This window comes from Mustela lutreola, chromosome 9 (assembly GCF_030435805.1).
Source record: "Mustela lutreola isolate mMusLut2 chromosome 9, mMusLut2.pri, whole genome shotgun sequence".
Classification (NCBI taxonomy): Eukaryota; Metazoa; Chordata; class Mammalia; order Carnivora; family Mustelidae; genus Mustela; species Mustela lutreola.
The window spans coordinates 52,186,806-52,258,894 of record NC_081298.1 but is presented as its reverse complement, the minus strand read 5'-3'; the positions used below and the strand labels follow the sequence as shown (position 1 = coordinate 52,258,894).

The following is a 72,089-nucleotide window of genomic DNA, read 5'->3' as shown; positions in this document are numbered from 1 at the left end:
GATCATTTGTATGTTTCTCTGTCTCTGAGAAATGTAGTTATTTACATGACTGAAACCTACAAATTGTTTGATATGACTACTAATATCACCTACATTATTTGAAAGCCTGTTTAAGGCTTCTGAAATACATAGGTTTTGTAAACACTTATGAAGCATCTTGTATATATCAAACACTTTAAAAATCTCTGCTTTAAAAACAAAACAAAAAAACTCTACCTCAATGGAACTTTGAGTCTGAAAAAGATACAGTCAATATACATGGCAACAGATAGAATAATTACATATTGGATTATATACTCCGAGGATGTCACATTAAATTGATATGAAAATGATGAGAAGGATCTGGATTTCTTGTCAAAATTTTTTGCCTTAAAAAGAAATTGATATTTAGGGAAAGTTGTTACTGAAAGAGGTTCTGTGTCAACCAAAAATGTTAAACCATGATCTGAATAAATGTTCCGGTTGTGATCATTGCTTTGTTTAGCTGTCTTATATTAAGACTGAATTTAGTCATTCAGTCTCAGATTTCAGTAAGTCTTTTTTTAAATGATTTTATTTATTTATTAGAGAGAGAGAGGGAGGGGCAGAGGGAGAGGAAGAACCAGACTCCTTGCTGAGCAGGCAGCTGATGCAGGACTGGATCCTAGTACCCTGGCATCATGGCCTAAGCTGAAGGAAGACACTTAACAAACTGAGCCACCCGGGCACTCTAGACTGTATACTTCTTAAAGGTAAAAACGTTTATTCTTCTAGTAGTTCCACAGACATTTCTAACATCCATAAGAAAGCATGTACTGATGTAAAATGCCAGCAAATCAAATTATTTAAAAAAGAAAGAAAGAAAAGATATATCTGGATAAAGAGAAAAACAGAAAATCTAATAATACATTGAATTTTTAGAGCAAAGAGTGGAGGAAGAGAAAATAAATATGAAATAGAGATATCCACTAAAAGAAAATTGAATAAGGCAGGAGATTTAGAAAATTATTATGACAGACTTGAGAAAAAAATAAAATAGGAATTTTTAGAAAATAGCAATGAATGAAAAGGTAAATTGTTCCTACCTCTATAATATTAGCTGTTGTTGTTGTTGTTGTTGCTAATTTACCTATTTAAGCTAATAAACAAAGAAAGGTTTCATTTAGGGATAAGGTTTCTATATATATATATATATTTTCCATTTAGGGATAAATAAATAAATAAATAAATATATATATTAATTTTCATTGTTAGAAAATGTGTCACAGAAAGTATTTAAACTTTAAGATACAGATGCAACATGTAACGAACTACATTGTTTGAATGTCTAATTTGTAAATGCTGTAGGAGGAAACTTGGTGGAAATGTCCTTATGTGGTTGTGTTTCTGGAACTAAGTATATTTATTAATAAGGAATAGTTTAAAATTATGAAATGACCAGGAGTGGACAATTTTCCTAATCCTATGAGCTCTTTGCAGCTCTTTTATTAGCCCCGTTCAGGAATATCAGCTTTATTTATCTAATTAAATTTTATATTAATGTGCTTTTGACTTTTGGCCTTTCTCTTCCTTCTGTTCTTTTTTTCCCCCTAAATTACATGTTTCTGTTTAACAGCTACTATCAATTCTTTGATATGAATTCTCAGCATCAATTTACTAACTCCAGAGATGAAGCAGCATCAATATTTAGAAGCGAAGAATACAAAGCCTTGGGCATCTGGATGGCTCAGTCAGTTAAGCATCTGCCTTCGACTCAGGTGGTGATCCCAGGGTCGTGGGATGGAACCCCAGGTTGAACTTTCTGCTCAGCTGGGAGCCTACTTCTCCCTCTGCCTCTGCCTGCAGCTGCCTTTGCTTGCGTTCTCCCTCTCTTTGTCAACTAAATAAAATAAAGTAAAATAAAATAATGTAAATAATACATTTATTTATTTATTAAAATGCAATTATTACACAATACATAATGTATTGCATAATTATAATAATGATTAAATAATTTATTAAATATTTATATTAAATATATCGATTTAATTAAATAAATATTTTTTAGAATTTCAAATATTCATATTTATATTGTTAAATATTAAATCATTAATTTAATAAATATCTAAACATAATAAAATAAAATAATTTATTTATTAAAATGAATAAAATTATGTTGTCATGATCTGAGCATATATTTTTAAATAGTCTAAAAAAACCATCTAATAAAGTCTAAATACATTGAGTTCAGATATTTACACAAGTTAACCCAGACACTCAACCCACAGACAGTTTCAAAACATTTGTTTTTATCTACTACTCAAAATACGATTGTAATGTATTTATTTATAACTTTGACATAGCAAGGAAACTTGGAGGAAAAGCAGACATTTGCTTTTAATATTTGAAAATTATTTTGTTGATTTAAAAGAAATAAAAACCTTAACACATGAGCATTTCTTCTTAAATAACACTGTGAAGTTTCTGAGTCGCATTCTATTAAAAGTGCTGATAAAATGGCCTCAGTTACTCATTTAAATTATCAGCTGAATGGGTAAGAAATGAAATAGAGAGCTTTTTAATTATTTATGAATGTATTGCTTGTGGATGGAGTGCCACATAGAGTTACCTCTCTTTTTGGCTTTGTTTTGTGAGCAGCAGTGGAATCTATGAATGAGATTAAACATAAGGACATTCACAGAAATTCTTAATGAACTTCTGGGGAAGGGCAATAAGTGCAAGGAAAAACTGCAGCAAGACTAATTACACATTTCAAGTGGTCATCGCTTAATTATAGAAGCTTTTAAGTTCAAGTAATATATCTTTTTTATGAGCCTATCATATTGTATTAATTACCACAAACTGCACTCTTGAACACTTATCTTTTCACATATTTCTTATTCTTAGTACTTAAAATTACCCTTATGATTGATCAGTAAATGGATTTTACTGACAATGCATTTATTTACATAAATAAATAATGCTGTTTATATATATATAAACAATTGAATATGTGTATGTGTTCAATGAAATTTTTTTTTTCAAATTAACATCTTAATTCCACCACATTGGTTACAAATAGATATAGACTTTATAGATTCATCAAATATTTTATTCTCAAATTTATATCTCCTTTGTGAAGTAAATGAAACTGTATATATTAAATATAATCCTATCACATGTAACAGTTACTAGTGCATCCCAGGACATACATAGGTCAGGTCCTACTCAAGGCATCACGGATAACTGGATTTAACTTTCTATCCTAGGAGTCTTCTGTATATTTCTGTGGCTTTTATACTACAATCAGGAGGAAGAATTCTTTTGCTAAAAGCTTCCAAATCACTATGTGAGTAGATTATTTGTAGACTAGTGATATAATATTATAGTTTAATATGTAAAGCATGATAAAATAAAATGGTATTGCCATATTTAATTTGTTCAGTAAAGCATTCATTTAGTTATCAAGCATTCATTTGCTTTTTTTTAAGATTTTATTTTTTCTTTGACAGACAGAGATCACAGGTAGACAGAGAGGCAGGCAGAGAGAAAGGAGGAGAAGCAGGGTCCCTGCTGAGCAGAGAGCCTGATGTGGGGCTCTATCCCAGGACTCTGGGATCATGACCTGAGCAGAAGGCAGAGGCTTTAACGCACTGAGCCACCCAAGAGCCCCAAGCATTCATTTTCTTTATACAGAAGAGATAGAACAATACTATATAGTAGAAAATACAGTAAATAATCTAGAAACCTTGATCATTTTGTTTTGGCAATTTTAGAACATAAAATTAGCTAAAGCTCAAGTACAAGTTATATTTGTATCATAGGAGGAAAAGTTAATTAAAAGTTTGTTTATTACCATAGTTTAACACTTCAACAAAATGATAACGATTCAAAAATTAATGAATATATGAAGTATACAATAAAAACAATAATCTTGAGTGTATGTGACTCACTGTAGGTATTGATAGGCTAGAAATCAAAGGGAAAGTATCTATAGGGTTTGTTCAGTTCCATGCTCATCAGATTAATAGGCTTTCTAATATTGCTTCCTTCACCACATTAATTTGTCTAATGAAGTTTTCAAGAGTTAAAGACAGTGATAGGTTCATGGCTGGAGAGAAGGTACAGAATCTAAGATAGTTCAGCAGTGCTTATTATTTAAGAGAAAGACAGCATGGGAGGTGAGGGGTGGAAGGAAAGGGATAAGAAGAGAGAATCTTAAGCAACCTCCTTGCCCAGCACAGAGCCTATAGGGGCTTCATCTCATCGCCCTGAGATAACAACCTGAGCTGAAATCAAGAGTCAGATGCTTATCTAATTGAGTCACCCAAGTGCACCATTTTTTCCCCTGTATCTTTATTTTCATCTCTTTCTGTAACTGAATTTCCCTTCAAAATCAGGACTTGCATACACAACCTAAATAATTATTTTGGGACTTGATCACGTGGAAGAGGAGAGAATGAGAAGAGCTAAGTGGTCCAGGAGAAACATATATGAGTTCAGACTGAGTGGATTATGATTGTGGACAACTGAGCATCAATCCTAATGCACAGAATACATCTCAGAATTATTTTCCTGAAACAAGAAAGAATCTGTTTAACTCACGGGCTTCTGCATCCTATCCACAGTGGTTAAAATTCATCTCAGAAGTAATTAATGTCCCTGACTTTTCTATTACTGGGCATGTGAGAGGAGCTGAGTGGGCTTGGTCAGTGTCCCACCTAATGAAAGCCAGAGCAGATTCAGGCAAAAAAAAAAAAATTTAGTTCTTTCCAAATTGGATTTAATGCGATTCTATTTTTCATTCATGAATTCATTTTACATTTTATATTTTATCGATTTTTCTAAGCTTTGGCCAATATTCACTGCATTTTTGAGTAGCTTTTATCTATTATTGTAAATCAGTTTTCTGCTACATTTGTTTAGTCATGGTTATCCATTTCTTCTTCCAAGTTTTTCAGATATTTGATATCAATTTCCAAATAAATTATTTAAAATGTTTATTTTTTATACTAAACTTCTATGAAAAACATTGGTATATGTATTATGGCATATTGTTCCCCTTTCATCTTATTTTTTTAAATGTGAATGTGCCTTGGCAAATATATATTGTTTCTTTTTATGTTTATGTAGATTCTTCATAATTTTCCCAAGTTCATTGGCTTATGGTTTCTATTTTTTTAATAATTTTCCTACTGCCAATTAATAGATTTTTTTTTCCATTACCTTGTCTAAGTTGCTATTGCCATTATAAGTAAAAAGCATCTGGAAATCTATATCCCTGTCCAGTTTCCTCAAATCACTCATTATTTTCAGGATCTAGTTGGATTTTCTTACAGGTTCCAGGTGGACAAGCTTTTGAACTGGCGCTAAGTATTATTTCTGTTTCTGGCTTCCTGCATTTACCAGCTTAGGGATCATTTTTAACAATTATGATGAAATGAGGCATCATATTCTTATTCTCAACTTCATTAATAATGATAGCAGTGTAACCTGTCCTACAAGATAATAATAGATACATGTAAAATAATTTCATTGACCAAAAAAGTGGTGGAAAATGTAAATAAAACACAGTGGCAACCAACGAGTCATTTCAAGTTGAGCTATTTTTTCCCCCCTTTACCTCCCTGTCTCTTTAATTTCCTGTAGCACATTCCTACAAAATATTTTAAGGTGTTTTATATGCACATACATAGAGATCATCATGGAGTCTAAATCTAATAATTCCTTGTCAGTTTTAAATATTTTAAGTATGGTTCATTCCTATGTCAGTTGTGTATTAACTTTTTCTCCACACTGCACTTAATTGCAAGAAAATATTTAATTTTAATATGAATTAATTAATCACTTTAATAAATATTTTTACCTTATCGATTAATCTCTGATGCTTATTTCTTAATTTTTTTTAACTTTTAAAATTTTATTTATTGAGAGAGAGAGAGAGAGAGAACAAGTGCAAGCAGGGGAAGCTGCAGAGGGAGAGGGAAAAGAAGAAGCAGGTTCCCCACCAAGCAGGGAGTCAAGCTCAGTCTCAGGGCCTTGGGATCATGATCTGAGGTGAAGGCAGAGGCTTAGCTGACGGAGCCACTGAGTCTGTTATCTTTGATATTTAAGGAAATACTTTATCATATCTAATTGATCCCCTATGTCGCAAATACAGTTTTCTCTATGGTGCTATTAATTTTATTGTCTTCAAATTAGACTCTTTTTCTAGAAGCATTTTTAATCAGTCTCTTAGGTCTATAATTTAGTTTTTATACATTTCATTTAGCATTTTATTTTATCTTCATCATCTCTGAGTATTCCTGACCTGTACTCATTGGTCAAATCTTTCTTATTAATCTATTCCAAAAATTTGTTTGTTTCTATAAGATTTTGTTATTACTGCTGTCGTTCTTAGGTTTTGCCTTTATATTCTTTTTGTTTTGTTTTGTTGTTTTATGCTTTGGTGTTTTTGTTGTATTGTTTTGTTTTTCTTTTGAATTAATACAATTAAACCTTTAGATTTCCTTCATACCTTTAATTATTGTCACTTATTTTCACAAATGATATTACCATAGTAGAGTAATTCTAAATATTTCTGAATTCGCTGTATTATTTCTTTTTAGGTATAAAGTTCACTTCCAGTTACATGGACTTAATATTTTGGTCATTCTATTCTAGTTTTATTGCCTTATCATTGGAAAATATAGCCTGATACTTAACTCTAGGGAATGATGTGGGACAGCTAGGTTCTTGTGTCTTGAAGTCAAAGAAGGAATCTCGTGGGCAATGGAGAGTGAGTAAGTGACAGAAGTTTATCAAGTGAATATATAGAAAAAGCTCTCACAACTAAGAGGGGTCCCCACACAGTTAACAATGAGTGCCTTCAGGGTTTATTTTTTATAAAAAGGTAACCAGGCATCTTTAATCCTTTTAACATCTCTATCAATAACTGCTGCAATGGCTTACCTCCTTTTTAGGGTCTGATTATTCTTTTTTGGTTACAGGTGTTTATCATGGAGACACCCACCCCACATGACCCACCCCATACACCTATGGCAGGGTTGTTCTCCATCCCACATGCCTAGATCAGGGTGCTCTTCCCTGGGGTAGGGTGGTCCAATTTATCTCTTTACTCTGGTTTTCCCACACCACATTTTGGGGATTTCTGAGAGCCTGTTCACAAAGTTCCCTATGGATCTCTTCCTCCCTAGCCCCACCTGTCCGTTACTCATTTTGAGAGTTGATATTACCAAGTACTGTAATTCTAAAAATTTCTGAATTAGCTGTATTATTTCTTTTTAGGTATGAAGTTAACTTCCAATTATATGAATTTAATATTTTGGTCATTGTTTTCTAATTTTATTGCCTTATTCTTGGAAACTATAGCCTGATATTTAACTCTAGGAATTTATTGGCATATACTTCTGGCCTAAATAATGGCCTGTTTGTGTAAATGTTCAACTTATGCTTATATACTTACTGAAGACTATTGTTTTGGGGTCAGGATGGCTACATTTATTAATAGATCAGAACTATTAGATTCTCTAAATTTTAATGTCTCTTAATTTAATCTAATTAAATTATCAGTTAATGAAAGAATTTAAATTTTTTATGTACTACTGCATCTAAACTTATCAAAGTCTTTTGCTATAATTAGACAAGTATGTCATCCTGTTTTTATACCAAGTCTTACATTTAAAAAAATTATACTATCTGAAATATTATTTATTATTACTATTATTATTATTATTATTATTATTATTATTATTTTTAAAGATTGTATTCATTGGGGTACCTGAGTGGCTCAGTCAGTTAAGTGTCTACCAATAGCTCAGGTCATAATACCCGGGTCCTGGGATAGATCCCCACAGGGGGTTCCCTCCTCAGTGGGGTGCTTCTCCCTCTCCCTCTGTTATTCCCCCTGCTGTGTGCATGTTTTTCTTTTCTCACTCTCTCTCAAATAAATAAGTAAAATTTTAAGATTATCTCTCTCAAATAAATAAGTCAAATTTTTTTTCTCAATGGGAGGGAGAAGCAGACTCTCCACTGAGCAGGGAGCCTGATGCAGGGCTCAATACCAGGACCCTGGGATCATCACCTGAGCTGAAGGGAGACACTTGAACCGACTAAGTCACCCAGGCACTCCAGTTGTTTATTTATTTATTTACTTTTATTATGCATATGTTTTATCTCTCTTTTCTTCAAGACTTTTTTTCGATCTTTTTACTTTTTTCATAAAACTGAATTATTTCAAGATGACTTGGTCATCCTCTTTTCCCCCACCCCATAGGTCATAGAGTATATTTTAACTGTTAAAATAATATTAGTATTTAAGTGCTGCCTACACAAATTAAGGCAAATTATCTGTGGTCTGTATTCCTGAAAATATTTTTTTTTATTATGCCTTCCTATTCCAATGACATTTTATAAGGATCAAAATGTTTACATTTGTGATTATTTTTTTCAAGATAATAATTCTATTACTTCATTCTTTTTTATATCTGATGTTATTTAAAAAATTTCTGTCTGATTCTTGTTTCTTTATTAATGAATTTTTTTTCTCTCTCTAACACTTATGATTTTTTTTTTTTTTTGTCTTTGGTATGTATGCCCTAGTTTGGGATTCATAGAGTCAACTATAGTTATGAATATTTTCTTTCTTTTCTTGTATGTAAATTTTAATCCAGTGTCTTGACTATTTTATGCTTGAGAAATAGATGTACATTAATATTCAAATATTTCTTTCCTTTTTCTTCTTTCATTTAAAAAAAGTCATTTATTTTATTTTGTTTAAAAAATATTTATTTATTTATTTATTTGGAGTAGAGAGAGAGGGTCACGAAGAGTGGCTGATTATATACTTTCAATTTGGGAGGAGGTTAGGGATAGCACAAGCTTCCAAGGTATTTTATAAACAAGGTTTCCAGGACCTTGAGGGGGCTAGCTATTGTTAGGGAAAGGTCATTTATTACTATTTAGTAAAAACTCAGGGAAGAGACTCTTCTGATGTGTATCAGTGGGTATATGCTTGGGAGATGATTGCCAATGTATATCTTGAGGGCAGGGGTGTGGAGTAGAGATAAAGAAGTTTTGAAAGTAATTTTTACATGTGAAAGTAGATTTTCAGTATCCTGGGGGGGTGGACTAAGGAACGGTTTTTGCCCTGAGTGTATGTGTCCACATGGAAGCAGCTGAGTCCCCAGAGGAACTTCAAGGACTTGTCAACAGGCTATGAGTAGTAAGGAAATCTAATTTTTTCTCTAGCTTTTGTTCCACACACATCACCTACATCTTACACCTCTTTTATATTGATAATTTTAATGCTTTGCTGGTATCCAGATGACTATACCCTTAAGTGACTTCTTATCTCTATTGAATCCATTACGTATTCTATCCATTGTATTCTTAATTCAACTAGATTACATATATTTAATCTATTAGTACCACTAGGTTCTTAGTCTTGTTTTTATTTCAGAATCTTTCCTTATTTCCTTACACTATTTATTGGGTATATTTTAAATCACTGATATACTCACTAATTATAAAAAAGCTGTCAACCTTATTCTTATTTTGAGGTAGCTATATCTTTTTGGGTTTTAGGACATCATACCAACAATGCCAAATAATTTTCAGACAACAGCAGGATCTCCAAGAATTCAACTAAATTCTGACACTATCTACCTGAACATAGCGTAAGATTTCATCAGTTAAGGGATCAGTCCTCCAAGACTATCTCCAACCCCATCTCAGATGCCAGTCTCACTGTAGTCACTGTGCTTGTGACTGAGCAACTAAAGGTTGGAGGTCCCAGTGGCCTACTTCTTACGTTCTTTTAATTTGCTACAGGGACTCACAAAACTCAGAAAAATACTTACTTTATGTTTGCCAGCTTATTAAAAGATATAATAGAAGATTTAAATCAATAAATAGATAAAGAAGTGCACAGGGCAAGGTATGGAGAATGGGCACAGAGCTTCTATTACCTTCTGTAAGACTGCCACTCTTCCTGCCTTTTCATACATTTAACAAACTAAAAGCTTTCTGAACCCAGTCCTTTCAGGTTTTCTGTGGAGGCTTCATGACATAGTCATGACTGACTAAATCATTGTCATTTGCTGATCTAATCTCTAGCTCCTCTTCCCTCCCCAGATAATCCTGAATTGGGAGGAAGGGGAGGCATGTTGGGCAAAAAGTTTTGAAGGCTTTCACCAAGTGGTTGGTCCTTCAGGCAAACAGCCCTTGCCTTGATTGAGGTCTGAAGGTCACTTCATGAACATAACAAAACACACCTCTCTCACCCTTATCACAGGAAATTCCAAGAGTTTTAGGAGCTGTGAGTCAGTAGCCATGGTTGAAAACCAAATATTCAGATCACCAAAATATATTTCTTGTAAACCACTATATTACACTACATGCTTAAGTATTTAATTATGTGATCTTTTAAACTAATATTTTTCTAAGAGTCTAAACTGTTCTGTCAGTAATCTGGATTGGGGAGTGATGTATTGCCAAATTTCTGTCGTTTCAGTCCAGGAAGTCAAAGAGAAACAACAGGAGAGCCCCTTAGGGGAGGAAGTTCAAAGGAACAATGTTGACTACTACTCCCTTCTCTTGATTTTTTTTTTAAAACAAGCAAAGCATCTCTTCAGAGTTGCAGTTTAAAGCCAAGAACATGCGGAATTGGGAGAAAAAAATAGTTAAATTTGGAGACTTGCAGAGGTAGAATCAGAGTAGTGAAAGCCATTACAGTAACGGAACTAACTGAGGTCAGTCTTTGGTGAATCACAGAAACAGGTGGAGTTGTCAAGCAAAGGAATCTTTGTTTACAACATACAAGGAGATCACAGGGAATAAGTTCCAAAGCCTTGACTGTTTGAACAGGAGAGAGATTTTTATTTAGTATTTAAGATGAATACTCAGAAGTTTTATTATCCCGTGTATGGTTGGTCATAAGGTTGTGGATGCATGCACATCCACATATGTATTTGTGAAATATGTATTGCATGTTCACCTGAATGAAGCTTGTAATCCACCGAGGGCAGAAACTTCAACGTTAGAATAAAGCAGAGGTAACTGTTGGACAAGGGAAAGGGACTGTTCAGGCTTCAAGAGCAGATATAAACTGGATGGGGTCTTGGGCTCATTTTCTGGGACAAGGAATGCAAGGCCTTGATTAATTTTAAAATAGCACTAGGAGTTTTACCACTGATTTATTGTCTCAATAGCTTAGGCTATTTCCTGGTCTGGTGGTGACTGTTAGTTTTCCCATTGCCTTGTTCCCTCAAAATCCTTAACTAGTGAGGTTTTTGCATTTCTTTGTTAGAACCTCCCAGGGAGTTTTGGAAGAAGTGTGCTTGGGAAAGTACACAGGTGGGGTATAGATCATTGAAAATAGCTGGGGACAAAAAATGACTTTTCTTATGTCAGGAAAACTATATCTCATCTTTAATTTTCTGGGAACCTCTAACTCTTTCTGCTGATGTTACCAGCAGGCCTCTGAGATGTTACTGATTGTTCTCTTGAACCTAAGGAAAAGTAAATGTAGAAAGCAAAAGACAAAACTTTAAAATCTTTCCTGCAACTCATCAATTAACTGCAGCCACCTCTCTGTCTTTCCCTTTCTCTTTTTCTCTCTTTCCCTTTCTCTCTCACTTTCTCTCTCACATACGCACAACACACACAAATCAACTTAAAACAATTTTTAATTTTCCCTATTCCATTTTACTATACTTGAGGTATGATCATTTTCTTAGTAAATACAAGAAAAAAATCTCGGATTCCATCATTCTGTGTGATTAAAGTATTGAGGAATTTACTTCCAATAGCACTTATAAAAACATATTTTATTTAAGTAATATTATATAATCAGGTGCGTGCATTTTTCTTATTCTCCAACTAGTGTTATTTGGCTATTAATATTTTGTCAATCAATATTCCCCTATATCTGAATGTGTGGGCAGTGAGAGATGAGTTAGAGGCAAGGATGGTGAACACTCCCCAAAACTGCAGACTACATATATCTTAAGCCATAATTTTCCTTGCAAAGGTCAACACTGATAATGTTCTAGTCATACCTCCGTGTACCAGGAAAGAAGTAGCATATTTCTTGAAAGAAACAGCTATCAAAGCTCCATTGAGAAACCGTAAAGATGGAGAAGGGATTTGAAAATTATATATCTGATAATGGACATCTACTCTGATTATTTAAAAATGAATAAAAATAAAAAACCTTACTAATAACCAAACAGAGTATCCAATTTTACATGTGAAGGAAATAATGGAAGAGACATGTCACCAAAAGGATAAGGATGGCTTATAAGCACATGACAAATTTCTCAACATTTAGACATTAAAGAAATACAAATTAAAATCATAATGAGACATGCTTACATATCTATTAGAATGGCTAAAATTATAAAGGCTAATTGTACTTCGTCTGAGCTAGATTGGGAAGCAACAAAAAATCTAAACTGTTGTTGGCATATATCATGATACCACCACTTTGGAAAATAGTTTGAAAAATTTTTTTAAATGCAAAATATGTTGCAGTTACACAAATAGCCATTTTACTTCTAGGCATTTAACCAAGAGAAACAAACCCTATGTTCATACAAGGACTTGTATATGAATTTCATAGCAGCTTTATTTTTAAGAATTGAAAACAGTGGAAATGTTCATCAATGTCCATCCATAGAGCAAAGACAAATTATGATCTATTCATTCAAGAGATTACTATTCAACATCAAAATGAACTATTTACAATTAGAGATTCTCAAAATAATGATGCTGAGAAAAGAAAAGCCAGGCAATGAATAGTATATACTGTGTGATACCATGACTATAAAAAATCAGGAAAATACAAACTTATATATAGTCACAGTCATCAAATATATTGGTGTGATTTTAGTGCCTTCTTCTGTGCTCCCATAGCTTCCTACACTTGGATCTCCGAGCATTTGTTACACCATGTGAAAATATGAACTCTTTTTCTTTATTGTGTCTTACTAGAATAAGAATCCTTGAAATTTTATGGACATTTGAACTCTCCGTTATTAGCAGAAATTCTATCACACAGTAAGTTTCCAAATATAAAAGCCAGAGTTTTACAATTACTTCTAAGCTTTTACATGATCTAGCCACTCATTTAACCTCTGTGACCTCTTTCCCTGCTACTCTTCAGTCACTCACAGTGGCCTCCTTGCTATTCCTCAGATATGCCAGGCATGATCCAACCTTATGGCCTTCAAGATAGCCAATTCCTTTGTCTGGAGTGACCTTATTGCTGATAGTTCTGGGCAAACCCATCACCTTTCCATACATTTGTTCAATTCTCAGCTTCATTGTAACTAACCTGATCTTCCTATTAAAACTTTTAACTCCCCATCCCCTGCCTAGCAACCTTGATTTTTCTCACCCTGATCGAATTTTTCTTTTTCCCCATTGTACACATCATTTTTGAATACACTATGCAATTTTTATTAAGGTTTATAGCTTTTAATTGTCTCACCCATGAAAATAAAAGTTCTACAAAGACAAGTATTTCATTTACCAGTGTAGTCTGAAGGAATATCTCCCATATAATAGGTTCAGTAGACAACTGGTAAATTTCAGAATAAATTAATGTTGAGAGTATACTGAATTTCATAAGTCATTTCAATAATTTTTTCCAAAAAATAAATTACATAAAACATACCCAAATTTACTTTCAAAATATTTTATAGCATATAATGGACAATATACATAAGCCTTAAAGAAACAATCATATAAATAACCATTTCATACCTACTTAAAAACTGCATAATACCACACTCCTAGATCCTCTCTGAATGCTCTAAAATAACCCTTCAAAGGAAATACATTTTTAAAAATAACAGATTTTTGGCAAATAATTAAATAAAACAAAAGTTTCATTCATCTATGTATATCATAATAAATGTTTTTAAGAAGCATGAAATTATAACTCTGAAGTGTGCTAAAATGAAACCACCTGCGAAGGGTGAGAGAAGAAAAATAAACATCATTTTTCCAAATAAGAGGAATTTGTTACCTTTGAATCAAAGCATGTGGATTTGTTCAAACTGGCAATAAAGGAATATGTAGACAGAAACCATAGAAAGTCATATTTTAGATTTCTAAAAGACTTCGAAATGAAGAGTATACATTCACTTCTCACTTATTGCTCCTACATATTCATGAATTTCAGAGAAAAAATAGGCCCTGTGTGTCTTAGCAAGTAATGGGATTTATTTTGATATTTACATGCTTACACATATTATGTGTTATAGTCTTCTCTTTTACATGCTGTAAAAAGGTTAACCCCTTTTCTGCAGAGATCTGAAAATGTGAAACAGTGCCTGAGTAGCTGAATTCATCTAATTCGAATTTCTTGCAGGTCTAAGACCTATTGTTTTTCACTTGACTGCCTCCTTTTTCATCTGTCAATTGGTTACAAATTCTGGTACTGAAGAGAATACATTGGGGCTGGTGGCTCAGTGGGTTAAAGCCTCTGCCTTCAGTTCAGGTCATGATCTCAGGATCCTGGGATCGAGCTCCACATCGGGACATAATGTAACGACAGATAGTTTATATGGGAGCCCTTTGGGTACTCTGGTGGATGAATGTTTTTAAATTAGTTTTTCATGGACATGGGGAGTTAGAGATGAGAAGGGAGGTGGGGGAAATTGGAAGGGGAGCTGAACCATGAGAGACTATGGACTCGGAAAAACAATCTGAGGGTTTTGAAGGGGCGGTGGTTTAGGAGGTTGGGATACCAGGTGGTGGGTATTATAGAAAGCAATGCTTTCATGGAGCACTGGGTGTGGTGCAAAAAGAATGAATACTGTTATGCTGAAAATAAATAAAATATAAATTAAAAATATTAGTTTTTCGTAAACTGCAAAAAAAGAAAAGCGCTCCTATTTATAGCGTACACTTTATGTTTCAGAAAGCGCGTGCCAACAATAAAAATAATGATGGGTTACCGTTACAATTCATAGAAAAGGAGGTACAGGGAAATTGAATGAAAGGGAATAACAAAGTAGGTTTATAAGTCAATCTTCCTTGTAAAAAAATTAACCTAAAAGTGCGTTTCTGCCACCTCTCTCTTGTGTGATATGATAAAGAACGACCACGATACATGAATTATAGTTCGGAGTTTTGAAAAGCATAATAGCTTTGTACCAACAGTTGAGCTTTTATTTATTTATTTATTTATTGCTAACAAGATAGCTCGATTTGATATGCGGTTCCTGACAACCAACCTCAGAAATAATTCCATCTTCATGAGAAGTCAGAAAGAACCACAAACCAAACCTCAAAATAGATTCAAAGAGAAAATACTCTTTAAAAAATTTCCCTTCCTGGGGCACTGGAGTGGCTCAGTGAGTTAAAGCCTCTGCGTTTGGCTCAGGTCATGATCCTAGGGTCCTGGGATTGAGCCCCATGTCTGGCTCTCTGCTCAGTGGGGAGCCTGCTTCCACCTCTCTCTGTCTCTCTCTCTTCCTGCTCTGGCCTACTTGTGATCTCTGTCTGTCAAATAAATAAAAAAATAAAATCTTTTAAAAATATTTCCCTTCCTATCAGAAGCAGACCAAACCAATAACAAATTCCCCAGAGCTTCATCTAAAAGGTTGTACTTTCTTCAGACACCCAGCAGGACCTTGATCTCTTGGCCTGGTATTTCTTCAATGGCCCATCCCAGAGAATAAGACACTAAACTACTGAGCACCATGGGCCTCAGAACCACGAAAGAGATGATGAGGGGCACAAAGCATGCCTCTGGTCACCAAGAGGGTATGGAAACGTTTGCTGCTTTTCTGCATTTTTCAAAGCTGAGTTGTTAGCTGGAGGCCGCTCCTTTATGATAAATTGCTGATACCGTATTAGTAAAAGCTATTATATGATCTTTTACAAACCATTTCCTATCTTTGCATTGTCATGTGCCAAGACAGACACGGATTATTTAAAACCCTGAAGAGAGTGCTCTTGCATTTAAATTACCTGTAACCTTCGTGTAATAGATTTATGATTGATGATAGATTTAGTTAAAATAGAACTATTTAAAATATTTACTCTCAGTAAACGATTTCAACCTATGCTCATTTAAGTAACTTGGTGCATAATCCCTTTTCTATTAAACCATAGTGCAAGGACCAATGCCGCGATTCCTAGAGAACCCCAAGCTATTTTTCTAGAATGTCCGTATGCCTATATATCAGGCGTCCTGTTTTCACTCCCTTTGTGGAGCACCTACCCTGGAGGTCATGTAATAAACAATGACTAAAAATACAAACAAAAAACCCAAACATCCAGGTTGAAGTGCCATCCCTGCCTGGAGACTGCTCAGACAGATCCCGGGCAGGCATTTCAGCCCAGGCCTGTGCTGGGGAAGCTGGTTCATGGCTTTCGGAGCAATCTGGAAGCCAGTAAACTGACCCAAGGGTGAAGCTGGGGTATAGGACTGATGATCTTTTCCCAGCCAGGCCGCGCACGGACACCCGCTCAGGGAGCCAGGCTAGGAGGCTGCCCAGCGCAGGCGCTGGGAACTCTTGCAGCCCGCCCGAGCTTCGCCCCGCACCCCAGCCCGGGCCGGGCCTCAGGAGGGAGGGGGCGGGGGCGGCGCAGAGAAGGGGCTTTGCTAATTTCCAAAGCAGGAAGTGAGCTTGTGGAGGACTCAGGAGGGAGGGGGTCGGAGGCCGCCCTAAGCAGGGGCTTTGCTAATTGACGAGGCAGGAAGTGAGCTCATGGAGGATGTGGTGGAGAGTCTGGGAGGAGGTGGAGTGGCTGGCGGAGGAGCGGCGGGCAACGCCAGGGTGCTGTGCTGCGGCCCAGTCCGGACTGCAGGACCCAAGGGACTCGCCGCCTCTGTGCTCCTGCGTGGGGCAGGGCTGTTTCGCTCCTTCTGCCTGCTGCCCCTCCCCGCCCCAAGAATTCTCCAGACCACCCTCTTTGCACAGGTAAAGTGACACCACGCCGCGCCCTCACCTGGAGCAGAAAGCAGGGGACGCGACCTGGGGGCGGGGAGGGGCGTTGTCCAGGCCCAGCCTCCCAGGAACCCCAGGGCACCGGGCCGCCCCCGGACACTGCGCCCAACCCAGGTCAGCATGGGGTTGGACTGGGGACAGAGCCTTGGGAGGTGCACCTCGCCAGCGGGTGCGCTAGCCCCCATCGTTCGGCACCCCCACGCGTGCGTGCTGAGGACCCCCTTCCGTCCCCCGCCTTGGCCCCGCTGCTTTTGTTCTGGACTTGGGATCCCAGGTGGAAACTAGTCCCTCAGACTTCCCTGGCAGCAAGGAGGGGAGGGAGGGATTCTTGGTTTTCTGCCCTGGCTCTTCCTCTCTCCCCATTCACAAGCCTTCTGGCTTCCCTTTCCTCTCCTCATTGTCAGTTTCATTAAATGGTTTTCTTCAGCATGTTGACCCGAAGAGCTATTTCATGAATGAATATACAGGAAACTGAGTCGGAGCCCACCTGTGAGAGCCCACCTGTAGAGGTCTTTCATTAGAATGGTCTCTGGTTCTAGCCTCAGTTCAGAATACTGCATGTACCCGAGGACCTAGTCCAGATGTTTCTTTCATGTCTGACTTGAATTTGAAATCCTCCTCAGACTTCAGCTTCCAGGATTTCTCCAGTCCTTACTCTCCCACGGTCTTGGTGGGGATCCACCATGAGTGTTGAACCTAGGAATGAATGAATGATATATACCCCAGATCGCTGGGGCTTTGTCTTGTTCTGCTGAGGTTGGAAAGGATTGGGAGAGACCCCCTGTATGCAGATACAGAGCTGCATGCAATTGCTTAGATAAACGTGTTCCCCACTTAATTGCTTGGGCATTGAACATTTTGCCCTTAACCTGTGGCTTGAGCAGTTAGGAGGAGACAATCTGGAGGTGAATCAGAAGATGGCTGAATCCACATGGTGGTGGTCTGGGTTTGGGAGATTTTCCTGGAGATTTAAACGAAAGATCTAAATTCTTCCAGTGGGGAGTGGTAAACATTTTATGGATGGGAGATGCAAAATAAATGGTCTGGTTAACCTTTCCCTCCCCCTCAAAACCCATTATTTGAAAAACCAAAAAGGGAAGTGAAGGGAGAAATCCTCCCACTCCCATCCCCACTCACCTCCATAGCCACCTCCTCTTCCAAGAACCTAACAGACAAGGTGCCAAGAAGTGTTAGGTACCAGCAGTGGTCTCAGATCTCATTCAAGGATCATGGTGAAAGGCATTCAAAGAGATTGTGGGGGCACAGGGATCCAATTAAGGGGGACAAGTTTAAGTTTTGCCTGGTCCCCTAAAAATTAATGGCACTAGAGAAGATGAGCTTTGGGAACTATAGCTTAATGGATACAATGTGTAAAAAGCTTCAGTAAGTCATGGTGGGAAGAGGCCATGAGGGCAGCAAATACAGTCTTAGATGATGTTATTAATAGCACTACAGGCTTTAGATTTCCTGTGGTGGTGTTCTTGGCAAGACCAGCCCGGCCCAAGTGGATACTCACAACCTGGAACAGAGGGTCTTGGAGATCCCAGCACGTGAGGTATGATGAGAGGGTAAAATGATAGGAGGTGTCCTTTGGAAGGACTGTCTCCTTGACTTTCAAAGGGAGAACCCAAATCTGTAGGTGAAATCTTTTTGGCTACAAAGAGGGCTGAGGCCTCCTAAGGTCAAGGTCTCCTCGTCACTTGCAAAGATGTCGAAGAACATATTCAGACATTTCAAAGATGTCCTCATGTCCATCGGTTCCCACTCTGGAATTCTATCAATAAGATGAGAGTTCCTCTCGTTGAATAAAAGATCTAAAAAGACATCCCTTTCTCATGTAATTTCTGTAACCTCCAGGACCCACCCACCTCCCCCTTCCAGCTCTGTAATGAAGCCACAGCTGGTGGAACTCCTTAAAGGCTATTAGTGGCTGTGATTTGTGGAACTCCTTAAAGGCTATTCTCCCTTATATACCCCCGGACCAAGTTTCCATGCTCCCTCACCTGATTTCCTACACTCACCTCCCACCTGGTGTGTTCACACCTGCAACTGCCTTTTACCAACCCCTTTGCCTAAAGGCAGCCAGAGTGACCTTTCAAAGACCTATCAGTTCCTGGCATTTGCCTCCATAGAAATCTGCACTGATCTTCTAACAAATTCTCAGTCCTCCAAAGGCACCCATAATCCTCCCATCAGTCTCTTCATACCCCTCCAACTGACTGAGGCCTGTTCTGCCCCATCTCTCTGCCCTTCAACCACACTGCCTCCCTCGTCCTGTGGAGACCCCTCATGGCGCCTACCTCCAAGCACAGGTGATTCCCATTGTTGGGAAGACCCTCTTCCTCTTCCCCATCTCCCCAACCCAGTTACTCCCACTTATTCGTGAGCTCAAAAGCCCCATGGTACACACTCTCCATGCAGCCTGCTCTCTCTTTTCTAGCACTGGCCTCCGTTTCTATCTGTGGTTGTGTCATGGATGTCCCTCCCCAGCCAGCCTCCAAGCTCTCCTTCCCTTTAGCTCCAACACCTGACACAGTGCCTGGCACGTAGTAAGCCCTGGCTAGCTCCTAAGAGCCTCACTGAGGGACTGGAAGCATTTTAAAAACGTCACCACGTAGGCTCCAAAGTGTAGGCAGAAAAAGCTTTGCCTGGATTGACATTTTAGAGAGGTATTCGTCAAGTTGGATGTGTTCACTGATTTACCTTGTAAAATTAAAAAAAAAAAAAAAAGGACCTCTGTATCGCTTCGCATCTAACGAAGGCACATGTATACTATTAGGCCACGTTATGAGCTTAATGGAAGGAGACAAGATGTTTTCGCTAAGAAAATGTATAAGACTTTTGAGGTCAAGTGGGAGGAAACAGTCCGTTTGTTGGAGCATTGCTATCTTACTCTATCACAGCCACTCATAAAAATCTGACACGGGGTGAGTCAGAATTGTCTGTCGGAGATGAGTTAGATCTGGCTCATGTTCCTACAGACATGAAAGCCAGGAACTAAGAAGGAGGCTTTGAAAGCCTGGGTTGAGGATGCGGTGTGGTTCACTGCGATGAACTAAGTGCCCAGGGCCACCTGCAGACATGCAGGCCTGTGTCCTTCCTTTGTTCTGGGGTCCCTCTTGCACCATGTGGTGAGGCTGGTGGCTGGGAGCAGCTCAGGACAGGTCCCGGTGGCATCTTACCTCTCCCACCCTCCTGTGGGCTCCAGTGGGCTCCAGTAGGTCCCAGAGGACAGCCTGCCTTCCTTGCAAAGCCCAGTAGCACTGGGAGCAGAAACTGGGACCAAAGAGTGAGCACCCTGTTTGACAAGCTGGACCAGCCACCTCTTCTTCAGATGCAGGGGGAGCCCTGGCATGCTGACTCCTCCCTTCCCCCTTTCCCCTTTCCTCTCTTCCTCCCTCTACCCTTCCCCTCTCACCTTCCCTGGTGGTGCCCTTTCCCAATGCCCACTTCATCCCTTTTCCTTTCTACATGCCTGCCTTCTAGAGTTTCTTCTCCTTCCTCCCCATTACTTCCCTTCATCTGAATCTCCTCCTTGGTCCCTTTGTCCCCGCGCTCTGCACCACCTCCCCTTCCCTGGCCCCTGTTCAGCTACATCCCCACTGCAGGCAGAGCTGGACTAACATGCTCACTTGCTAGCTCACCCACCCTCCAGAGAAGTCACTCTTCGGTGGCCACCTTCCTGACCCCCTGGTCCCTTCTCCACTTGTTCAGATATTGCTCTGAAGTCTGAGGAGGACAGAGCGGGGCTGCCACAGAATCAGGCCAGAGGAGAAACCAAACCATGTGTCCACACTGTCCTCCAGCACTGCTGCTCTGAGAGGTTTCGGAAGTCCTCAACAGGATTAGGATTTAGGGGCTTCTTCAGAACAGGGAGTGAAAACAACCATAGGTCAAAAGAAAAGCTATGGCCCCCACACAAAAATAATAATCACAAATGAAAACTATGTTAACTCTGAAGTCCCAAAGTCGAAGAATTGCCTTGATCTGTCACTAGAAAACACCCAAGGCCTCACTCTCTGGTTTCTGGGTGCCCTGGGAATAGAAGGATGCTCTGACACGCACGTGCCAAATGATGGGGGCTACCCCGCCCGCTGGCGGGGGGGTGTTACCTCGTGGGGCGCTGTCTTCGGCCCGACCGCTGGTGGACAGGGTGCAGCGCGGCGTCCCGGGTGTACCTGGTGCCCTGGGGTTCGTGGGAGGCTGGGCCCCGACACCCCCCCCCCCCCCGCGCGCGCCCCGCTCGTGGCCCGGGCTTTCTGCTCAAGGTGATGGCGCGGCGCGGTGTCACTTTACCTGTGAGCAGAGGGTCCTCCGGAGAAGCCTTGGGGCGGGGAGGGGCAGCAGGCGGCAGAAATGGGACAGCGCGGCCTTGTGGGCTAGGCTGGAGCAGGGGAGCGCAGGGGCGGCGAGTCCGGTGGGTCCTGCTGTCCCGACCAGGCCGCAGCACAGCACCCTGGCGCTGCCCGCCCCTCCTCCGCCAGGCCCTCCACCTCCTCCCAGACTCTCCACTGCGTCCTCCACGAGCTCACTTACCGCCTCGGAAATTAACAAAGCCCCTTCTCCTGGCTGCTCCTGCCCTGCACCCGCCCCCGCCCCCGCCCCCGCCCCCCTGCATCCTGAGTCCTCCGCCAGCTCACATCCGGCTTTGGAAATTAGCAAAGCCCCTTCTCTGCGCCGCCCCCACCCCCGCCCCACTCCCTCCTGAGGCCCAGGCCCGGGCTGGGGTGTGGGGCGAAGCCCAGGCGGGATGCGAGCATTGCCAGCACGGGCTCTGGGCAGCCTCCTAGCCTGGCTCCCTGAGCAGGTGTCCGAGCGCGGCCTGGCTGCAAAAAGATCATCAGTCCTAAACGCGGGCTGCACTCTTGGGTCAGTTTGCTGGATTCCAGATTGCGCCCAAAGCCAGGAACCAGCTTCCCCAGCACAGGCCTGGGCTGAGATGCCTGCCAGGCATCTGTCTGAGCAGTCTCCTCTTCTCCAGGCAGGGATGGCACTTCGACCTGGATGTTTGGGTTTTTTGTTTGTTTTTTTGGTCATTGGTTATTACATGACCTCAAGGGTAGGTGCTCCACAAAGGGAGTGAAAACAGGACGCCTGATATATAGGCATAGGGACATTCTAGAAAAATAGCTTGAGGTTCTCTAGGAAACATGGCATAGGTCCTTGCACTATGGTTTAATAGAAAAGGGATTATGCACCAAGTTACTTAAATGAGCATAGGTTGAAAATTACTGAGAGTAAATATTTTAAATAGTTCTATTTTAACTAAATCTATCATCAATCATAAATCTATTACACGAAGGTTACAGGCAATTTAAATGCAAGAGCACTCTCTTCAGGGTTTTAAATAATCCGTGTCTGTCTTGGCACATGAGAATGCAAAGATAGGAAATGGTTTGTAAAAGATCATATAATAGCTTTTACTAATTCTATTTATTTGACAGACAGAGATCACAAGTAGGCAGAGAGGCAGGCAGAGAGAAAGATGGGGAAGCAGGCTCCCCGCCAAGCAGAGAGCCTGATGAAGGGCTGGATCCCAGGACCCTGAGATCATGACCTGAGCCCAAGGCAGAGGCTTAACGCGCAGAGCCACCCAGGCGCCCCCAGATGAAATACATTTCTGACTTAGAAACTTCAGATAGAATTTTTTTGTCCATGATGACAACCGAAGAAAATGTGTCATCCCTAAACCTAACCTTAACCCCTAACAACGCTGAAACCTAAGCTGACCTTAAAGCCCAAACTAGAACCCTGAATCCCAACCCTGAAATGGAACCCAAAGCCTGTACCTGAGCCCTGGATCCAAGCCCTGAACCAAGAACCCAAACGCTAAACCAGACCTCCAAGTCATGAACCCTTAACCAAAATCTCAGCATGAAGCCAAACCCCAAATTTGAACTTGAACTTTATCCCATAAGCCCTGAGTCTTAAAGCCTAAATCATAAACTTAAAGCCCTAAACTATAACTCTGTTCCCTTGTCCTTCACTCTAAATCCTCACCCTAACACTAAACCCAAATCCTGATCTAGAATTCTGACTAAAACCTGAACCTGAACCCAAATTCAAACGCTTCACCACACTTTGCTTATGCACTTGCCATTGATGGATATTTGCAGTTTCTATCTTTTGATTCTTGTGAACATTGTTTGGGTTGGGGGCTAGGGTTAGGGTCTTGGATTAGATTAGGGTCCAGGCTTGAGACCAAGTTGAGGTCAGAGTGTGGGTCTGCATCGGGGCCATGTTCAGTGCCACTGTTTGGGTCAAGGATTGTTGTAATTCCTCATTGTTTCCAATTCATTGTTCCTTAGCTGTTTGGGGGGAAGTTGGGGGGTATTGGGCTCCATGCAGCTTGAATTTCTGGAATGAAATGGCGTCAGCTGGACCCAGGGAGGGAGCAGGACCTTCCACTGAAGGGTGAGCTCCCACAGTCCTGCACTGCCTTCCACCGCCTGCAGAGGGCGCCAGACCGCAGCTCCCGCCCTGAGCCCAGGCTGCACAGCCACAGCTGGGACCGGAGCCCCGCCTCTTCAGGAACCACTTTGGAGACTTCTGGAGAATGTGGGGCGCCTCCCTCCCTGACAGGACAAGCTGAGGAGGGTGTGGCTCTGCAGCCACACTGACCTGACCCGTTGTGGAGGACGTGCCCACACTGGCAGTAGTCCAACCTCCTAAGGACCAGACGCTGGAGGAGGTGAGGAGAAGCCACCTGAGTGGACTGTCAAGGGGTTCGTGGTCTCAGGACCCCACAGGGGAAGGGCGCCCTGTGTAGACACTGGGGCTTCCGTCATTTTGTGTGAGGAGACGTGGCCTCCTGCTGTGCTGTGCGCGGAGCTGTGGGGTCCCCCCTTTCTGGGCTCAGGTGCTCTTCGGACCTTGTCTGAGTTTGTGTGCTCGCGGATTCGGTTCCTGGGGCTCCTCAGATGGTCTGCAGTCAGGGAGCGGCCGCCTGCTTTGGTGCTTGTGCTCCCCCCACCTCAGCCCTGCGGGGTCCTTCCCGTGTCCACACCCACTCCAGGCTTGTGCCGAGTCCCGAAATTCAGGAGCCAGAGTGAGGACTCTGTAGACAGTTTTGGGGAGAGTAGGTATTTTCCCAGTGTGGGTTCTTCCCTGAGCACAGTGCCTCCCCATCTCCGTGTGTCCCCCTCCCTGTCTGTCGTCATTGTTGCAGGGCTGTCAGAGGACAGGTCTGTCACATTCTTGGTTCAGGGGCCTCCCGGGTATCTTGCTGTCTTGGATGCAGGTGTAAATGAGATCGTTCTCCATAGTCTCTTTCTGATGGTTCCTTCTGAGCACGTAGGAGTGCCACTAATTTGTGCATATTGATTTTGTTCCTTGCAAGTTCTTGAATTTATTAGTTTGACTTGCCTTAAACTCCATCTGCCAGTTATTTGACCAGCAGCATGGGTTTATTTGGGAAGAGCAGAGAATGGCAGTCTGGGCTGAGCAAGCTACGGTCCCATCACAGGCAAGTGCGAGAAACAGGAGAGGAACATTATTTCATGGAGGAGGAAGAAGTTGGGAAGGGTGCTTGAAGGAAAGTCCCCTGGAGAAAGGCAGGGTAATGGAGAATTCTCACAAGCTGAGCTGCAAAGCTCCTACAAAAAGTCAGGAAATGAACCTCTGGCTTCCCCTGTGGGGCCTGGAATTGGTGAGTCTCTCCTGTGGGGGATTGCAATGATGTGGGGTCTGTAATGGGCCTGAGCACCAGGCGCCCCCTTCCAGCCTCCCCTTCTGGCATCCCCAGTCCACTTTACTGGGGCCTCCCTTACTGCTTTTGCACAGTTCTAACCAGCTTGTGGTGGAACGTTGGGGAAAACTGAAATTCCAAATCCACTGCTTCTAATGCACCTTAGATACAGGCGCCCATGATTTAATCCTCCCACGAGTCTCTTGCTAACATGTGTCCTCTCCATGTTGGGTGACCTGGATCTGGGAGGGCTTGGCCTCCATCCCAAAGTCTGATGTTCTCCCTGCTTCCGTGTCGTCGTGCTAACATGGATGTTTGGAAGAGTCATTTCCTCTGCGGTGATTTCAAATTGCAGTCAGCTTGTTATAGCAGCACAAATACATGCTGTCTCCACACTCAGATTCCCCAGCCGTCATTTCTTTACCACATTTGCCACTTCACACAGGATTCTTCAGTGTGTTTGATCCCACACCAGGACAATGTCCTGCAGAACCAACACATAACCTGAAATGAGGAGATCATTACAGAACCCATCCAAGGGTTAGTGTTAGGGACCAGGGACATGGCAGGACTGACCTGAAGACCCCATGGAGAGCTGTCTGGGTGGCTGAGTTGACAGTGTAGGTGAGGGTGAGTGTCTGGCTCTGGCTTTGTGTCCAGGAGTCAGCTCTGTGTGGGTGTGTCCTCAGCTGGGCATGCAGATTTCTGCTCCTCTGAATCCTTTCCGGAGATCCAAAAGGAACAGTTTCCTTCTGGGTGGCAGGCTGAGTCCTCTGGGATTGCCCAGGTTTCCCCAAATTGTAGGGCACCTACTGCAAGGCCTTTGGGGTCAGAATCCTGAGAACCAAACCAAAGGTTATGGTTAGGGCCCACCACATGGTGGGCCTGATCTGCCAGCACTCTGTCCATCTTTCTGGGGGAGGGGGCAGTCGAGGGATTTGTTCAGGGTGAGTGTCCAGCTCCAGGTTTGCATCCAGGGGCCTGCTGAATATGGGGGTGTCCAGAGGTAGGAATGCAGATTTCAGTTCCTCTGAATCCTTTCTGGAGTTCCAAATGGCATGGTTCCTTTCAGGGTGGCAGGGTGAGTCCTATGGTGTTCCTCACTGTCCCCAATCTCTGAGGCTTTGGAGCCAGGCTGTCGGGGACAGACCTCTCAGGACAGAATCTAGGCTTAAGAGTTTGTACCTATGGGCATGGCTGCACTGATCTGAAAGCACTGTGGCGAGGATCACAGGGGTCTGAGTTGAGAGCATGGTTCAGGATCAGTACCAAGGTCTGGGTTTGTGTCCAGGGGACCGCTGAATATGGGGGTGGTCTCAGATGTCCAAGACGATTTCCCCTACTCTGAATCCTTTCCAGCATTCCAAATAGCCGGTGGCAAGCTGAAATCTCTGGGATTTCTCAGGTCTTGCCCTTGCCCTTGTAAGGGCAATATACGTTTTACAGTAAAAATTTCACCAGATGAGCAGAACAGCAGAAAAGACACAGCTCAGGAGTAAATCAGTGAACAGGAATATCATGCCAAAATCTTCTTTGAGAACACACTACAGAGCAAGGGAAGATAGGAGAGAAAGCTGAGATATAAAGGACAAACCCTCCAACTTTCCAACATCATTCCCTACTTGTTTATTTCCATTGCTGTCAGCTCCTTCCCAGTCAAAAATAAGTCACCTGAGCCAGCCTTTATTCTTCCTGAGTTTGGGGCACTGCAAATCCCACCAGAGGGGCCAAGGGCACCCCTGTACCTGCTGAGCTGAGCCCATTTGTACTACCCCAACTGGGAGAAGGTACCAGCCTGGCCCTCTGGTGCTCCATGGTCTGTGGCAGTCCTTCCTTCTGGACTATGCTTTGCTGCTCTTCCTTCCCAAACCTGGTCTCAAACTAGGGATTGCTCATGGAGTAGTAACTCAGGGAGATGAGGCTCAGGAGGGCCTCCCTGCCTGGAATCCCCATGTGAGGAGTGCACAGCCAACAGATTTTGCCCAGGGACTTGCAAAATGCAGAGAGGCAGATTTCTTTTCTCTCTTTCTCTCTCTCTCTTTCTAGCCTCATACCAACCGGGAGTTCTAGAACTTTCTTCAGTGACTTCTAGGTGTAGCTTGGCCACTATTTCCACAGAAAGGCCACTTGAGCATGATCAAACACACGTATAAGCAATTACATTTTAAAAAAATAAACAATAAGCCAATGCACACAGACCTTTGACAGCAGCACAGGACGCTCAAGGGACCAGAGTCCCTACCTTGGGCAATAGTGGTAGAGGCCGGGTTCTGCCACGCAGGTCCCTAGACCTTTGGCAGTTTCCACGATTGCAAATCCAGACATGCAGAATCCTGAGGGACAACCTACTAACTGCAAAAGAGCAAAAATTCATCAGGATTCAGAGAGTGGAAATCCATTTGTACTGGAAAAGAAAGAAGTAGGCTTGCTGTGAATCCAGCAGGGAGGACAGGCATAGATAAAGGCTGGTGTATGGGTCACGGAAACGATTGTTTCTCAAGGGTCATGCTGTCTCTGTAAAATGCTATGAGGACTGTCTCTTGGGGAACTCCTGCTTTCCTACCAGTGACGCCCCCAGATTCTGCTTTGCTAGTCCCATGGATTCCTGGGGATACCCAGTTGATAAGCTACGCTGTCCTCATGACAACACTTGCTAATGGACTGAATGTGTGTGTCTTGTCCCAATTCAGATGTTGAAGCCCTGACCCTCAAGGAGTGCCATCAGGAGGTATGGGCTTTGAGAGGTGATGAGGTCATGAGATTGGAACACTTGTGCATGAGATAAAAGCACTTCTGAGAAAAGACCTGAGAGATTGTTCTGCCAGCTGTCATCCATGCAAGGCTACAACAGAAATATGGGCATCTATAGATAATGAAGCAGTCTCTTGCTAGATATCAGATCTCCCAGGATCTTGCTTTTGGACTTCTCAGTCTCTAGAACTGCAAGGAATAGTACATGTTTTGCTCTTTCAGCCACCCAGTCTGTCATCATTTGTTGCAGCAACTTGAACTGAATAAGGCAGAGCCCAAGTACTGGTTAATCCCTGCTTCTACTCATTTCCCCTCAGAAAGAGCTTCTAATCCAGAACTGACCTCTGCTTTCCATACACGTGCTTCAGACTCCTTCTGTGAGAGCCCAGACTTTGTAAAAGATTCCTCCCTCATGGCAAACAGCATTCTGTGACTCCTGAAGAATGTCCTCCCTGACTGTACTGAGTCAATCAATCTGAATTTGATTCTGGAGTCCCAGGATCAAGGACTGCATCAGGCTCCCAGCTTCATGGGGAGTCCGCTTCTCCCTCTGACCTTCTCCCCTCTCATGCTCTCTCTCTCTCACCCTCTCTCTCACTCTCTCTCAAATAAATAAATAAAAATCTTTTAAAAATCTGATTTTAACAGACCATAAGCTTGTTCTTGCTGGTCTTTGGAAGATTAGGCATTAGGCCTTCGGAGAAAGTTCTGAATGGCTGCTTCAGGAAGGGGAGAACTGTGTCCCCAAGGTCTCTTTTTGCTGCCTGCTAATCACAGATGCTGAGACAAATCCTCCCAGGTGCTGGTTTTTCAAAGCATTTAATGCTTTGGCTTTGAAGTTCCTCACTTGACAGTTCTGCTTTAATCAGTTTGTGACAAAACAGCCAATTGGTGGTGGATGCAAAGTGCACTGATAAAGTTAATATCAGGGAACAATTTTTTGAGTGTCAAGCATGTGCATGTGTGTGCACACACATATCCATGTGCTAAGCATTATGGTAAATGTCTGACAAGAACTAAAACATCAAAATGTCAGGATACCCCATTAGCTGATATTTTTATTATTCCTACATCCTAAACTATGAAAAACAGGGTCCGAGAATCAGAAGTGGCAAAAAGAATCAAGATTTGAGGCAGTTCGATTTCACAGCCAGCCTTGATCAATAGGCATGTACACCTGTGTCTAGTTTCAGCTCTGTGTAACCTTGCCATAACCTTGGATAAGCCATTCATCTCTCAAGTTCAGGTTCTTGGTCCAAAGAGGGAAGGGGCACAGGTTGAGTACCTCCAGTGGGACTTCCTGGCAGGCTTGTTCATCCAAGCATTCCTGTTTTAGTTTGAGTAATTGAATCCCGTCTTTGTTTTACCGAAGGCCAAGCTTGTCCAGTGTGTCCATGCCACCAGCCAACAGCATTTGTCCATGCCATGTAACAACTGAGCAACATTCATAGGAATGGGGGGAGGAAAAGATGTCCACAGGTGTTGACAGATGTTCTGCATGGAGGAACAGGAGCTGGGGCCATCACCTGCTGTTTCTAGTGGCCTTCTCTGTCGAGTTAAAACAAATGGCAATTATTTGCAATGGCAGGGATGAAAGAAGAGGGTATTATGCCAAGCGAAATAAGTCAGTCAGAGAAAGACAATTATCATATGATCTCATTCATATGTGGGGTTTAAGAAACAAAACAGAATCCTAGGGCAGTAAAGGAAAAAAATAAAACAAGATGAAGTCAAAGAGGGAGACAAACCAGAAGAGACTTAAAAAAAAAAAGATTTTTATTTACTTATTTGACAAACAGAGATCACAAGTAGGCAGAGAGGCAGGAAGAGAGAGAGAGGAGGATGCAGACTCCCCAGGGAGCAGAGAGCCTGATGTGGGGCTTGATCCCAGGACCCTGAGATCATAACCTGAGTTGAAGGCAGAGGCTTTAACCCACTGAGCCAGCCAGCCAGGTACCCCTCAGAAGAGACTCTTAATCACAGTAAACAAACTGAGGGTTCATGGAGGGGAGGGGGATGGGTGGAAGGCAGTGCAGGAATGTGGGAGCTCACCCTTCAGTGGAAGGTCCTGCTCCCTCCCAGGGTCCAGCTGACGCCATTTCATTCCAGAAATTCAAGCTGCATGGAGCCCAATACCCCCCAACATCCCCCCAAACAGCTAAGGAACAATGAATTGGAAACAATGTGGAATTACAACAGTCCTTGACCCAAACAGTGGCACTGAACATGGCCCCGATGCAGAACCTCACTCTGACCTCAACTTGGTCTCAAGCCTGGACCCTAATCTAATCCAAGACCTTAATCCTAGCACCCAACCCAAACAATGTTCACAAGAATCAAAAGGTAGAAACTGCAAATATCCATCAATGGCAAGTGCATAAGCAAAGTGTGGTGAAGGGTATGAATTTGGGTTCAGGTTCAGGTTTTAGTCAGAATTGTAGATCAGGCTTTGGATTTAGTGTTAGGGTGAGGATTTAGAGTGAAGGACAAGGGAACAGAGTTATAGTTTAGGGCTTTAAGTATATGATTTAGGCTTTAAGACTCAGGGGTATGGGATAAAGTTCAAGGTCAATTTGGGGTTTGGCTTCATGCTCAGATTTGGGTTCAGGGTTCATGACTTGGAGGTCTGGTTTAGGGTTTGGGTTCGTGGTTCAGGGCTTGGATCCAGGGCTCAGGTACAGGCTTTGGGTTCCATTTCAGGGTTGGGATTCAGGGTTCTAGTTTGGGCTTTAAGGTCAGCTTAGGTTTCAGCGTTGTTAGGAGTTAAGGTTAGGTTTAGGGATGACACATTTTCTTCGGTTGTCATCATGGACAAAAAAATTCTATCTGAAGTTTCTAAGTCAGAAATGTATTTCATCTGGGGGCGCCTGGGTGGCTCTGCGCGTTAAGCCTCTGCCTTGGGCTCAGGTCATGATCTCAGGGTCCTGGGATCCAGCCCTTCATCAGGCTCTCTGCTTGGCGGGGAGCCTGCTTCCCCATCTTTCTCTCTGCCTGCCTCTCTGCCTACTTGTGATCTCTGTCTGTCAAATAAATAGAATTAGTAAAAGCTATTATATGATCTTTTACAAACCATTTCCTATCTTTGCATTCTCATGTGCCTAGACAGACACGGATTATTTAAAACCCTGAAGAGAGTGCTCTTGCATTTAAATTGCCTGTAACCTTCGTGTAATAGATTTATGATTGATGATAGATTTAGTTAAAATAGAACTATTTAAAATATTTACTCTCAGTAAACGATTTCAACCTATGCACATTTAAGTAACTTGGTGCATAATCCCTTTTCTATTAAACCATAGTGCAAGGGCCAATGCCGCCTTTCCTAGAGAACCCAAAGCTATTTTTCTAGAATGGCCCTATGCCTATATATCTGGCGTCCTGTTTTCACTCCCTACCCTGGAGGTCATGTAATAACCAATGACCAAAAAAACAAACAAAAAACCCAAACATCCAGGTCGAAGTGCCATCCTTGCCTGGAGACAAGGAGACTGCTCAGACAGATGCCTGCAGGCATCTCAGCCCAGGCCTGTGCTGGGGAAGCTGGTTCCTGGCTTTGGGCGCAATCTGGAAGCCAGCAAACTGACCCAAGAGTGCAGCCCGCGTTTAGGACTGTTGATCTTTTTGCAACCAGGCAGCGCGCGGACACCCGCTCAGGGGGCCAGGCTAGGAAGCTGCCCAGAGCCGGCGCGGGCAATGTTCGCATCCCGCCTGGGTTTCTCCCCTCACCCCAGCCCGGTCTTGGGCCTCAGGAGGGAGGGGGGCGGGGGCGGGGGCGGCGCAGAGAAGGGGCTTTGCTAATTTTCAAAGCCGGAAGTGAGCTCCCAGAGGACTCAAGATGGAGCGAGGAGGGGGCGGGGCAGGAGCGGCCAGGAGAAGGGGCTTTGTTAATTCCTGAAGTGGTAAGTGAGCTCCTGGAGGACGCAGTGGAGAGTCTGGGAGGAGGTGGAGGGGCTGGCGGAGGAGGGGCGCGCAGCATCAGGGTGCTGTGCTGCGGCCCAGTCGGGACTGCAGACCCACCGGACTCGCCGCCCCCGCGCTCCCTCGCTCCAGCCTAGCCCTCGAGGCCGCGCTGTCCCGTTTCCGCCGCCTGCTGCCCCTCCCCGCCCCAAGGCCTCTCCGGAGGACCCTCTGCTCACAGTTAAAGTGACACCGCGCCGCGCCCTCACCTTGAGCAGAAAACCCGGGCCACGAGTGGGGCGAGGGGTGTGTGTGTCGGGGCCCAGCCTCCCACGAACCCCACGGCACCGGGAACACCCCAGACGCCGCGCTGAACCCCGTCAACCAGGAGTCGGGCCAGGGACAGCGCTGCATGAGGTAACCCCCGCACCCCCGCCAGCGGGCTGGCTAGCACCCATCGTTTGTCATGCGCATATCAGAGCCTCCTGCCATTCCCAGGGCTCCCAGACCCCAGAGAGTGAGGCCTTGGGTGCTTTCTAGTGACAGATTCAAGGCAATTCTTCGACTTTGGGACTTCAGAGTTTACATAGTTTTCATTTGTGATTATTATTTTTGTGTGGGGGCCATAGCTTTTCTTTTGACCTATGGTTGTTTTCACTCCCGGTTCTGAAGAAGCCCCTAAATCCTAACCCTGTTGAGGACTTCCGAAAGCTCTCAGAGCAGCAGTGCTGGGGGACAGTGTGGACACATGGTTTGGTTTCTCCTCTGGCCTGCTTCTGTGGCAGCCCCGCTCTGTCCTCCTCAGACTTCAGAGCAATATCTGAACAAGTGGAGAAGGGACCAGGGGGTCAGGAAGGTGGCCACCGAAGAGTGACTTCTCTGGAGGGTGGGTGAGCTAGCAAGTGAGCATGTTAGTCCAGCTCTGCCTGCAGTGGGGATGGAGCTGAACAGGGGCCAGGGAAGGGGAAGTGGAGCAGAGAGCAGGGACAGAGGGATCAAAGAGGAGATTCAGATGAAGGGAAGTAATGGGGAGGAAAGAGAAGAAACTCTAGAAGACAAGCATGTAGAAAGGAAAAGGGATGAAGTGGGCATTGGGAAAGGGCACCACCAGGGAAGGAGAGAGGGGAAGGGAGAATGGAGGAGTCAGCATGCCAGGGCTCCCCCTGCATCTGAAGAAGAGGTGGCTGGTCCAGTTTGTCTAACAGGGTGCTCACACTTTGGTCCCAGTTTCTGTTCCCAGTGCTACTGGGCTTTGCAAGGAAGGCAGGCTGTCCCCTGGGACCAACTGGAGCCAACTGGAGCCCACAGGAGGGTGGGAGAGGTAAGATGCCACCAGGTCCTGTCCTGAGCTGCTCCCAGCCACCAGCCACACCACATGGTGCAAGAGGGACCCCAGAACAAAGGAAGGACACAGGCCTGCATGTCTGCTGGTGGCCCTGGGTTCTTAGCTCATCGCAGTGAACCACACCGCCTCCTCAACCCAGGCTTTCAAAGCCTCCTTCTTCGTTCCTGGCTTTCATGTCTGTACGAACATGAGCCAGATCTAACTCATCTCCGACAGACAATTCTGATGCACCCCGTGTCAGATTTATATGAGAGGCTGTGATAGAGTAAGATAGCAATGCTCCAACAAACAGACTGTTTCCTCCCACTTGACCTCAACAGTCTTATATATTTTCTTAGCGAAAACCTCTTGTCTCATTCCATTAATCTCATAACGTGGTCTAATAGTATACATTTGCCTTCGTTAGATGCGAAGCGATACAGAGGTCCTTTTTTTTTTTTTTAATTTTACAAGGTAAAGTCAGTGAACACATCCAACTTGACGAATACCTCTCTAAAATGTCAGTCCAGGCAAAGCTATTTCTGCCTAGTTTGGAGCCAAAGTGGTGATGTTTTTAAAATGCTTTCAGTCCCTCAGTGAGGCTCTTAGAAGCTAGCAAGGGTTTACTACGTCCCAGGCACTGTATCAGGTGTTGGAGCTAAAGGGAAGGAGAGCTTGGAGGCTGGCTGGGGAGGGACATCCATGACACAACCACAGCTAGAAACAGAGGCCAGTGCTAGAAAAGAGAGAGCAGGCTGCATGGAGAGTGTGTACCATGGGGCTTGTGAGCTCACTAATAAGTGGGAGTAACTGGAGTGGGGAGATGGGGGAGAGGAAGAGGGTCTTCCCATCAATGGGAATCACCTGTGCTTGGAGGTAGGCGCCATGAGGGGTCTCCACAGGAAGAGGGAGGCAGTGTGGTTGACTGGCAGAGAGATGGGGCAGAAAAGGCATCAGTCAGTTGGAGGGGGATGAAGAGACTGATGGGAGGATTATGGGTGCCTTTGGAGGACTGAGAATTTGTTAGAAGATCAGTGCAGATTTCTATGGAGACAAATGCCAGGAACTGATAAGTCTTTGAAATGTCACTCTGGCTGCCTTTTGGCAAAGGGGTTGGTAAAAGGCACTTGCAGGTGTGAACACAGCAGGTGGGAGGTGAGTGCAGGAAATCAGGTGAGGGAGCATGGGAACTTGGTCCGCGGGTATATAAGGGAGAATAGCCTTTAAGGAGTTCCACAAATTGGCACCAGTTGTGGCTTCATTACAGAGCTGGAAGGGGGAGGTGGGTGTGTCCTGGAAGCTACAGAAATTACATGAGAAAGGGACGATTTTTTAGATCTTTTTTTCAACAAGAGGAACTCTCATCTTATTGATAGAATTCCAGAGTGGGAACCGATGGACATGAGGACATCTTTGAAATGTCTGAATATGTTCTTCGACATCTTTGCAAGTGACGAGGAGACCTTGACCTTAGGAGGCCTCGGCCCTCTTTGTAGCCAAAAAGATTTCACACACAGGTTTGGGTTCTCCCTTTTAAAGTCAAGGAGACAGTCCTTCCAAAGGACACCTCCTATCATTTTACCCTCTCATCATACCTCAATGCTGGGATCTCCAAGACCCTCTGTTCCAGGTTGTGAGTATCCACTTGGGCCGGGCTGGTCTTGCCAAGAACACCACCACAGGAAATCTAGAGTGTAGTGCTATTAATAACATCATCTAAGACTGTACTTGCTGCCCTCATGGCCTCTTCCCACCATGACTCACTGAAGCTTTTTACACATTGTATCCATTAATCTATAGTTCCCAAAGCTCATCTTCTCTAGTGCCATTAATTTTTAGGGGACCAGGCAAACCTTAAACTTGTCCCCCTTAATTGGATCCCTGTGCCCCCACAATCTCTTTGAATGCCTTTCACCATGATCCTTGAATGAGATCTGATACCACTGCTGGTACCTAACACTTCTTGGCACCTTGTCTGTTAGGTTCTTGAAAGAGGAGGTGGCTATGGAGGTGAGTGGGGATGGGAGTGGGAGGATTTCTCCCTTCACTTCCCTTTTTGGTTTTTCAAATAATGGGTTTTGAGGGGGAGGGTAAGGTTAACCAGACCATTTATTTTCCATCTCCCATCCATAAAATGTTTACCACTCCCCACTGGAAGAACTTAGATCTTTCGTTTGAATCTCCAGGAAAATCTCCCAAACCCAGACCACCACCATGTGGATTCAGCCATCTTCTGATTCACCTCCAGATTGTCTCCTCCTAACTGCTCAAGCCACAGGTTAAGGGCAAAATGTTCAATGCCCAAGCAATTAAGTGGGGAACACGTTTATCTAAGCAATTGCATGCAGCTCTGTATCTGCATACAGGGGGTCTCTCCCAAGCCTTTCCAACCTCAGCAGAACAAGACAAAGCCCCAGCGATCTGGGGTATATATCATTCATTCATTCCTGGGTTCAACACTCATGGCGGATCCCCACCAAGACACTGGGAGAGCAAGGACTGGAGAAATCCTGGAAGCTGAAGTCTGAGGAGGATTTCAAATTCAAGTCAGACATGAAAGAAACATCTGGACTAGGTCCTCGGGTACATGCAGTATTCTGAACTGAGGCTAGAACCAGAGACCATTCTAATGAAAGGCCTCTACAGGTGGGCTCCCACAGGTGGGCTCCGACTCAGTTTCCTGTATATTCATTCATGAAATAGATCTTCCGGTCAACATGCAGAGGAAAACCATTTAATAAAACTGACAATGAGGAGAGTTAAAGGAAGCCAGAAGGCTTGTGAATGGGGAGAGAGGAAGAGCCAGGGCAGAAAACCAAGAATCCCTCCCTGCCCTCCTTGCTGCCAGGGAGGTCTGAGGGACTAGTTTCCAACTGGGATCCCAAGTCCAGAACAAAAGCAGCGGGACCAAGGCGGGGGACGGAAGGGGGTCCTCAGCACGCACACGTGGGGGTGCCGAACGATGGGGGCTAGCGCACCTGCTAGCGATGTGCACCTCGCAAGGCGCTGTCCCCAGCCCGACCCCATGCGGACCCGGATTGGGCGCAGCGTCCGGGGTGGTCCCAGTGTCCTGGTGTTCAGGGGATGCTGGGCCTCGCCAACCTCCCTCCCCGCCCCCAGGTCGCGTCCCCTGCTTTCTGCTCCAGGTGAGGGCCCGGCGTGGTCACATTACCTGTGCTAAGAGGGTGGTCCGGAGAAGCCTTGGGGCGGGGAGGGGCAGCAGGCAGTACGAGTGGGACAGCGAGGCCTCATGCAGGAGCACACTGGGGCGAGTCCGGTGGGTCCTGCAGTCCCGACTTGGCCCCAGCACAGCACCCTGGCGCTGTGCGCCCCTCCTCCGCCAGCCCCTCCACCTCCTCACAGACTCTCAGCCACAACCTCCGTGATCTCACTTCCCGCCTCGTCAATTTGCAAAGCCCCTGCTTCAGGTCGCCCCTGACCCGGCCCCTACCCCGACTCCCTCCTGCTCCCTCCTGAGACCTCCGTGAGCTCACTTCCGGGTTTGGAAATTGGCAAAGCCCCTTCTCTGCGCCGCCCCCGCCCCCCTCCCTCCTGCGGCCCCCAACCTGGCTGGGGTGCGGGGTGAAGCTCGGGCAGGCTGTGAGCATTGCCTGCGCCAGCGCTGGGCAGCCTCCTAGCCTGGCTCCCTGAGCGGGTGTCCGCGCGCTGCCTGGCTGCGAAAAGATCATCAGTCCTAAATGCCAGCTGCACTCTTGGGTCAGTTTGCTGGCTTCCAGATTGCGCCCAAAGCCAGCAACCAGCTTCCCCAGCACAGGCCTGGGCTGAGATGCCTGCCAGGCATCTGTCTGAGCAGTCTCTTCTTCTCCAGGCAGGGATGGCACTTCGACCTGGATGTCTGGGTTTTTTGTTTGTATATTTGGTCATTGTTTATTACATGACCTCCAGGGTAGGTGCTCCACAAAGGGAGGGAAAACAGGTCGCCTGATATATAGGCATACGGCCATTCTAGAAAAATAGCTTGGGGTTCTCTAGGAAACGCGGCATTGGTCCTTGCACTATGGTTTAATAGAAAAGGGATTATGCACCAAGTTACTTAAATGAGCATAGGTTGAAATCGTTTACAGAGAGTAAATATTTTAAATAGTTCTATTTTAACTAAATCTATCATCAATCATAAATCTATTACACGAAGGTTACAGGCAATTTAAATGCAAGAGCACTCTCTTCAGGGTTTTAAATAATCCGTGTCTGTCTTGGCACATGAGAATGCAAAGATAGGAAATGGTTTGGAAAAGATCATATAATAGCTTTTACTAATACAGTATCAGCAATTTTCATAAAGGAGTGCCCTCCAGCTAAAAACTCAGCTTTGAAAAATGCAGAAAAGCAGCAAACGTTTCCATACCGCTTGGTGACCAGAGGCATGCTTTGTGCCCCTCATCATCTCTTTCGTGGTTCTGAGGCCCATGGCGCTCAGTAGTTTACTGTCTTATTCTCTGGAATAGGCCATTGAAGAAATACCAGGACCAGAGAAGAAGGTCCTGCTGGGTGTCTGATGAAAGTACAACCTTTTACATGAAGCTTTCTGGAGTATTTGTTAGTGGTTTGGTCTGCTTCTGATAGGAAGGGAAATTTTTTTTAAAGATTTTATTTTTTTATTTATTTGACAGAGATCACAAGTAGGCCAGAGCAGGAAGAGAGAGAGACAGAGAGAGGTGGAAGCAGGCGCCCCACTGAGCAGAGAGCCAGACATGGGGCTCAATCCCAGGACCCTAGGATCAGGACCTGAGCCAAACGCAGAGGCTTTAACTCACTGAGCCACTCCATTGCCCCAGGAAGGGAAATTTTTTAAAGAGTATTTTCTCTTTGAATCTATTTTGAGGTTTGGTTTGTGGTTCTTTCTGACTTCTCATGAAGATGGAATTATTTCTGAGGTTGGTTGTCAGGAACCGCATATCAAATCGAGCTATCTTGTTAGCAATAAATAAATAAATAAATAAAAGCTCAAGTGTTGGTATAAAGCTATTATGCTTTTCAAAACTATGAACTATAATTGATGTATCGTGGTCATTCTTTATCATATCACACAGGAGAGAGGTGGCAGAAACGCACTTTCAGGTTAATTTTTTTACAAGGAAGATTGACTTATAAACCTACTTTGTTATTCCCTTTCATTCAATTTCCCTGTACCTCCTTTTCTATGAATTGTAACGGTAACCCATTATTATTTTTATTGTTGGCACGTGCTTTGTGAACCATAAAGTGTACGTTATAAATGGGAGCGCTTTTCTTTTTTGCAGTTTACGAAAAACTAATATTTTTAAATTTATTTTTTATTTATTTTCAGCATAACAGTATTTATTCTTTTTGCACCACACCCAGGGCTCCATGCAAGCAGTGCCCTCTATAATACCTCTCAAGCCCCCGCCCCTTCAAAACCCTCAGATTGTTTTTCAGAGTCCATAGTCTCTCATGGTTCAGCTCCCCTTCCAATTTCCCCCACCTCCCTTCTCGTCTCTAACTCCCCATGTCCATGAAAAACTAATTTAAAAACATTCATCCACCAGAGTACCCAAAGGGCTCCCATATAAACTATCTGTCATTACATTATGTCCCGATGTGGAGCTCGATCCCAGGATCCTGAGATCATGACCTGAACTGAAGGCAGAGGCTTTAACCCACTGAGCCACCAGCCCCAATGTATTCTCTTCAGTACCAGAATTTGTAACCAATTGACAGATGAAAAAGGAGGCAGTCAAGTGAAAAACAATAGGTCTTAGACCTGCAAGAAATTCGAATTAGATGAATTCAGCTACTCAGGCACTGTTTCACATTTTCAGATCTCTGCAGAAAAGGGGTTAACCTTTTTACAGCATGTAAAAGAGAAGACTATAACACATAATATGTGTAAGCATGTAAATATCAAAATATATCCCATTACTTGCTAAGACACACAGGGCCTATTTTTTCTCTGAAATTCATGAATATGTAGGAGCAATAAGTGAGAAGTGAATGTATACTCTTCACTTCGAAGTCTTTTAGAAATCTAAAATATGACTTTCTATGGTTTGTGTCTCCATATTCCTTTATTGCCAGTTTGAACAAATCCACATGCTTTGATTCAAAGGTAATACATTCCCCTTATTTGGAAAAATGATGTTTATTTTTGTTCTCTCACCCTTCGCAGGTGGTTTCATTTTAGCACACTTCAGAGTTATTATTTCATGCTTCTTAAAAACATTTATTATGATCTACATAGATGAATGAAACTTTTATTTTATTAAATTATTTGCCAAAAAATCTGTTATTTTTAAAAATGTATTTCCTTTGAAGGGTTATTTTAGAGCGTTCAGAGAGGATCTAGGAGTGTGGTATTATGCAGTTTTTAAGTAGGTATGAAATGGTTATTTATATGATTGTTTCTTTAAGGCTTATGTATATTGTCCATTATATGCTATAAAATATATTGAATGTAAATTTAAGGTGTGTTTTACGTAGTTTATTTTTTGGAAAAAATTATTGAAATAACTTATGAAATTCAGTATACTCTCAACATTAATTTATTCTGAAATTTACCAATTGTCTATTGAACCTATTATATGGCAGATATTACTTCAGACTACACTGGTAAATGAAATACTTGTCTTTGTAGAACTTTTATTTTCATGGGTGAGACAATTAAAAGCTATAAACCTTAATAAAAATTGCATAGTGCATTCAAAAATGATGAGTACAATGGGGAAAAATAAAAATTCAATCAGGGTGAGAAAAATCAAGGTTGCTAGGCAGGGGATGGGGAGCTAAAATTTTTAATAGGAAGATTAGGGTTGTTACAATGAAGCTGACAATTGAACAAAGGTATGGAAAGGTGATGAATATCCCCAGAACTATCAGCAATAAGGTCACTCCAGTGACCTTATTGGCTATCTTGAAGGCCATAAGGCCATAAGGTTGGATCATGCCTGGCATATCTGAGGAATAGCAAGGAGGCCACTGTGAGTGACTGAAGAGTAGCAGGGAAAGAGGTCACAGAGGTTAAATGAGTGGCTAGATCATGTAAAAGCTTAGAAGTCATTGTAAAACTCTGGCTTTTATATTTGGAAACTTACTGTGTGATAGAATTTCTGCTAATAACGGAGAATTCAAATGTCCATAAAATTTCAAGGATTCTTATTCTAGTAAGACAGAATAAAGAAAAAGAGTTCATAATTTCACATGGTGTAACAAATGCTCGGAGATCCCAAGCTATGGGAGCACAGAAGAAGGCACTAAAATCTCACCAATATATTTGGTGACTGTGACTATATATAAATTTGTATTTTCTAGATTTTTTTATAGTCATGGAATCACACAGTATATACTATTCATTGCCTGGCTTTTCTTTTCTCAGCATCATTACTTTGAGAATCTCCAATTGTAAATAGTTCATTTTGATGTTGAATAGTAATCTCTTGAATGAATAGATCATAATTTGTCTTTGCTCTATTGATGGGCATTGATGAACATTTCCACTGTTTTCAATTCTTAAAAATAAAGCTGCTATGAAATTCATATACAAGTCCTTGTATGAACATAGGGTTTGTTTCTCTTGGTTAAATGCCTAGAAGTAAAATGGCTATTTGTGTAACTGCAACATATTTTGCATTTAAAAAAATTTTCAATCTATTTTCCAAAGTGGTTGTATCATGATATATGCCAACAACAGTTTAGATTTTTTGTTGCTTCTCAATCTAGCTCAGACGAAGTACAATTAGCCTTTATAATTTTAGCCATTCTAATAGATATGTAAGCATGTCTCATTATGATTTTAATTTGTATTTCTTTAATGTCGAGGTTCAGTGGGCTGAGGTCCGGAGCTGATGACCAAGAAAGAATTCTTGAGACATATTTGCTGCAAAAGGGTGGTTTATTGAGACATGGGGACAGCACCTGTCGGCAGGAAGAGCTGCAGGTTTAGTAATCTGTGGTTTGGGGAAGGTAAGGGTAAGGGAGGTTTCAAGGGAGTTTTCATATGCTAAAGAGGAGTTGTCTTTTACCAGGCCATTAACATCAAGATAGTTGAGAGATGCCTGTCTTGCAGGATTGTGAGCTCTGCAAGTTAACTCTTTGTTTCTTGTTTATGGAGGTCAGGGGTGCCTGAGGAATGTTACACATATTACAGAGGGGAGCGGGTGGAGAGGGGGTGCAAGGTGCCAGCTTTTGCTTTGTCCTCAGTCAGCCTCCTGCTCCCTCATCAAGTTCCAAACCTGAGAGGGGGCTCCTGGGAGTGAGGGAGTGCAAGAGAGTGGGAGGACGGGAGGGCTGCGGGCCTAGGGGAAGGCGCCCAGCCTGCTCCTGCTCTTTGTTTTGGAGACTCACGTGGTCCTGCCTAATTGGCCGCCATAGAGCCTGAGTTCCCAGGGAGGCAGAGGCGTCCTTTGCAGCTGTGGTTCCCGGGTTCTTCCAGCTGCCAGCCCCACCTTCCCGCAGGAGGCTGGAGGCCCTGGAGGGACCACAACTCCCACAAGACCCCGCACTCCAACAGAGCCTGGCTGATAAAGGGGCGGGGTCTGCGTGGAGGGGCGGGACCATGATGCAGGGGCCTTGGGGCTCAGCATCCCCATGTGGCTTTCTGGAGCTCAGGAGCTTTCTCATCCCTGGATTGGCATCTGGCAGCTGGACTCATTGGAGTCCTGGGGCGTCGCCTCGGACCGGCTCTCTACGGGTAGAGTGTAACGAAGTGTTAGCTTAGGAGGCACAGTGCTAGGGATTGGGTAGCGCTGAAGCTGCTGGTTGTCCTGGGCTTCCTGAGGAGGTTGTCTGAAAAAGTCACAGGTGCTGGTAGGGGAATCCTGGGGGAAAACTGGGGCCCAAACCAGCACTTGAGCCTCTGAGCCAGAAGCCAACAATAACTGGGAAAAAGTCCAACGGCGCTAAGGTGCTTTACTTTTGGCTGAGAAGATAAGCAGGAAGGATAACAAACCAATGGGATGTCTGTAGACTTCTACTGGAACTTTTAGGTCTGTCTTCTGTAATTCCTTACCTGTCACTCAGAGGTTTTTTCTTTTTCTTCCTTGGGTTGCCTTCTTAGAGAAATCCTTAGCTTGATATTCCATCTCTCTGGTTTGGTTTTAAGCAGTGCTCATTCTGCTATTCAACCCATCTCTTTGAAAGGTTTCTTTTTACTTCTGTTGCTATTTCTATTTCCAAGATATCGGTTAATTATTTTTATAACTGCCTGCTCTCATTTCATGATAAGATATTCTGGCTTATCCATATGATTAATTTAATTACATTGATGTTAATGTCTAACACTTTTCCCCCCCTTAGGTGCATATTCTCTCTTGAAAGAAAGGATAAAACATATTAAAGCTGTTCTTTTTTTCCGTGGCTTGATTTTTCTGAAACATTTGTGATTGTTGGTTTATGTCTCACGCATTTTTATGTACCTCGAGAGTCACTGCTTTGTACTCTCTTTGCAGGAGGCAGGGGCATGAAGAGGATGAACTGCAGAGTATATTTTTTTTCTTTTTAATGAAAATGGGTAGAATCAGGGTTTGTAACCTACTGGTCACCTGGGTACCCCACCCCATTCCTCCAGAGCCTCGTAATCATTGGGATTTTGCTTGTTTCTTTTACCCAAGCTCACATACTCTCCAAGCTGGAAGCAATCATCCCATTTTCTACTTCCTGGAAGGCTATACTTTGGTGAAGCTTTGGTTCTAGTCTCTCAGCCAGTTCCCCTTTCATTTTCTTTCTTTTTCATTTTCATTTTCTTCCTTTCTTTCTTTCTTTCTCTCTTTCTTTCTTTCATTTTGATTCTGGGGTCCTCCCTCCATGTTTGCACTGCCTTTCCTTATGTACAAATGGGGATAGTAGGAAAGAGTGACTGAGAAGCCCTTCCAGTTTTTTAAAAAGATTTTCTTTATTTATTTGACAGAGAGAGCACAAGTAGGCAGAGCTTCAGGCAAAGGGAGAGTTACAAGCAGGCTCTCTGCTGATCAGAGAGACTGAAGATGGACTCGATCCCAGGATCCTGGGATCATGACCTGAGCTGAAGGCAACCACTCATAATTGACTGACAACCCACGTGGCAGGCCCTTCCCCGAGAAAACAAACCAAGAAAGAAAAAAAAAAAAGGACTACAAGAGAACAACCACTACTTCATAGGAAAACTTGTATTGTTCTCTTGTTCCCACTATTCCGGTTCATTTTTGTTTTTTTTTTTTACACATAGGTAATTTTTTTTAACCTATTTACCATCACAGCGAGTTGTACAGTACATCAAATTCCAAATACCTTTCTAACCTAACTTTTTGATACATACACCTATGTTTTTCTTTTGCATTTTTATTTTTTGAATTCCTTTTTTTAAATTTTAGTTTAGTCTATTTTATTCCTTTTTAGTTTTATCCTCTAATATTCATATAGAGTTAAACTTCAAAGTAATCCTCTTTCCCCAATCAATACTACCCCTATAGGTAAACCAATTTTTAATCCCCTTTATCTTAGGAAAGTTGAGTCGTTTAATAAAGATATCGAGATACATCCAGGAAGAATCAAAACAACCTTCCTCACACACACTGAGAATTTATAAGAACTCTCCCATCTTCTTCCACCAGTGTTTCTGTGTTTTTTGTGTTTGTTCTGATAGCATATAAATTTTACACTTGTGGTTCTTTTTGACGAGGTTCTATCTTTATTTGCATATATATATATATATTTTTCTCTTGTCATATACTTGTATCAGTCTTTTTATCTCTTTTTGTTTGTCTACTTCATTAATTTTACCTTGGGGCCCATCTGGGCTGAACCTTATTTTTCATCTTCCCTTTCTTTCCTGTCTCTCTCTCTCTCTCTTTTCTTCTTTTCTTTTTTTACTTTTTTTCTTTTCTTTTATCTCTCGTTTGGGTGGGAATCCTGATTTCTCAAAGTGAATGTGTATATTTGAAGAGAGGACCTCAAGACCTCTGGAAGTCTGCATGCCTCATTCACTGGGCAGGGGACTTCCTGCTTCAGGTATTTGCACAATAGACTCCAGTTAAAGTCCACCTTCAGGACGAGTCGAAGCCATGATTGTTAAGAACACAGAATAGGGTCCTACGTAGCATACACGATGTGACCAATAGGCATTAATGGTCACTCAAGGGTTCTGGTACATTGTTATCCTCCTGTAGATTATATAGGTAAAAAGCATCTGAAAGAAGGATGAATACCCAACTTTTGTAGCAACATGGACAGGACTGGAAGAGATTATGCTGAGTGAAATAATTGAAGCAGAGAGAGTCAATGGTCATAGGGTTTCCCTTATATGTGGAGCATAACAAATAGCATGGAGGACAAGGGGAGATGGAGAGGAGAAGGGAGTTGAGGGAAATTGGAAGGGGAGGAGAAACATGAGACTATGGACTCTGAAAAACAATCAGGATTTAGAAGGGGTGGGGGGGAGGTAGGGGGAATGGGGTGGTGGGTACTGGGGAGGGCACGTATTGCATGGAGCACTGGGTGTGGTGCAAAAACACTGGATACTGTTACGCTGAAAAGAAATAAAAAATTTTAAAAAATATTTTAAAAATCTGAAAGGTTCCCAGGAAGCAGTGGGTTTTGTTTTGTTTTGTTTTGTTTTTTATAAAGAAGAGGAGGATGGGTCACTAGACTTTAAGAGGTCATGAATAAAGCAGGAGAGATAGGAACTGAATCATAAACCTTTGTCCTTAGCTTGGCAGGAGTTGAGGTATAAGGTCCTAGGTCTGCATGGAGGTGGGTAGGTCACAGGGAGATAGTGAGGTTAGTACTCCAAAGGGGATCTGGCATGTGGGCTTGGGTATCAAGAAATCACCAATGTAATTAAGTGGGATAACCATGTTTGTAGTGTGTGTGTGTATGTGTGTGTCTGTGTGTTAATTCTTCATAGCTGGGGATACTGAGTTAGATGGTTATTGATGCCCTATCCAATTCCAACATTGCTAGTATTTATGACTTCTCTGGCTCAAATATTAGCAATGGCTATGGAGAGAAGGGTTAGACCCAAAAGCACGGAGCACAGTGTATAGAAAGTTTCTCCCAAGCTTGAAAGAAGGCTTTATCAGTATATTTTTGTCTACTCAGGCTGCTATACCAAACACAGGCTGGAGGGCTAAATGGCAGAAATGTATTTTCTCACAGATCTGGAGGCCAGAAGTTCCAGATCAAGGTGCCAGCAAGGTTGGTCTCCAGTGAGCCTTTTCTTGTTGGTCTATAGATCACTATCTTTTCAACTGTGCCCTCAGATGACCTCTTCTCTGTGGGCCCCCAGATGGGAGGTAGGGGGAGTGCTTTCATGTGTTTCCCCCTTATGAGGCCACCAGTCCTAGCAGATTAGGACTCCTGTGACCTCACCAAGCCTTCAGTACCTCCTTCTAGGTAGGCCCTATCTCCAGATGCAGTCACACTGGAGATTAGGAATTCTTCATATGACTTTTGTGGGGACACAATTCAGTCCATAACAATTAGTACAGGAGAAAAACCATGAAGAGAATTCTAGAGGAGTCACACGTTGATGTTATAAGGTAAGTGGGTATAAAAGTGCACCTCTGAAGTCCAATAGGTCATTAGAGCTAGAGGCCGACAGGAAAGTCCCGTACGTGCCACAGTTTTGAGTTTGATGCAAGCGCAACTCTGAAGGGAAGATATTTGGGAGGCCTTGGCCAACCACTACTTCCAGCCAGGGGTGATTCTGGAGGGAGTATCTCTCGGAGTGCTGCCTAGAATCAAGACTTTGGGGTTGGAAAAGTGCCACTTCCAAAGCTGGAGAAGGATGGTGCTGTAAGTTACCTGAAGAGTACTGTTCTGGGAGATAGGAGATCTGGAGTGTCCTCTTTGTTCTGCTGTTGACCAGATGTGAAAATGCAGATTAGCTCCCTAACCATCTCAGTTCTACCACCATGTGCTGCTGTCATGTGTCCCAAACCCCAGAGTTAGTTTTATCCATAAGCAGAAGCCGGTCTTTTAGTTCCCAATCTCTTAATCGGGCTGATCGTCACAATATATAGCAGACACGTGACAGCCACAGGGGAGAAGTAAGGGTTGTCTTCCCCTCAGGGAGAGTGGAAAAGCTCTAGGAGAGGGCATACCAGTAGACCAAAGGCAGCCAGTGCTGGGGAGTGGAGCCACGAGGAAGAGTGTGCTGATGACAGCCTTGTGGAGGGAGGGCAGAAAGAGCCACCACCATGACACTTGAGTTACAGATCGAGCTTGGGGATAGAGAAGGGATCAGGGCACGGTAGAGCAGCAGCTGGCAAAGTGATTCTGTTGAGCTTAAGCTCATAGTGCCTTAGCGAATTAGAATGGGAAATACCTTGCTATTGTCTGTGACTCTGTGATTGTGTGAGTATGAGTGACAGAGTGGGGACAAAGAGAGAGGGAGAGAGAATACATTAAATTTTAAAGAAGGACAATAAGGGATGCCTGGGTAGCTTACTCAGTTAAGCATCTACCTTTGGTTCAGGTCATGATCCCAGGGTCCTGGGATTGGATCCCATACCAGGCTCTACTGGGGGGCCTGCCTTCCCTCTGCCTGCTGCTCCCCTTGCTTGTGATCTCTCTCTTCCTCTGTAACAAATAATAGTAAAAAATAAACGAGGGCGATACGTTATGTTTACTTTTGTTTCTGATGCCAGACATGGGTTCAGAGGATTGAAGAGGGAGATCCAAGGAGCTAGCCTCTCAAGAGGAGTGAATACCTAGTCACTGGTAAGATCCCTGGTCCTGCAATACAATATGGCTCCTGTGATCTGGGTCCTGATAAGTGCCCCTCGCCATCCTTAACCCGATAGTTTGATTCTTCATTGCGTTCAGTGTGGGGAACTGGGAGAAGCTATGACACTTGGCCCTTTGTGGAGGAATTTTAGTAGCATAAATAGCAATAGCTATCAGTTCTGGAGCACTTCCATGACTCTGCTGCAGGCACTGTGCTGTGATCTGGGTTTAGAGCAGTGAGATAAACATAGAAATAGAAGTGGGCTTTGTTCCCAAGAATCTGAAACCCACTATTCTCCTTGTCCCCTTCCCATTCTGTCTTCTTCAGCCCTTGTGCAATCCCACCAAGCAGGAAGCTTGCTTCTCCCCGTCCCTCTGCTGCTCCCCCTGCTTGTGCTCTCATTCTCTCTCTCTGACAAGTAAATAAATCAAATGTTTTAAAAAATTATAAAAAAGGCAAAACAAATAACCATTTTTGGAGAGTGATTTTCTGAATGGAGTTATGGGCAGTGCTGGGTACTGAAGAAGACGCTCTGCTGACCAGAGGAGTGGGGAAATTACAGAACAATTCCACAGGTCATTGAATATATCACTTTCATCACCCCACCCATAGCACTCATTAATCTTTAGCCCAGCCAATATGTTGGTTATAAAAATGAGCTTTCTCCAAACTGACAGGAAGTTCTCGTTTTAGCAATGTAAATCATTCTGATCTTTATCACTAATGTGATCTAATCCTGTCTAGTAAAGAAACTTGAGAGTTCTATATATCTGTAAACATTTAAGAAAAACAATGGACTCAACTCTAATTACTTTTTAACTAACTTGACTTGCCAAAGGAAGGAGAAAGTAAATATCAGAAATCTTACCACTAAGCACAAGTTGCAAATTATACCTGCCAAAATGTGGTTCAAAATATAAGTAACCAGTCTCCTTAGAAGCCTTTTACCTTCTTATATCTGTTATGTTGGGTAAATGAGTAGTTACTGGAACACAGCTGGCTCAGTGATCACAATTCAGCTTACCCTCAGAAATATAAATAGATTACATGTTTAGCCCGGTAACTGGACACTGATATAGAATTATTCACTGGCTGATTCCTAGATCAGAAACCACAAAAATTTTTCTTTTTTATGGAAGTATGGCTGTTACAATAGTCTCACCTGTACCACATACTGATTGACTTAACTACTCTATACGTTACAGGTCTAGATGTAACATTTTAATAAAACAACAATATCTTTGATGGTATCATGGAAATGGAAGTGCCTTGTGCACTTTTCTTAATGTGTATAATTACCTAAACAGCATAGTAAGTAAATCAAGGCCATTGTCAAGCTTCCGTCAAGGAGAGTCCTTAACTAGAGGGATTTCCCATTGCTCTCAGGATGATAACCTCTGAGTTACAGGTTCCATTAGTTGGCCACACACATTTGGAGCCTTGTGGACTTTCTGATAGCTGAGCAGCATATCTCTGTTTCAAGTATTGTGATCCCTGTTCTTACTGTAAGAGTGACAGTTGTCACTTTTCCTGTGACCCCTGTCTTTAGGAAAGTGTCTGACTCAGAAAGTCGAGTCAGTACCCCCCAAAGGTACTTTTCAGGAGAACCACCTCAAAGATGATCACCTGAGATACTGTCAAGAAAAAAAAAAAAACTGAAATTCTAAGCAACATCCATAATAAGTCTTTTTATGTTGATAAGGAAAGATTTTCCCCTAAATACCAGATAGGCTCCATGAAAGTGAGATCTTTACCTATTTTTTTCACCGTGTCACCAGTCCCTAGAAGAGCGCCTAAGACATCAGTCAAGATTAGGTTGCTTTGAATGAATCAAGTGAATGAATGAACTGTAGCCTTTGATAGTTAGGTAGTTTATGGTCCTTAGGCAAGAGATGGGATTTGTGTTGGGATTTCACGAATGGGAGGTGCCGAAGAGAAAATTGAGAAGCTAAATGTGAAAATAAGCAATTTACTGACTGGAGTAGTTCTGAATACATTTCAAACATAATTAAACTATGGCTGTGGATGTATATGCGTTTTCATAATTTTCCCTTGAAAATGTGAGGCATACAGAAGTTATCTACAGTGAATACTGGAGAAAAAGGCATTCTGACAGTCCTCAGCCCATCCACTCCAGGATTGTGACTCTTTCTTCCCATGTTCTTTCTGACATCATGGACTTTCAGATTGACATCTCCCATCTTGGGTCCCACTCTCATTAGCTGTAGAAGTCATGAGATGTTTGTGATGTGAGGTTGGCAATATCTCTGACCTTTGGTTACAATATGTCTTTGAAAGCCAGTGTTTATTCTGCTTTTACAGCATTTCTCCATTTGAACTGGCCACCTTTTAAGTGGTCATTAGCGACATGTGGCTACTAGCCATGGGACTTGGACAGCAGAGGTGTGGAAAATCCGCACATTCTTCCACTCAAAGGATATTGTGAGTTATGCTACATCTTTTTTTTAAGTGTCTTTTTTAGATATTTAAATTCAATTAGCCATTAGATAGAACATCATTGGTTTCAGAGAATTTAGTAACTCATCAGTTGTGGATAACCCTTGGTGCTCATCACATCACATGTCCTCCTTAATGCCTATCACCCAGTTACTCCATGTCTCCCACTCCCCTCCCCCCCAGCAACTCTCAGTTTGTTTTCTATAGTTAAAGGTGCCTCATATTTTGTTTCCCTTTCTGATGACTCCCATTCAGATTTCCCTCCCTTCCCTCTGATCCTCTGTACTACATCTTAATCTCAACAGTCAAGCAGTGGTAGTAATTCAGTCATGGAGTCATGCATATTCTAAATCTGATGAGGTGGATTCCTATACTGCCTTTGTCTCTGCTAGCGCGCTTACATTTGTTATATTATTGCTGCTGTGTTCATGTTTCTCGTTCACTGAATGTCTGATATAAGAATTAGTAAAATGTGTGACTGCAGAAAATACAATGGTCATGGATGATGAAGATTTTCTCCTTGACCAGACTGGAGTCAAGTTCCTCTGAGTCCTCTTTCTGTCCAGCCTTGACCTCAGGCTCCGCCCACTTAGCCCAGTTTTAGCAAGAAATCTGCTTAGTCAATTTTTCAGCAATCTCCTATCCTACTCTTGATATCTGATAAAATTCCTTATCTCTCACCCCTGGTATCTTACCACTCTTTTTTTTTTTAAGATTTATTTATTTTGACAGAGAGAGAGCCTGAGCAGGGGGAATAGCAGAGGGAGAGAGAGAACCAGACTCCCCACTGAGCAGCAAGCCCAATGCCAGGCTTGATCCTGGGATCAGATCATGACCTAAGCCAAAGCCAGAGATTTAACCAACTAAGCCACCCAGGTGCTTCAGTATCTATAACCCTTAATATCTGATCAAATCCCTTATTCCCAGGGCACCTGGTTGGTGCAGCTGGTTGAACGTTTGACTCTTGGTTTCTGCTCTGGTCATGATCTCACGGTCCTGAGATTAAGCCTCACCTCAGGCTCTATGCTCAGTGAAGAGTCTGATTAAAATTCTATTTCCCTCTCCCTCTACCCCTACCCCTGCTCCCTCTCTCTAAAATGTATTAATAAATCTTTTAAAAAATTCCTTATCCCCTGATCTCAATAGTTTATGACCCTAGCCTTCCTTCAACAATATTACTGTCCATATGGTTTAGCCAGAATCCCTTCATCCTTACCCTTGATATTCCATCTTAATTTTACATTCAGTGACCCCCACCATGCTGTTTAGCTGTAAATCTCCATTTGTCTGAGCTGAGCCAGATTTCTCTCCCATACTATAAAATAAAATCCCATCGTAGTAGCGTCCCTTGAATAAAATCTTCCTTACTGTCTTTAATGGGTGTCACAATTTTTTTTTTCTTTAACAGTCAGGAGGGTGCTAATGGAGTACCACGACAAAAGGCATAACTTCCTATATATGGACATTTCCTTGATTTACCTGACAAATACTCTTTCTCTCTTCTAAGGAAAATTTCAAGTTCTCAGTATAACTGCCAACTGGACCAGGGGTGGACAAGTGAGTCAGATGAGACCAAAATGAAAATTCTGTTGAGACAGTGGACCTTGAGGATTCAAGCCAAGGACAAAAAAGTGTTGGTACTGCATTATTCTGATGGTCCATTAACTCTTGCTTTTTTTTTTTTTTTTAAAGATTTATTTATTTATTTGACAGAGAGAGATCACAAGTAGGCAGAGAGGCAGGCAGAGAGAGAGAGAAGAGGAAGCAGGCTCCCTGCTGAGCAGAGAGCCCGATATGGGACTCGATCCCAGGACCCTGAGATCATGACCTGAGCCAAAGGCAGCGGCTTAACCCACCGAGCCACCCAGGCGCCCCAACTCTTGCTTTTTTGATTCCTGTGTCTATCACTGCCCCTGCCTTTTTGAAGATAATGACCATTCATCTGAGTACACGGTTCACAGAATCCCTTTGCAGTGGCCCATGCGGGCCAAGGTAGTAGAGCATAATAGATCTCTGTAAGTTTTTAAAAAATGTCTTTGTCCCTGTTGCCCATGGCCATTAAAGACAAAAGGTCGGGGGTAGGGGGATACTGGAAAAGGTGAAGTTCTAGTTACTCACTGATTTTTTGATTGGTAGAGAGAAAGCAACACCTACATACAGGGCCAGTGGATGAGTGGAGGAAACATCTTTGGATCTAGGAGGAATGGGGGAAGGAGAAATATTAATATTCTTTGTCTTTGGAACTGCCCCTGAAGACTTCCCCACACAGGAAAATGACCTAGCATGACTCTCCTAAACTTCGGCAAACCCCTTAAATTTAACTGACATCTAGATCTGATACTCCCTGCTGGATAACTCTGATCATTATTTGATTGTTATTTATTTTATTTTAAAATTATTTTTAAAGAAAATTTTAATCTAAAAACAATTAATTAACATATAATACAAGTTTCAGACATACAGGTTAGTGATTCATCAGTCTTTTATAACACCCAGTGCTCACTGTATCACATGCCTTCCTTAATGTCCATCACCCAGTTACCCCATCCACCCATCCCCCTCCCCTCCAAGAACCCTCAGTTTGTTTACTGTGATTAAGAGTCTCTTCTGAGGGGTACCTGGCTGGCTCAGTGGGTTAAAGCCTCTGCCTTCAACTCAGGTTATGATCTCAGGGTCCTGGGATCGAGCCCCACATCAGGCTCTCTGCTCCCTGGGGAGTCTGCATCCTCCTCTCTCTCTCTTCCTGCCTCTCTGCCTACTTGTGATCTCTGTTTGTCAAATAAGTAAATAAAAATCTTTTTTTTTTTAAAGTCTCTTCTGGTTTGTCTCCCTCTTTGACTTCATCTTGTTTTATTTTTTTCCTTTACTGCCCTAGGATTCTGTTTTGTTTCTTAAACCCCACATATGAATGAGATCATATGATAATTGTCTTTCTCTGACTGACTTATTTCGCTTGGCATAATACCCTCTACTTTCATCCCTGCCATTGCAAATAATTGCCATTTGTTTTAACTCGACAGAGAAGGCCACTAGAAACAGCAGGTGATGGCCCCAGCTCCTGTTCCTCCATGCAGAACATCTGTCAACACCTGTGGACATCTTTTCCTCCCCCCATTCCTATGAATGTTACTCAGTTGTTACATGGCATGGACTAATGCTGTTGGCTGGTGGCATGGACACACTGGACAAGCTTGGCCTTCGGTAAAACAAAGACGGGATTCAATTACTCAAACTAAAACAGGAGTGCTTGGATGAACAAGCCTGCCAGGAAGTCCCACTGGAGGTACTCAACCTGTGCCCCTTCCCTCTTTGGACCAAGAACCTGAACTTGAGAGATGAATGGCTTATCCAAGGTTATGGCAAGGTTACACAGAGCTGAAACTAGACACAGGTGTACATGCCTATTGATCAAGGCTGGCTGTGAAATTGAACTGCCTCAAATCTTGATTCTTTTTGCCACTTCTGATTCTCGGACCCTGTTTTTCATAGTTTAGGATGTAGGAATAATAAAAATATCAGCTAATGGGGTATCCTGACATTTTGATGTTTTAGTTCTTGTCAGACATTTACCATAATGCTTAGCACATGGATATGTGTGTGCACACACATGCACATGCTTGACACTCAAAAAATTGTTCCCTGATATTAACTTTATCAGTGCACTTTGCATCCACCACCAATTGGCTGTTTTGTCACAAACTGATTAAAGCAGAACTGTCAAGTGAGGACCTTCAAAGCCAAAGCATTGAGTGCTTTGAAAAACCAGCACCTCGGAGGATTTGTCTTAGCATCTGTGATTAGAAGGCAGCAAAAAGAGACCTTGGGGACACAGTTCACCCCTTCCTGAAGCAGCCATTCAGAACTTTCTCCGAAGGCCTAATGCCTAATCTTCCAAAGACCAGCAAGAACAAGCTTATGGTCTGTTAAAATCAGATTTTTAAAAGATTTTTATTTATTTATTTGAGAGAGAGAGAGAGTGAGAGAGAGAGAGCATGAGAGGGGAGAAGGTCAGAGGGAGAAGCGGACTCCCCATGAAGCTGGGAGCCTGATGCAGTCCTTGATCCTGGGACTCCAGAATCAAAATCAGATTGATTGACTCAGTAAAGTCAGGGAGGCCATTCCTCAGGAGTCACAGAATGCTGGTTGCCATGAGGGAGGAGTCTTTTACAAAGTCTGGGCTCTCACAGAAGGAGTCTGAGGCACGTGTATGGAAAGCAGAGGTCAGTTCTGGAATAGAAGCTCTTTCTGAGGGGAAATGAGTAGAAGCAGGGATTATCCAGGACTTGGGCTCTGCCTTATTCAGTTCAAGTTGCTGCAACAAATGATGACAGACTGGGTGGCTGAAACAGCAAAACATGTACTATTCCTTGCAGTTCTAGAGACTGAGAAGTCCAAAAGCAAGATCCTGGGAGATCTGATATCTAGCAAGAGACTGCTTCATTATCTATAGATGCCCATATTTCTGTTGTAGCCTTGCATGGATGACAGCTGGCAGAACAATCTCTCAGGTCTTTTCTCAGAAGTGCTTTTATCTCATGCACAAGTGTTCCAATCTCATGACCTCATCACCTCTCAAAACCCATATCTCCTGATGGCACTCCTTGAGGGTCAGGGCTTCAAAAGCTGAATCGGGACAAGACACACACATTCAGTCCATTAGCAAGTGTTGTCATGAGGACAGCATAGCTTATCAACTAGGTATCCCCAGGAATCCATGGGACTAGCAAAGCAGAATCTGGGGGCGTCACTGGTAGGAAAACAGGAGTTCCCCAAGAGACAGTCTCATAGCATTTTACAGAGACAGCATGACCCTTGAGAAACAATAGTTTCCGTGACCCATACACCAGCCTTTATCTATGCCTGTCCTCCCTGCTGGATTCACAGCAAGCCTACTTCTTTCTTTTCCAGTACAAATGGATTTCCACTCTCTGAATCCTGATGAATTTTTGCTCTTTTGCAGTTAGTAGGTTGTCCCTCAGGATTCTGCATGTCTGGATTTGCAATCGTGGAAACTGCCAAAGGTCTAGGGACCTGCGTGGCAGAACCCGGCCTCTACCACTATTGCCCAAGGTAGGGACTCTGGTCCCTTGAGCGTCCTGTGCGGCTGTCAAAGGTCTGTGTGCATTGGCTTATTGTTTATTTTTTTAAATGTAATTGCTTATACGTGTGTTTGATCACACTATTTCTGTGGAAATAGTGGCCAAGCTACACCTAGAAGTCACTGAAGAAAGTTCTAAGAACTCCCGGTTGGTATGTGGCTAGAGAGAGAGAGAGAGAGAAAGAGAGAAAAGAAATCTGCCTCTCTGCATTTTGCAAGTCCCTGGGCAAAATCTGTTGGCTGTGCACTCGTCACACGGAGATTCCATGCAGGGAGGCCCTCCTGAGCCTCATCTCCCTGAGTTCCTCCTCCAGGAGCAATCCCTAGTTTGAGACCAGGGTTAGGGAAAGAAGAGCAGCAAAGCAGGGTCCAGAAGGAAGGACTGCCACAGACCATGGAGCACCAGACGGCCAGGCTGGTACCTTCTCCCTGTTGGGGTACAAATGGGCTCAGCTCAGCATGTACAGGGGTGCCCTTGGCCCCTCTGGTTGGCTTTGCAGTGCCCCAAACTCGGAAGAAAAAAGGCTCAGGTGACTTATATTTGACTGGGAAGGAGCTGACAGCAATGGAAATAAACAAGTAGGGAATGATGTTGGAAAGTTGGAGGGTCTGTCCTTTATATCTCAGCTTTCTCTCCTATCTTCCCTTGCTATGTAGTGTGTTCTCAAAGAAGAATTTTGCATGATATTGCTGTTCACTGATTTATTCCTGAGCTGTGTCTTTTCTGCTGTTCAGCTCATCTGGTGAAATCTTTTACTGTAAAAAGTATCTTGCCCTTGCAAGGGCAAGGGCAAGACCTGAGAAATCCCAGAGATTTCAGCTTGCCACTGGCTATTTGGAATGCTGGAAAGGATTCAGAGTAGGGGAAATCGTCTTGGACATCTGAGACCACCCCCACATTCAGCGGTCCCCTGGACACAAAACCAGACCTTGATACTGATCCTGAACCATGCTCTCAACACAGACCCCTGGGATCCTCACCACAGTGCTTTCAGATCAGTGAAGCCATGCCCATAGGTACAAACTCTTAAGCCTAGATTCTGTCCTGAGAGGTCTGTCCCCAACGGCCTGGCTCCAAAGCCGCAGAGATTGGGGACAGTGAGGAACACCATAGGACTCACCCTGCCACCCTGAAAGGAACCATGCCATTTGGAACTCCAGAAAGGATTCAGAGGAACTGAAATCTGCATTCCTACCTCTGGACACCCCCATATTCAGCAGGCCCCTGGATGCAAACCTGGAGCTGGACACTCACCCTGAACAAATCCCTCGACTTTCCCCTCCCCCAGAAAGATGGACAGAGTGCTGGCAGATCGGGCCTGCCATGTGGTGGGTCCTAACCATAACCTTTGGTTTGGTTCTCAGGATTCTGACCCCAAAGGCCTTGCAGTAGGTGCCCTACAATTTGGGGACACCTGGGCAATCCCAGAGGACTCAGCCTGTCGCCCAGAAGGAAACTGTGCCACTTGGAACTCCGGAAAGGATTCAGAGGAGCAGAAATCTGCATGCCCAGCTGAGGACACACCCACACAGAGCTGACTCCTGGACACAAAGCCAGAGCCAGACACTCACCCTCACCTACACTGTCAACTCAGCCACCCAGACAGCTCTCCATGGGGTCTTCAGGTCAGTCCTGCCATGTCCCTGGTCCCTAACACTAACCCTTGGATGGGTTCTGTAATGATCTCCTCATTTCTGGTTATGTGGTGGTTCTGCAGGACATTGTCCTGGTGTGGGATCAAACACACTGAAGCATCCCATGTGAAGTGGCAAACGTGGTAAGGAAATGACGGCTGGGGAATCTGAGTGTAGAGACAGCACGTATTTGTGCTGCTATAACAAGCTGACTGCACTTTGAAATCACCGCAGAGGAAATGACTCTTCCAAACATCCATGTCAGCACGTCGACACGGAAGCAGGGAGAACATCAGACTTTGGGATGGAGGCCAAGCCCTCCCAGATCCAGGTCACCCAACATGGAGAGGACACATGTTAGCAAGAGACTCGTGGGAGGATTAAATCATGGGCCCCTGTATCTCTCAGGTGCAATAGAAACAGTGGATATGGAATTTCAGTTTTCCCCAACGTTCCACCACAAGCTGGTTAGAACTGTGCAAAAGCAGGAAGGGAGGCCCCAGTAAAGTGGACTGGGGATGCCAGAAGGGGAGGCTGGAAGGGGGCGCCTGGTGCTCAGTGCCCATTACAGACCCCACATTGCAATCCCCCACAGGAGAGACTCACCAATTTTAGGGCCCACAGGGGAAGCCGGAGGTTCATCTCCTGACTTTTTGTAGGAGAGAGAATTCTCCATCACCCTGCCTTTCTCCAGGGGACTTTCCTTCAAGCACCCTTCCCAACTTCTTCCTCCTCCATGAAATAATGTTCTTCTCCTTTGTTTCTCACACTTGCCTGTGATGGGACCGTAGCTTGCTCAGCCCAGACTGCCATTCTCTGCTCTTCCCAAATAAACCCATGCTGCTGGTCAAATAACTGGCAGATGGAGTTTGAGGCAAATCGAACTAATAAATTCAAGAACTTCCAAGGAACAAAATCAATATGCACAAATCAGTGGCACTCCTACGTGCTCGGAAGGAACCATCAGAAAGAGACTATGGAAAACGATCTCATTTACACCTGCATCCAAGACAGTAAGATACCCGGGAGGCCCCTGAACCAAGAAGGTGACAGACTTGTCCTCTGACAGCCCTGCAACAATGACGACAGACAAGGAGGGGGACACACGGAGATGGGGAGGCACTGTGCTCAGGGAAGAACCCACACTGGGAAAATACCTACTCTCCCCAAAACCGTCTACAGAGTCCTCACTCTGGCTCCTGAATTTCGGGACTCGGCACAAGCCTGGAGTGGGTGTGGACACGGGAAGGACCCCGCAGGGCTGAGGTGGGGGAGCACAAGCAGCGAAGCAGGCGGACGCTCCCTGACTGCAGACCATCTGAGGAGCCCCAGGAACCGAATCCGCGAGCACAGAAATACAGACGAGGACCGAGGAGCACCTGAGCCCAGAAAGGGGGGACCCCACAGCCCCGCACACAGCACAGCAGGAGGCCACGTCTTCTCACACAAAACGACGGAAGCCCCAGTGTCTACACAGGGCGCCCTTCCTCTGTGGGGTCCTGAGACCACAAACCCCTTGACAGTCCACTCAGTCGGCTTCTCCTCACCTCCTCCAGCGTCTGGTCCTTAGGAGGTTGGACTGCTGCCAGTGTGGGCGCATCCTACACAATGGGTCCGGTCAGTGTGGCTGCAGAGCCACACCCTCATCAGCTTGTCCTGTCAGGGTGGGAGGCACCCTACATTCTCCAGAAGTCTCCACAGTGGGTCCTGAAGAGGCGGGCCTCCGGTCCCAGCTGTGGCTGAGCTGCCTGGGCTCAGGGCGGGAGCTGCGGTCTGGCGCCCTCTGCAGGCGGTGGAAGGCAGTGCAGGACTGTTTGAGCTCACCCTTCAGTGGAAGGTCCTGCTCCCTCCTGGGGTCCAGCTGATGCCATTTCATTCCGGAAATTCAAGCTGCATGGAGCCCAATACCCCCCAACATCCCCCCAAACAGCTAAGGAACAATGAATAGGAAACAATGTGGAATTACAACAGTCCTTGACACAAACAGTGGCACTGAACATGGCCCTGATGCAGACCCACACTGTGACCTCAATTTGGTCTCAAGCCTGGACCCTACCCTAATCCAAGACCCTAACCCTAGCCTCCAACCCAAACAATGTTCACAAGAATCAAAAGGTAGAAACTGCACATATCCATCAATGGCAAGTGCATAAGCAAAGTGTGGTGAAGGGTATGAATTTGGGTTCAGGTTCAGGTTTTAGTCAGAATTGTAGATCAGGCTTTGGATTTAGTGTTAGGGTGAGGATTTAGAGTGAAGGACAAGGGAACAGAGTTATAGTTTAGGGCTTTAAGTATATGATTTAGGCTTTAAGACTCAGGGGTATGGGATAAAGTTCAAGGTCAATTTGGGGTTTGGCTTCATGCTCAGATTTGGGTTCAGGGTTCATGACTTGGAGGTCTGGTTTAGGGTTTGGGTTCGTGGTTCAGGGCTTGGATCCAGGGCTCAGGTACAGGCTTTGGGTTCCATTTCAGGTTTGGGATTCAGGGTTCTAGTTTGGGCTTTAAGGTCAGCTTAGGTTTCAGCGTTGTAAGGGGTTAAGGTTAGGTTTAGGGATGACACATTTTCTTCGGTTGTCATCATGGACAAAAAAAATTCTATCTGAAGTTTCTAAGTCAGAAATATATTTCATCTGGGGGCGCCTGGGTGGCTCCGCGTGTTAAGCCTCTGCCTTGGGCTCAGGTCATGATCTCAGGGTCCTGGGATCCAGCCCTTCATCAGGCTCTCTGCTTGGCGGGGAGCCTGCTTCCCCATCTTTCTCTCTGCCTTCCTCTCTGCCTACTTGTGATCTCTGTCTGTCAAATAAATAGAATTAGTAAAAGCTATTATATGATCTTTTACAAACCATTTCCTATCTTTGCATTCTCATGTGCCTAGACAGACACGGATTATTTAAAACCCTGAAGAGAGTGCTCTTGCATTTAAATTGCCTGTAACCTTCGTGTAATAGATTTATGATTGATGATAGATGTAGTTAAAATATAACTACTTAAAATATTTACTCTCAGTAAACGATTTCAACCTATGCTCATTTAAGTAACTTGGTGTGAAAGACCCGCGGATCCCCTTACCCAAGAATCCAACACTGCCACTGGATGCAAACAGCAAGAGGTTTATTGTCACACAGGTACCGGCGGGTGGTCGGCAGCTCCAGCTAACGGAGCACACCAGGCTGGGGTAGTGCAGGATTTTTATAGACAGGTACAAACAAGTTTCGGGTGGGGCTGAGCTGATTGGTTGACAGTTTGAACAGGCATACTTGGCGTCAGTGAATTGAGTCAGGGGACAGCGCGCGAAAGCAGACAAAGCAATCTTACAGAAGCAGAACTGGCCGATTAGCCCACGCATGCGAATGAAAGCACTATCAGGATATTGAAGGCCTGGTTACTATCAAGCCAAGGCCACATTCCCTCTAATGAGGCACTAACATAAAGACAATTGGGAGTCTCCTGGTGGAATGTTACATTCCTGCTATCAAATGTCCTTGTTAGTGAGATTTAGGTCTTAAAAGAAATTTAACTTTATTTACTTTTCCTTCTACCTCCATCTCCTTCGGTTTTTTATGGAGGGGAGGGTGACGTTAGGGCTTGAGAAACTGAGTTATGTGTCTTTGGAAATTGAGCTATTGATAAGGCTACTTCTTTGTTGTAAATCTCAAGGACATTTGTAAACCAAGAGAGACTCCTGCCTTGCAGGACTGTGATCTCTGCAAGATAACCATTTGCTCTTCTTGTAGGGCAGTCAGGGGTGCCTGTGAAATGTCACACATGTTACCAAGGGGAGTGGGTGAAGGGGGGGGGTGCAAGGCGCCAGCTTTCGCTTTGTCCTCAGCCAGCCTCCCGCTCCTTAGAGTTGAGGGTTTAAGCAATTTTTCATTTCTTAGCAAAGCATTAGAAGCATTATTATACAGAAGCCAGAAACAGCCGGGTTAAACACAGATTTTCGCTATTCGTTATCCTGTTATGCTGCTTGCTGACTCCCTTATCTATCGTCAGCTAGCTACAGTTTCTCAGTTAGCATAAGCTGGTCATAAAAAGAATGTTAAAACTTATAGGCTATAGTATAATTCTGACCTGGGGTCCTTCATTCCCCCCTTTTTCTTTAACATGGATATAATCTTATATCCATCTGTTTTGTTCTTCAATTGAGTCCTTTTGGGACTCTACTTGTTTAAGTAGTTGGTATTGCTGAGTCAAGACCATAGTCTGAACAACAGACAGGCGATCTTTAATGAATTGTACTAACCTGTTTAAGACACAAGGACCAAAAGTTAGAGTTAATAACAGAATGATGAGAGGGCCCCTTATAGATGACAACAAAGTAGTAAGCCAAGGCGATCTGTTGAACCAGTTTTCGAACTATCCCTGCTGGGACTGAAAATCCCTTTTTCTTTGAGCAAGTCTTTCTCTGAGTTTATCCATAGTTTCTCTGACTACTCCAGTTTGATCTGCATAAAAGCAACATTCTTTTTTAAGGCGGTCAGGGGTGCCTGTGCCTGTGGAATGTCACATATATTACCAAGGGGAGTGGGTGGAGAGGGAGTGCAAGGCATCAGCCCCTTCTCCATCCTCAGCCAGCCTCCTGCTTCCTCATCATTTCCCCCTGAACAATTTTGACTCTTAAATCTTTAAGGTGGTTGAAGGTGGAAGGTCTCATCTTCTGTAACTTCTTCCTGCTGAATAGGGGCGTAGAGCTGTCCCTACCTACTGGGGTCAATATTGATCAGTGGAGGAATGTATAGGGGAGTTACGAAAGGCGGAGGCAGCCGAATCCAGCGCTGACAGTGAAGGAGTGTCTTTGCGCGTGGTAAGGATCATCTGTCGTGGTGAAGTCATTGCAGCAATGGAGTCTCGGCGCCAAGTAGAGAAACACTGAACAGAGCAACATATTAAGGTTAATGAGGTGATAAAAATGAGAAGCCCGAGAAGGAGATTTGGCCAGAGTCCTCCTTCAAACCAGGAACTTAACCAATCACTGAAAGAGAGAGAGAGAGACCTTGTAGAGCCTTAATCTGGGCATTCATATCCTTTATTAGTCCTGTGAAATTTTTGTGATAGTCTGGGATGTACACACAACATTCTGTCTTGATAATTGCACATGTGCCATCCTGGGCTGCTGTCAGTACATCTAAGGCCATCCTATTTTGTAGGACTGCCTTGCATATCTGTGACACTTCGGTATTAAGCTGGGAGATGCCATTTAGTGAATCATTGAGTGCCTTTGTAGTATATTTATTAAGGGCTTCTACATGCCACATGACATAATGTGCCCATGAATTCAGGCAAATCCTAAAGTACAGCGTCCTATCCACCCTGGAGGAAGCCAGGGCCACAGGTTGGTTCCACATATCCAGTGGGTTCCGTTTGGAGCTGGCCATCTAATGCCAGGTCACCTTACCCAATCAGTAGCAAACCAGTCAGTAGCCTGGAGTACTATTACTTGGGAACACATTTCTAGTGAGCCATCCTAGACATCGTGTGTTATTTGCCCGAGTACCAATCGTATGATTCCTTTGTTCCCAGCATAAAACTGCCTTCTGACTGAGCTGTCCAATCGTGGGTGTAAGCCACAGATATGTATCTCAGATTTGATATATGCCATCTTCAGTATAGCGATAAGGAGGGTTTTGTAACTTAGGCCCATATTTGATTGGGGAGTTATGGCTTGATAGCATCCCCTTTCCTTCCAAATAGCTCCCTGGGCATATTTGGAGTCAGTATAAATGTTAATTCTTAGGCTTTGACAATTTGGCTACTAAGACAAATCTGGATCTGATGTGACATCATTACAGTCAGGGACTGTCCCATAGTGAGCTTTGAGGCTCCTTTTATGAGGGCTGTTTTATGCTTAGCTAAAGCATCTGTTTGCAATCGCACCTCAACAGAGGTGGCCTCTAGGATAAATATGACTAAGGGATGAAACCAATAAGACGACCTCTGAGTGGTCCAACCTTAACAATATCCTGATTACAGAGGATCATTGTCAAGTGGGAGAAAACTTGTCAAGAGATAAGGAGAGTTCCCCATGCATCATCCAATCCAATCATAAAGAAAGTGGGGTCATCCATTGTCTCCACAAGTCCATAGTTAATCCTATGGAGTGCAATAGGCTGGCTTTTAGGCAATTTCATTATCCCAGCCACACATAAGGTGTTAGTTAAGTTATACAATTGTAGGGGAATCAATCCCATTTTTCAGTTGTTTAATCATGTGCCGTGGGGTCTGCGAATATCCCCACAAAACAGTAAGATCAACTAAAGAAGCTATTGTACAACTTCTCTGAAGTTTACCTCAAATTGTTTAGCTTAGGTAAACATTTAAAGACAATCAAATCTAGAATTTAACATCCATAAAGGTGTGTTACTAAAACAATTTTTTTTCTCTAAAATAACCCTCATTTACAGAGATAGCCAAATCAGGACTAATTCACTTGTGAAACAAGTCCAGTTTTAACAAACTTGGCCCATTATTTACATAAGCTCAGCAAGAACAGTTGAGTGTGATCATATAGATCTTTTAGAATCTGCTTTGCTGGAACTTCTTATAAGGAATCTCTAGGTTGAACTTTTAGTAGCCTCTCCGGGCCAGAAGCCAAGCTCTGTACTTGCCATCAGGCATGCCTGCAATACCTGTTGATTTGTGCGAGTTCCTCTTCTGAGTGTCTGCACCTACCAAGGAGTGACACCCTTTACTCACCTGGTGAGGCTGCTGGGAACTCTGTAAGCAAGGTATCAGGCCAACAGTCAGTCCCAAGGGGCTTTATGGCTCCAGGTTTCATAAAGTCAACCTTAGTTCCTTTAAACTGTCTGGTCATATCTGAGTCTTTTCAAATATGACATCCCAGTCAAAGCCTTGGTAAAATAACCAGTTCTCAATGGTGTCCTGTTAAAGGAGAACAGATTCTTATTGAACTTATGCAAATGACTGATTGCCATGGAAGAAAGAATACTTACTGAGACCTTTTGGTTTCAGAGGGTTCAGATAGAGAGAAAAGCTTGAATGCTTTGAGCACTTTTACAAATGAGCACTTTTACATCTCTATAAGCTACAGATAACTAGGAGGGAGTATCCCTAGTCTGGAAGAGCAAACATTAAAGAGAACCAACAAAGTTTAAAGTTAAGATAAAGCATTAAGAGACACAACACTATAATCTTTTAGTTCATTTAGTCCCATGTTACTAATTCTGGTGAATTCGGCTTTAGTCAGTTCTGGAAATTCTTACCCATTTCAGTTTTGGGATTTTCAAGCATATCAAATATCTGTATTTGTCCTGAAAGTCCTTTATAGGAATATCCTTGAAGATAAAACTCATTTTACCAGAGAATTAAAACAATTATAAATGACAAAAACTCAGAATGGATATGGTTAGAGCTAAAGAGACACAGGAGTTTACAATTTAGCTGCAAGAAAATCAGGTTACAATTTCTGTGACATATAACATTCCCATAATTACAATATCAAGCGATGATCTCTCAAAACATTAAAACTTTAGGAAATGCATAGAATCTCTAGAATAGTTATAGCATTTTCCCAAATGTAACCCAAGGTTTATCATTGGTTTAAATCTTGTCAACAATTGCTAAAACCTTAGAAAGTTTAAAAACACATGCCTAAATATAATTAGGGATGTTAAACACCTGATAAAACAAAACATAGGAACTGAATTTTTCAGGCAGGCAAAGAGAAAACCATTTACACTTTTTAACAGATCAATTAGCTAAGAAAACTTTGCCCCTTTTAAACAGAAAGAAAACCAGTTTTTTATACCAGTGTCTTTCCCTTTTTTTAATTTTATTTCTAAGTGTGCAGTCTTAAGATAGGAGTTTTCTGGGTTTCCCTCCTATCATGAATGATGTCGCAGACAAGGGAGGGGGGGGATCTTTCCCCTGCTGTCCTGTTTGCATCCCTCACGGGAATTTAGGAGCGTCTTAGCTAAGGCTTGTCCGCATAAACCCCGGACCAGGCTACTCCGTGGAGTAGATGACCGTTATGCCATATGACGTCCCGCGAGACTCAAGGTGCAGCCCCCTCAGACTCCATAGCCAAAGTGGTGGAGCCATACAGACACATTCACACAGTCAGGCACTCTTCAGATTCAAACAGGTTGGATACCCTCCCCTTTTGGGCATCTCAGGCTAATGGGAGGTGATCAGTCTCCCCTTTCACTCTTTACAGATTAGAGTGAGTTTCTATGGTTACAGGCAAAGGAGGATGGTAACAGGGTGTTTTCGCAGTCCCTCAAGGTTGGGCTGCTTCCTTAATCTCTCAAGGCCAAATGGCCCTTCTACTTGGAAGTATAATCTATGTGGAGGCAGGTCAGGAGAGTGCTAAATCACCTTGGAGGCTGTTTTTCTTTCTTTTTTAGTCTGTCCTGACCATATCTAAAATTTCTTTTGTGAAGATTTCCGTTCACAAACCTTCTACAACTTTCCTTTGCATTCAGGTTTTGTCCCAAGCCATTTCCTTCCAAACAACCATCTCATTTAGGACAAAATTACCTTCCTTAAATTTTTCTTACATATCTCCTACTTTCCTACATACAGAGTTTCCTTTTATTTCCATCAGTCTTAGTTACACTAAGCAGAACCTTGTATTCTTAGAAACACCTTTAGTTATTAACCAATTGTGAACTGTTACAACAGAATTCTTCAGGTGACAAATTTATGAATCAGTTAAGTGGCAAACAAGTTTACCAACAGATTTAAATACTCTTAGTTTCTTTGCAGTAAGAAGTCAAAAGCACAAACCTACATTCAGTAATTAATGACAGCATTTTATCCTGTTTGGTTAAGACCTAGATGTCCACAATTTAATTCCATTTGTCATCCAAGCAAAACTTTAAAACTTTCAGGTTACCAAAGACTTTGAAAGCTATTTCAGCAATTACCCATTAGAACTTTGAGACAAACAATTAACCATCAGTTTAGTTATTTTTTTGCTAACAAATTTTAATAAATAACATGAGCTTATTTGACCTTCAGTAAACTTCGAAGTTTCACATTTACTGCTGATAACTTAAAAGACAGGTCTTAATTAAACCAACAAACTCAACTTAGTTCCAACTCTGATTTACGTTCCACCTGGACCCACTCCACTTTGAATGTTTACCTGAGACGTGCGTGGGAAGATCTGGAGTGGGGGTGTTCTTCTTGCTCCTTGACAGTGAAGAGAGAAGGAGCCATGGTGCATGATCTAGAGGCTAGTCATGCAGGCTGCACGCACGCTGGTGCACAGAAACAGGAGAAGGGGGAAACAGAAGAAACAAAGTGCTGCCAGGAGGCAGAGAAAGGATTCCCGGTTTTGGAGCTCCTAAGCCCCAACATAGGAGCAGACAACATGCTTTCCCACCAGCAAGGGGGGAGGGGTAAAGCAGTCTAAGTCAGGCCAGAGAACACAGGGAAACTTCCCCGAAACAAAGAGAGTTTCGGCAGCTGCTTGGGAATATTCCTTATAGTCTCTGTCTCGAGTTAGACCAACCCCAGTTGGCTCCAGTAATAGCCATTAACACGGGAAGTGAATGAGGGAGAAGCCCCATTTTAGAATCAAAGAAAACACCAAGGACAACGAGTAGAACACACAAAACAATTAACAAAAAGGTCGCTGCGCGGTTTCGGTATACTACCGAAAGAATGGTTTCCACCAGCCCAGGGAGCCTCGAGATCTCCCTGCGGTGGACAGACTCCGTCCAGAGCCGAGGCACCTCTGGAACGGACAGACGGATATAACCCTCGGACAGATGAGGGGCCCCAAAAAATTGGGCCCCTCGACACCCTGGAGCGTCCCCCAGGGTTGGCAGGGGAGAAGTCCGAGCTCGTCAGCTCCTTCTCAAGCTGCCTACAGAATACAGACCAACAACGCACGCTGTTGTACAATCCTATGCTACCGAAGCATAGGCAAAACAGAGGCCTACAAACGAGAACACGAGACTGGATACAAACAAGAACATGAGACAGGAGACAAGAATACTGGCCAGCTTACCTCCCGGTGGGAGTCAGTTGGATCCGTGGGCAGGAGTCCGATGATCTCGGTGGGACCTCCAAATGAAAGACCCGCGGATCCCCTTACCCAAGAATCCAACACTGCCACTGGATGCAAACAGCAAGAGGTTTATTGTCACACAGGTACCGGCGGGTGGTCGGCAGCTCCAGCTAACCGAGCACACCCGGCTGGGGTAGTGCAGGATTTTTATAGACAGGTACAAACAAGTTTCGGGTGGGGCTGAGCTGATTGGTTGACAGTTTGAACAGGCATACTTGGCGTCAGTGAATTGGGTCAGGGGACAGCGCGCGAAAGCAGACAAAGCAATCTTACAGAAGCAGAACTGGCCGATTAGCCCACGCATGCGAATGAAAGCACTATCAGGATATTGAAGGCCTGGTTACTATCAAGCCAAGGCCACATTCCCTCTAATGAGGCACTAACATAAAGACAATTGGGAGTCTCCTGGTGGAATGTTACATTCCTGCTATCAAATGTCCTTGTTAGTGAGATTTAGGTCTTAAAAGAAATTTAACTTTATTTACTTTTCCTTCTACCTCCATCTCCTTCGGTTTTTTATGGAGGGGAGGGTGACGTTAGGGCTTGAGAAACTGAGTTATGTGTCTTTGGAAATTGAGCTATTGATAAGGCTACTTCTTTGTTGTAAATCTCAAGGACATTTGTAAACCAAGAGAGACTCCTGCCTTGCAGGACTGTGATCTCTGCAAGATAACCATTTGCTCTTCTTGTAGGGCAGTCAGGGGTGCCTGTGAAATGTCACACATGTTACCAAGGGGAGTGGGTGAAGGGGGGGGGTGCAAGGCGCCAGCTTTCGCTTTGTCCTCAGCCAGCCTCCCGCTCCTTAGAGTTGAGGGTTTAAGCAATTTTTCATTTCTTAGCAAAGCATTAGAAGCATTATTATACAGAAGCCAGAAACAGCCGGGTTAAACACAGATTTTCGCTATTCGTTATCCTGTTATGCTGCTTGCTGACTCCCTTATCTATCGTCAGCTAGCTACAGTTTCTCAGTTAGCATAAGCTGGTCATAAAAAGAATGTTAAAACTTATAGGCTATAGTATAATTCTGACCTGGGGTCCTTCATTCCCCCCTTTTTCTTTAACATGGATATAATCTTATATCCATCTGTTTTGTTCTTCAATTGAGTCCTTTTGGGACTCTACTTGTTTAAGTAGTTGGTATTGCTGAGTCAAGACCATAGTCTGAACAACAGACAGGCGATCTTTAATGAATTGTACTAACCTGTTTAAGACACAAGGACCAAAAGTTAGAGTTAATAACAGAATGATGAGAGGGCCCCTTATAGATGACAACAAAGTAGTAAGCCAAGGCGATCTGTTGAACCAGTTTTCGAACTATCCCTGCTGGGACTGAAAATCCCTTTTTCTTTGAGCAAGTCTTTCTCTGAGTTTATCCATAGTTTCTCTGACTACTCCAGTTTGATCTGCATAAAAGCAACATTCTTTTTTAAGGCGGTCAGGGGTGCCTGTGCCTGTGGAATGTCACATATTACCAAGGGGAGTGGGTGGAGAGGGAGTGCAAGGCATCAGCCCCTTCTCCATCCTCAGCCAGCCTCCTGCTTCCTCATCAGGTGCATAATCCCTTTTCTATTAAACCATAGTGCAAGGACCAATGCCGCGTTTCCTAGAGAACCCCAAGCTATTTTTCTAGAATGGCCGTATGCCTATATATCAGGCGACCTGTTTTCACTCCCTTTGTGGAGCACCTACCCTGGAGGTCATGTAATAAACAATGACCAAAGAAACAAACAAAAAACCCAAACATCCAGGTCGAAGTGCCATCCCTGCCTGGAGAAGAGGAGACTGCTCAGACAGATCTGGGGCAGGCATTTCAGCCCAGGCCTGTGCTGGGGAAGCTGGTTCATGGCTTTGGGAGCAATCTGGAAGCCAGCAAACTGACCCAAGAGTGCAGCCCGCATTTAGGACTGATGATCTTTTTACAGCCAGGCCAGGCAAGGACACCCGCTCAGGGAGCCAGGCTGCCCAGAGCTGGCGCTGGCAATGCTCACAGCCTGCCTGGGCTTCGCCCCGCACCCTAGCCAGGGCCCGGGCCTCAGGAGGGTGGGGTCCGGGCGGCGCAGAGAAGGGGCTTTGCTAATTTCCAAAGCAGGAAGTGAGCTCACGGAGGACTCAGGAGGGAGGGGGGCGAAGGCGGGGGCGGGGCGGGAGTGGCCTGGAGAAGGGGCTTTGCTAATTCCCGAGGCGGGAAGTGAGCTCTTGGAGGATGCAGAGGAGAGTCTGGGAGGAGGTGGAGGGGCTGGCGGAGGAGGGGCGGGCAGCGCCAGGGTGCTGTGCTGAGGCCCAGTCGGGACTGCAGGACCCACAGGACTCGCAGCCCGTGCGCTAAAGCGCTCCAGCCTAGCACCCGAGGCCGCGCTGTCCCGTTCCAGCCGCCTGCTGCCCCTCCCTGCCCCATGGCTTCTCTGGACGACCCTCTGCTCACAGGTAAAGAGACAGGGCGCCGGGCCCTCACCTGGAGCAGAAAACCCAGGCGACGAGCAGGAGCCTGGCAGGGAGGGGTGTCGTGTCCCAGCCTCCCGCGAACCCCAGGGCACCGGGAACACCCCAGACGCCGCGCTGCACCCCGACCGCCAGTGGTCGGGCCGGGGACAGCGCCGCACAAGGTAACACCCCCACCCCGCCCGCTGCCAGCGGGCAGGCTAGCCCCCATCTTTCAGCATGCCCTTGTCAGTGCCTCCTGCCATTCCCAGAGAATCCAGAACCCAGAGAGTGAGGACTTGGGTGCTTTCTAGTGACAGATTCAAGGCAATTCTTCGACTTTGGGACTTCAGAGTTAACATAGTTTTCATTTGTGATTATTATTATTGGGTGGGGGCCATAGCTTTTCTTTTGACCTATGGTTGTTTTCACTCCCGGTTCTGAAGAAGCCCCTAAATCCTAACCCTGTTGAGGACTCCGAAAGCTCTCACAGCAGCAGTGCTGGGGGACAGTGTGGACACATGGTTTGGTTTCTCCTCTGGCCTGATTCTGTGGCAGCCCCGCTCTGTCCTCCTCACTTCACAGCAATATCTGAACAAGTGGAGAAGGGACCAGGGGGTCAGGAATGTGGCCACGGAAGAGTGACTTCTCTGGAGTGTGGCTGAGCTAGCAAGTGAGCATGTTAGTCCAGCTCTGCCTGCAGTGGGGATGTAGCTGAACAGGGGCCAGGGAAGGGGAGGTGGTGCAGAGAGCGGGGACAAAGGGACCAAGGAGGAGATTCAGATGAAGGGAAGTAATGGGGAGGAAGGAGAAGAAACTCTAGAAGACAGGCATGTAGAAAGGAAAAGGGATGAAGTGGGCATTGGGAAAGGGCACCACCAGGGAAGGTGAGAGGGGAAGGGTAGAGGGAGGAAGAGAGGAAAGGGGAAAGGGGGAAGGGAGGAGTCAGCATGCCAGGGCTCCCCCTGCATCTGAAGAAGAGGTGGCTGGTCCAGCTTGTCAAACAGGGTGCTCACTCTTTGGTCCCAGTTTCTGCTCCCAGTGCTACTGGGCTTTGCAAGGAAGGCAGGCTGTCCTCTGGGACCTACTGGAGCCCACTGGAGCCCACAGGAGGGTGGGAGAGGTAAGATGCCATCGGGACCTGTCCTGAGCTGCTCCCAGCCACCAGCCTCACCACATGGTGCAAGAGGGACCCCAGAACAAAGGAAGGACACAGGCCTGCATGTCTGCAGGTGGCCCTGGGCACTTAGTTCATCGCAGTGAACCACACCGCATCCTCAACCCAGGCTTTCAAAGCCTCCTTCTTAGTTCCTGGCTTTCATGTCTGTAGGAACATGAGCCAGATCTAACTCATCTCCGACAGACAATTCTGACTCACCCCGTGTCAGATTTTTATGAGTGGCTGTGATAGAGTAAGATAGCAATGCTCCAACAAACGGACTGTTTCCTCCCACTTGACCTCAAAAGTCTTATACATTTTCTTAGCGAAAACATCTTGTCTCCTTCCATTAAGCTCATAACGTGGCCTAATAGTATACATGTGCCTTCGTTAGATGCGAAGCGATACAGAGGTCCTTTTTTTTTTTTTTTAAATTTTACAAGGTAAAGTCAGTGAACACATCCAACTTGACGAATACGTCTCTAAAATGTCAGTCCAGGCAAAGCTTTTTCTGCCTACAGTTTGGAGCCTAAGTGGTGATGTTTTTAAAATGCTTTCAGTCCCTCAGTGAGGCTCTTATAAGCTAGCCAGGGCTTACTACCTGCCAGGCACTGTGTCAGGTGTTGGAGCTAAAGGGAAGGAGAGCTTGGAGGCTGGCTGGGGAGGGACATCCATGACACAACCACAGCTAGAAACGGAGGCCAGTGCTAGAAACGAGAGAGCAGGCTGCATGGAGAGTGTGTACCATGGGGCTTGTGAGCTCAGGAATAAGTGGGAGTAACTGGAGTGGGGAGATGGGGGAGAGGAAGAGGGTCTTCCCATCAATGGGAATCACCGGTGCTTGGAGGCAGGCGCCATGAGGGGTCTCCACAGGAAGAGGGAGGCAGTGTGGTTGAAGGGCAGAGAGATGGGGCAGATCAGGCATCAGTCTGTTGGAGGGGTATGAAGAGACTGATGGGAGGATTATGAGTGCCTTTGGAGGACTGGGAATTTGTTAGAAGATCAGTGCAGATTTCTATGGAGAGAAATGCCAGGAACTGATAGGTCTTTGAAAGGTCACTCTGGCTGCCTTTTGGCAAAGAGGTTGGTAAAAGGCACTTGCAGGTGTGAACACACCAGGTGGGAGGTGAGTGCAGGAAATCAGGTGAGGGAGCATGGGAACTTGGTCCGGGGGTATATAAGGGAGAATAGCCTTTAAGGAGTTCCACAAATTGGCACCAGTTGTGGCTTCATTACAGAACTGGAAGGGGGAGGTGGGTGTGTCCTGGAAGCTACAGAAATTACATGAGAAAGGGACGATTTTTTAGATCTTTTTTTCAACTAGAGGAACTCTCATCTTATTGATAGAATTCCAGAGTGGGAACCGATGGACATGAGGACATCTTTGAAATGTCTGAATATGTTCTTTGACATCTTTGCAAGTGACTAGGAGACCTTGACCTTAGGAGGCCTCAGCCCTCTTTGTAGCCAAAAAGATTTCACCTACAGATTTGGGTTCTCCCTTTTAAGTCAAGGAGACAGTCCTTCCAAAGGACACCTCCTATCATTTTACCTTCTCATCATACCTCATGTGCTGGGATCTCCATGACCCTCTGTTCCAGGTTGTGAGTATCCACTTGGGCCGGTCTGGTCTTACCAAGAACACCACCACAGGAAATCTAGAGCCTGTAGTGCTATTAATAACATCATCTAAGACTGTATTTGCTGCCCTCATTGCCTCTTCCCACCATGACTCACTGAAGCTTTTTACACATTGTATCCATTAAGCTATAGTTCCCAAAGCTCATCTTCTCTAGTTCCATTAATTTTTAGGGGACCAGGCAAAACTTAAACTTGTCCCCCTTAATTGGATCTCTGTGCCCCCACAATCTCTTTGAATGCCTTTCACCATGATCCTTGAATGAGATCTGAGACCACTGCTGGTACCTAACACTTCTTGGCACCTTGTCTGTTAGGTTCTTGGAAGAGGAGGTGGCTATGGAGGTGAATGGGGATGGGAGTGGGAGGATTTCTCCCTTCACTTCCCTTTTTGGTTTTTCAAATAATGGGTTTTGAGGGGGAGTGAAAGGTTAACCAGACCATTTATTTTCCATCTCCCATCCATAAAATGTTTACCACTCCCCACCGGAAGAATTTAGACCTTTCGTTTGAATCTCCAGGAAAATCTCCCAAACCCAGACCACCACCATGTGGATTCAGCCATCTTCTGATTCACCTCCAGATTGTCTCCTCATAACTGCTCAAGCCACAGGTTAAGGGCGAAATGTTCAATGCCCAAGCAATTAAGTGGGGAACACGATTATCTAAGCAATTGCATGTAGCTCTGTATCTGCATACAGGGGGTCTCTCCCAAGCCTTTCCAACCTCAGCAAAACAAGACAAAGCCCCAGCGATCTGGGGTATATATCATTCATTCATTCCTGGGTTCAACACTCATGGCAGATCCCCACCAAGACACTGGGAGAGCAAGGACTGGAGAAATCCTGGAAGCTGAAGTCTGAGGAGGATTTCAAATTCAAGTCAGACATGAAAGAAACATGTGGAATCGGTCCTCAGGTACATGCAGTATTCTGAACTGAGGCTAGAACCAGAGACCATTCTAATGAAAGGCCTCTACAGGTGGGCTCTCACAGGTGGGCTCCGACTCAGTTTCGTGTATATTCATTCATGAAATAGCTCTTCGGGTCAACATGCAGAAGAAAACCATTTAATAAAACTGACAATGAGGAGAGTTAAGGGAAGCCAGAAGGCTTGTGAATGGGGAGAGAGGAAGAGCCAGGGCAGAAAACCAAGAATCCCTCCCTGCCCTCCTTGCTGCCAGGAAGGTCAGAGGGACTAGTTTCCACCTGGGATCCCAAGTCTAGAACAAAAGCAGCAGGGCCATGGCGGGGGATGGAAGGAAGTCCTCAGCCCGCCCGGGTGGTTGTGCCGAAAGTTGGGGGCTAGCGCTCCCGCTGGCGGGGGGCACCTCACAAAGCGCTGTCCCCAGCAGGACCCCATGTGGACCCGGGTTGGGCGCAGCGT

The 72,089-nt window shown here is 44.2% G+C and overlaps 1 long non-coding RNA gene across 1 annotated transcript; it reads right to left on the bottom strand.

Annotated features, from left to right (window-relative positions):
* Window positions 1-58,545: 58,545 nt before the first annotated feature.
* LOC131808271 (uncharacterized) lies at window positions 58,546-66,947 on the bottom strand. Its single transcript, XR_009344761.1, has 3 exons — window positions 64,559-66,947; window positions 62,146-62,331; window positions 58,546-60,321 (listed from the first exon to the last, which is right to left on the bottom strand). It is a non-coding gene; the product is annotated as an uncharacterized LOC131808271 (long non-coding RNA).
* Between the last annotated feature and the right edge of the window lie 5,142 nt (window positions 66,948-72,089).